Source organism: Vidua chalybeata, chromosome 15, assembly GCF_026979565.1.
Source record: "Vidua chalybeata isolate OUT-0048 chromosome 15, bVidCha1 merged haplotype, whole genome shotgun sequence".
In the NCBI taxonomy this organism is placed as follows: Eukaryota; Metazoa; Chordata; class Aves; order Passeriformes; family Viduidae; genus Vidua; species Vidua chalybeata.
Genome location: NC_071544.1, coordinates 16,949,841 through 17,015,775, shown reverse-complemented (window position 1 = coordinate 17,015,775; position 65,935 = coordinate 16,949,841). Strand labels below are relative to the sequence as shown.

At 50.9% G+C, this 65,935-nt stretch overlaps 2 protein-coding genes across 7 annotated transcripts; one reads left to right on the top strand and one right to left on the bottom strand.

Annotated features, from left to right (window-relative positions):
- Positions 1-3,062: 3,062 nt before the first annotated feature.
- On the bottom strand, positions 3,063-17,160 carry ARHGEF37 (Rho guanine nucleotide exchange factor 37). The gene is made up of 13 exons (XM_053956878.1): positions 17,007-17,160; positions 14,538-14,741; positions 14,074-14,197; positions 13,580-13,727; positions 12,654-12,853; positions 12,024-12,154; positions 11,424-11,528; positions 10,679-10,789; positions 9,737-10,066; positions 8,948-9,076; positions 8,405-8,600; positions 7,826-7,998; positions 3,063-7,542 (listed from the first exon to the last, which is right to left on the bottom strand). Exons 2-13 carry the CDS (start codon positions 14,727-14,729, stop codon positions 7,333-7,335), a joined length of 2,049 nt encoding a protein of 682 aa, XP_053812853.1. The 5' UTR covers positions 14,730-14,741; positions 17,007-17,160; the 3' UTR covers positions 3,063-7,332.
- A 15,449-nt stretch (positions 17,161-32,609) lies between these two features.
- CSNK1A1 (casein kinase 1 alpha 1) lies at positions 32,610-64,907 on the top strand. 6 transcript variants are annotated; one of them, XM_053956345.1, is made up of 11 exons: positions 32,611-33,110; positions 33,894-34,000; positions 44,514-44,640; positions 46,445-46,543; positions 48,928-49,011; positions 51,726-51,865; positions 54,868-54,946; positions 55,940-56,014; positions 57,343-57,449; positions 58,312-58,424; positions 63,384-64,907. In XM_053956345.1, the coding sequence occupies exons 1-11, from the start codon at positions 32,988-32,990 to the stop codon at positions 63,389-63,391; spliced, it is 1,062 nt and encodes a 353-aa protein (XP_053812320.1). In that variant the 5' UTR covers positions 32,611-32,987; the 3' UTR covers positions 63,392-64,907. The 6 variants fall into 6 exon arrangements, with proteins under 6 accessions (XP_053812319.1, XP_053812320.1, XP_053812317.1 ...); XM_053956342.1 differs by having other exon boundaries at positions 58,312-58,460; XM_053956344.1 differs by lacking the exon at positions 63,384-64,907 and having other exon boundaries at positions 32,610-33,110; positions 58,312-58,465.
- Positions 64,908-65,935: the final 1,028 nt, after the last annotated feature.

The window sequence follows — 65,935 nt, the reverse complement described above, 5'->3', positions numbered from 1 at the left end:
CCCCTTCACTCCGTGAGTCTTTGCAATGGGGGCGTTGGCACCTCCACACCAGCCCGGCCTTGTTGCTCGCTCCCTTTTCCTTCCCTGCAGCTGGAGCATCCCACGGGAAGGGCTGAGCAGGCTCGGAGCAGGCATGGAGCAGGCATGGAGTAGGCATGGAGCAGGCATGGAGTAGGCATGGAGCAGACCTGGAGCAGTCTCAGAGCAGGCTCGGAGCAGGCATGGAGTAGGCACAGAGCAAGCATGGAGCAGACTTGGAGCAGGCTCAGAGCAGTCTCAGAGCAGGCTCGGAGCATGCATGGAGTAGGCTCGGAGCAGGCATGGAGCAGGCACAGAGCAGGCATGGAGCAGGCACAGAGCAGGCATGGAGTAGGCATGGAGCAGGCATGGAGTAGGCATGGAGTAGGCATGGAGTAGGCACAGAGCAGGCATGGAGCAGGCATGGAGCAGGCTCAGAGCAGTCTCAGAGCAGACTCGGAGCAGTTATGGAGTAGGCATGGAGTAGGCATGGAGCAGGCTTGGAGCAGGCTCAGAGCAGTCTCAGAGCAGGCTTGGAGCAGTTATGGAGTAGGCATGGAGCAGGCTCAGAGCAGGCACGGAGTAGGCACAGAGCAGGCTCAGAGCAGGTTTGGAGCAGACACGGAGCAGGCACGGAGTAGGCACAGAGCAGGCACAGAATAGGCACAGAGCAGGCTTGGAGCAGGCTTGGAGCAAGCACAGAGTAGGCTTGGAGCAGGCACAGAGTAGGCATGGAGCAGACACAGAGAAGGTTTGGAGCAGACATGGAGCAGGCACAGAGAAGGCATGGAGCAAGCTCGGAGCAGACACGGAGTAGGCACGGAGTAGGTTCAGAGCAGGCACGGAGCAGGCACGGAGAAGGCACAGAGCAGGCTCGTGCCACAGAATAGGCACGGAGCAGGCTCGGAGCAGGCTGCCCGTGGTGTGTGCAGATGCTCCAGTCCCTAAAGCATCGGCAGGTCTGGGGGAAGCAATTCAATTAACACTCGGGGCATTGGGAACAGGCTGTGCAGGCTGGGAGAGGAGGAATGCCAATGAAGGAGGGCTCGGGAATGCTGCTGGGTTAGGGTGCACTCCCAGGGACTGGTTTTCTCCAGTAGTGGCAGGACAAGGGGAATGGTTTCCAACTGACAGAGAATAGGCTTGGGTTAGATGTTAGGAAAAAACTGAAGTGTCACCAAGCCAGTGGCACTAACAGCATTACTGTCCTACCCTGGCTTGCCTTATGGGCTAAATCTTTAACCAGATCAAGGGTTTAACTTTATCAGTAGCTGGAAAAACGTGGCACCACTTCCCTGGGGCCAAGTATCTTGAGCCCTGCAGAAATGCCTTTTCCTGGGCCTCACTCCTTTGGCATGGGGACCCGTGGGATCCTATGGAGCAGGGAGCACCCAGTGCCCCATGCCAGACCTGGGCTCCCAGCTGCTTTTCCCTCCAAAATCACGATTTTCACAGCCCCGAGGAGCTGGCACTTCCCCGGTCATGGATTGCCCTCCTGGTGGGCAGTACAGGAGGGAAGCCACCTCCGGAGCAGCGGCTTCTGTGTCCCCTCAGGGGAGCCCCCTAAAATCCCCCTGCCAGCCCCACCAGCTCCCCAGCCCTGGAAAACCTTGCACATCCCCTGCCCAGAGCAGGATGATTGATTATTGTTATTAGAGGTGGAGAACAGTTTCTGTGCACAGCCAGGTGGTTCAGGAACAATTTGTCACCCACTGGCGAGGGGGGCCGGGCTGTCCCTCTGTCCCTGCCGAGGTGGGAGCTCTCTGCAGCCTCGGCAGGGTCCGAGGTGGCTCCGGGCACAGCCGGACAGAGCCCAGTCTGATGGGCACGGGCAGTGGCACAGCCGCAGGGCACGGCTCCCACCTGAGCTGATCCTGCACCCCGGGGCATCCCGCGGGGTAAGGAGGTGGGACGGCAGCCCCCAGCCCCACAGCACCCCCAGCCCCACGGCAGGGATCCAGCCCCACGGCAGGGATCCAGCCCCATGGCAGGGATCCAGCCCCATGGCAGGGATCCACCCCAGTCCCACGGCAGGGATCCATCCCAGCCCCATGGCAGAGATCCCATCCCCACGGCAGTGACCCATCCCATCCCCACGGCAGGGATCCATCCCATCCCCACGGCAGGGATCCATCCCAGCCCCACGGCAGTGACCCATCCCATCCCCATGGCAGGGATCTATCCAATCCCCACGGCAGGGATCCATCCGAGCCTCATGGCAGGGATCCACCCCAGTCCCACGGCAGGGATCCAGCCCCATGGCATGAATCCAGCCCCATGGCAGGGATCTATTCCCATGGCAGGGATCCACCCCAGCCCCATGGCAGGGATCTATCCCCACAGCAGAGATCCAGCCCCACGGCAGGGATCCATCCCATCCCCACAGCAGAGATCCAGTCCCACGGCAGGGATCCATCCCATCCCCATGGCAGGGATCCATCCCAGCCCCATGGCAGAGATCCCATCCCCCCAGCAGGGATCCATCCCATCCCCACGGCAGTGACCCATCCCATCCCCATGGCAGAGATCCCGTCCCATGGCAGGGATCCATCCCATCCCCATGGCAGGGATCCATCCCATCCCCATGGCAGTGACCCATCCCATCCCCACAGCAGGGATCCATCCCAGCTCCACGGCAGTGACCCATCCCATCCCCACGGCAGGGATCCATCCCATCCCCACAGCAGGGATCCATCCCATCCCCACGGCAGGGATCCATCCCATCCCCACAGCAGTGACCCATCCCATCCCCATGGCAGGGATCCATCCCATCCCCACGGCAGTGACCCATCCCATCCCCACGGCAGGAGTGATCCCCACCCCCTGCCCCCGTGGCGGTGGTGCCCTGCCCAGCGGAGGGGCAGGGAGGGGACGCCGGGAGCACGGGCAGCCCCCGGCACAGGGGAGCTGGGGGCAGTGCCAGGCACGGCTGTGCCAGCCCGGCCCGGGGCTCAGCCGGCAGCGCCGCCACAGCGGGACACGGCGCAGCCGGCGCGGGCGGCGAGGGGGGGCCGTAATGACGGTCCAGCTCAGCAAAGGTAGCAGAGCATGAAAGCAATTTCACACTTTATTAGACAATTCAGGTGCCAGCTGCACCAGCCTGGAGCGAGCGCTGCTGTTCACGGCTCCCCTCCTGCTCCGCAGCCCCGGGCTCGCTCTCCGCGGGGCTCAGCCCTTCCTCGGGCCACGCTGGTCCCAGCGGGCACACGAGGGGCCAGCCAGGGTGGCCAGGGGCTCGGGCTGCTCCTCGTGGGCCACCATGGGCAGGTGGCAGGGAACATTGCGGCACAGGCTGGCTCTCTCTGCTGGGAGCCAGCTCAGCCTGGCAGCGTGGGCAACTCGAGCTCCGTGCCTAAAGCCACTCGGGCTGGCTGTGCCCTTCAGCCCACGTGGCCACCCTGCTCCTCCTGGCTCCCCTCTCTGAGCCTTTTTGCCCTCTTTCTGCACCCCGTGGTGAGGGGATGGCTCTGGGATTGGGGGCCTGGGCTTGGGGCTTGTGGCAGCTGCCTTTTCTCACATCTCCCTCCCCCGGGGTGCCCCAGCAGAGCCAACGGGCACATGGCCACCTGGGCACTCAGCCATCCTCCTGGCATCCCGGGCTCTCACCTGGGATGTGTTTTGTGGCCCCGCCGCGGCCCCAGGGAGCAGCAGGCACACAGAGCAGAGCCGGAGCTGCCCCGTCCTGCTCCCGGCACGTGGCCGGGCTGGCACCCGCGCCCTGGGGACACAGCCGTGCGCTGTCACACCCCGCAGGTGGACAATATCCAAATGCCTGCACGTCCAGGATATGAATCAGCCCGGACAGGAGTGCAGCAGCCGCTCAGGACAACCGGAGCTGCCCCGGAGGCTGCTCTGGCAGCCAGGCAGCGCCGCTGCCAAATTCCGTGCGGGCTGGCCCCGCTGGCACCTCCAGATCAGCCCTGGCCACGGCCAACCCCTGGCCTGGCATTCATTTCCCTGTTTGCACGGCTCTGTTTTCCCAGTGCCAAGCCATGGCACGGTGGCACCGGGCCAGGGCCGTGCCTAACCTTGACCTGGCCTCCTGGTGAGCAGCCGGCCCTGCCCAGCTGTCCCCCCGTGTCCCCAGCCACAGGCATGTTCCACTGGGCCAGCCAGAGCATTCCTCCCGGGAGAGCCTGTCCTTGACAGGCTATTTAAAGGCACACTTGTGCCCTTTATCCCCCCTCATGTTTGGGCTGGAAGAGCCCCGTGCCCTCCCGTGACTCCAAGAGGGCACTTCCAGGCCCAGGGCAGCAGCGGTGCTGGGTGAATTCACGGGAGAAGGGAGGGATGCAGGCACCCATGCCCTGCAGCCAAGGACCAGGCCCTGTCCTGGGGACAGACCCCTGGGTAAGGTCCCCTGGCCATCGAGGCTGGCAGCAGGACTGGGGGAACAGCAGAGCCCAGCTCACCCCTTGGCACCCACAGGCTGGAGGAGCCACATGAACTCATTTCCCTCTTCCTGCTGGATGTCCAGCCAAGCCCTGACCACCCCAGCCCTGACCACCCCAGCCCTGACCACCCCAGACCTCCTTCCATGGGAAGATCGGGGCCCAGGCAGCAGCGGGCTCAGCACTCCGTGTGCCACTGTCACCTTTCAGCCTCTGAGGGGTCTCCACACCCCGAGGGCTGTGGAGCAGGACCTGCCCGACTGCTGCCATGGCCTGGCACAGGGCTGATTGCTGGTGCACCCCGCCGAGCTGGCAGGAAGGTGACTCGGGAGGGAAACCTGACCTGATGGGATTTGATCAGGGATGGAAAAACCCAGAGGAGCCACCTGCAGGGAGCTGGAGGGGTGAGCCCTGTGGCTGCAGGGCCTGGGCTGGGTGGGCAAGCACAGACACACGGCCCTTGCTCAATGACCCCTGTCCCCCAGCCTACTCATTTTCCCTTGCTGAGGAACCCATCAGCCTTTCCCCAGGCTGGGAGCATCCCCAGGACACGTCCCCAGCTCTGGCACTGCTGTCCCCTCCCAGGTTTTGTGTAGGTGAGCATTTCCTCGGGCCTTTCAATGGCACCTGGGCAGAGGTGGCTGCCCCCCAGCCACCCCACAGGCACAGGTAAAAGGAGGGTGAGCCCCACTCTGCCTCAAACCAACCCCAGCCCCACACGGGGGACACAGGGCAGTGCCTGGGGCTGTCCCCACCCGCCTGGCACCTGCTCAGGGTTGGGTGAGGACGTGCCAGCCCTGCCCTGCTGCCCAGCCCGCAGCCACGGCTGCACTGGGGCGCCCGCGGGGAGCCCGTGGGTGGCCGGGCGTGCTGCTGCCCCCGGGCAGGGCAGGGCAGGGCGCAGGGCCCGGCGTGCCAGCGCTCGCCAGCCGGCGCGGGCACCTTTGATGCGTGCAGCGCCAGGAGCCCAGGGCAGCCGGGGCGACGCCAGCCGGGTGCTCCACTGGCCTCGGTGAGGGATGGGCGGCGTGAAGTGCCAGTCCCGGGGCGCTCCTGAAGTCCCCTCTGGCACCATGGCAGGGCTGCCCACCTCAGCCCCATCAGCATCTCCTAACAGAGCAACCACGGGGAAACTGAGGCATGGATACCTCGGGAATGGCGGGAGGGGGGTTCTCTCCGCTCTCAAACCGAGCCTTAGGTCAGGACCAACACGGATCGATTCTCCCAAAAAAACTCTTCCGTGGCACCTGTGTCACCCCGCCGGGGATCTGTGAGGGTGGCAGGGGGGACTCGGGAGTCCCGGGAGTGGCGGTCTGGGTCCCCCTGCGCGGTGCGGAGCCCCCGGGCGGAGCCCCCGCAGTCCCGCACCAGCGCTCCCGGGGCGAGCCAGCGGCGCTGGGCGCTGCTGCGGGGCTCCCCCTGCCGGCCGCAGCCCAGCGCTGCCACAGGCGCGCAGAGCCCAAGGCTCAGCGCTCAGCTGCCCCGGCAGCCAAATTCTCAGGTACCCAAATTCCCAGTTTCTCAGGTACTCAGCTGCCCCGGCAGCCAAATTCTCAGGTACCCAAATGCCCAATGCCCATTTGCCCAGTGCCCGAGAATCAGGCACTCAGGTGCCCAGGCAGCCAAATTCTCAGGTACCCAAATTCCCAGTTTCTCAGGTACTCAGCTGCCCCGGCAGCCAAACTCTCAGGTACCCAAATGCCCAGTTTCTCAGGTACTCAGGTGCCCCGGCAGCCAAATTCTCAGGTACTCAGGTGCCCCGGCAGCCAAATTCTCAGGTACCCAAATGCCCAGTTTCTCAGGTACTCAGGTGCCCCGGCAGCCAAATTCTCAGGTGCTCAAATGCCCAGTTTCTCAGGTACTCAGATGCCCAGGAAGCCAAATTCTCAGGTACTCAGGTGCCCAATGCCCATCTGCCCAGTGCCCGAGAATCAGGCACTCAGGTGCCCCAGTAGCCAAATTCTCAGGTACTCAGGTGCCCAGTTTCTCAGGTACTCAGGTGCCCAGTAGCCAAATTCTCAGGTGCCCAAATGCCCAGTTTCTCAGGTACTCAGATGCCCAGGAAGCCAAATTCTCAGGCACTCAGGTGCCCAATGCCCATCTGCCCAGTGCCCGAGAATCAGGCACTCAGGTGCCCCAGTAGCCAAATTCTCAGGCACTCAGGTGCCCAGTTTCTCAGGTACTCAGGTGCCCAGTAGCCAAATTCTCAGGTGCCCAAATGCCCAGTTTCTCAGGTACTCAGATGCCCAGGAAGCCAAATTCTCAGGTACTCAGGTGCCCAATGCCCATCTGCCCAGTGCCCGAGAATCAGGCACTCAGGTGCCCCAGTAGCCAAATTCTCAGGTACTCAGGTGCCCAGTTTCTCAGGTACTCAGGTGCCCCAGTAGCCCAATTCTCAGGTGCCCAGGTAGCCAAATCCTCAGGTGCCCAGTTTCTCAGGTACTCGGGTGCCCAGGTAGCCAAATTCTCATGCACTCAGGCGCCCAGTGCCCATGTGCCCAGTGCCCAAGTGCTCAGGTACTCAGGTGCCCAAGTGCCCCAGTGCCCAGGTGCTCAGTGCCCAGGTGTCCGAGTGCCCCCTGCCTGGCTGAGGACCCCTCTGCAGTGCTGCACCTTTGCTGCTCAATCCTGCTCTAACCAGGGACGACGCTGCCTCCTCACCCCAGGACACATTTGTCACTTGCAGAGATTTCAGCAAATCCCTGGATAACTGCAGCCACCTGCCCTCACTCCCTGGTGCTGCTTTGCTTTGTGCCAACACACACACGGGACCTGGCACCCTCACACCTCCCGTCAAAAGGTGCCTCCCAAGTGCCATCCTCGTGCCCACGTCCCTGGGCCGTGTCCCCCACGTGCCTCCCACCACCTTCCCAAACCGGGGGCTGCCTCCCTCCAGCATCTCCTGTGAGGTGTCCTTGGGTGCTCACACGGGCAAGCTCCAGCCCGCGGGGTCCTGCACGGGGACGGTCACCAGGTAGCTGGAGGGCACGTAGCCCCTCTGGCCGTTCACCTCCACCAGGCTCCACTCCGTGCTGCCCTTCTTGTCGTGGGGCTCCAGCAGCACCACGGGCTGCCCTGCCTGCAGGCTCACCTCCTGCGGGCTCCGGGCTGCGAAGGAGAAGCCAGCGACCACCTGTGGGAGGCAGGGAAGGAAGGAAGGAGGGAGGGAGGGAGGAAGCCCTTGCTGGAGCTGGGAGTCAAGGGGGGAAGGATGTGGCGGCTCCGAGAGGGCAGCACAGCAGTGCCACGCATGGAGGGGCTGGGCACCCACCAAGGACCGTTCTCTTGCCCTGTCCACCCTGGTCCCAGCAAGGGGGACACCTGGAAAAGCAGGTCCACCTTCCCCCCCACACCAGGGCTAGCAGGGAGCTGGTGGGGTTGCTAGAAATGGCCCCGGGGATGTCCCCCACTCTCACCTGGAATGTTGGGGTGAACGTGGCCACCTGCGGCCTGGGAGCTTCAGGGGATGCGTAGGAATGTCTCCTCCTCTCTGTGCCACTGTCCAGGGCCAGCAGCTGCATCACAGGCTGCTGCACTTGTACAGGGCTGTAGGGCCGGAGTTTTGCAGCAGGGACAAACCCCCGGGGACCTGCAGGACACGGACACACACAGGTCATGGGGCCCTGCTGCCTGGCACACGCAGGACTGGCTGGGGGAGACAGGAACGACAATTTGGCTGTTGCCTGGCATGGCACAGCAGCCCTGTCCATCACTAAGGGATATCCAGGAGAAATCCCTGCCAAAAAAGGAATTCCATATGTTTCTGTGTGTGTGGATTGTCCTTCCCCAGCCATGACGCTTCCCCTGGGGAATCAGTCAGGGCTCCTGAACCTTAGAGCTGATGGCAAAGCTCAGGTGGCCTTGGGCTGAGCACAGCCTGGAAGGGAGCACCAGGAGACCACGGCCTGCTGCTTCACCCAGGATAAGGAAATGGTTCAGGTGAATCTGGCCCTGGTGCCAAGGTGAGGAGAGGCTGCCCACAGTGCCCACAGTACCTCCAGCATCCACCAGCCACCTGCTCGTGTTCCCCTTGGTGTCTGCATTCTGCAGCAGAGCCACGATCTGTCCCCTCAGCAAGGTCAGGTCCAAGTCTCTGCTGCCGCTGATGTTGCTGGTCACTTGGTAAAGCTTGTCTGGGCCGTGCTTGCTCACAAGGGAAAGGACCTTCCTCTCCTCAGCGGGGGTCAGAGCCTGGTGGGGAGCGCAGGGAGACACAGGAGCATTCCATGAGACCCTCCAGGTACACCTGCTCTCCCTTCTGCAGGATCACATCCCAGGGACAGGTTAAGAGCAGAAACTCCTTCACACCCCCTGCTCCACCCCCATTTTCAGAGGTGAGTGTCCAGAACCAGGAGAGCTCAGCTGTTTCATCCCTGGTTATCCCCAGCTCTCAGGAGCTTGGGGGAAATACTGTAGCAACTCCCTGGGCCCCATTCTGAGCCAGCCTCCCCACCAAGGGGATTTTCTGCACTGGGAAGCCACAGTCCAATCTCCCTCTTTATCCAGCTGGCCTAAGCCGTGCCCTGCCCAGCCCCTACCTGTGTGCCAGGGCTGGGTGTCACAGTCTCAAAGGCCTGGCAGAAGGCACGGAGCTGAGCACCCGACTGCTGCAGGCTGTCCTCCACCACCTTCCAGAAGCTGGGCAGGGGCATGTGGCCATGGGGCAGCTGTGGAGACAGACTGGGATCAGGGAGAGCCCTGAGAGAGGAAGAGCTCTGGGCAGGGGCAGAAGGGAAGCAGGAGGGAGAAAAGGGCTGAGAAAGCAAGAGAGCAGACCTGACCACTAAATTCACCTTGCTCAGGGGATCAAAGGTGCTCCTCTCTGGCTTTGAGCTGCACCTTGTTCTCCTCCTGGTCCTGGCTCAGGCCAGGGCTGTGCTCCACCCCAGGGCTTCTGGCAGCCCTCGCTCCCCGTGTTTACAAACATCAGGCTCAGAATCCTGAGCAGTGAGGAGTTCTGGGGCATCCCCTGGGGATGGGGCTGGGGGAGGCTTTCCCTAGATCAGGAGTTGCCTTTCTCCTCCCTGCCTTCCTGGCACAGGGCTCTCAGGAGCTCACACTGATCTCTCAGACTGCAGCACATCCATAAATTACCAGTAGTGTCCACAAACAGAAAGCAGGACAGTTTCTGACAGTGCAGAAGAGAAAATTTGGCTTTTCCTGGGCAGGAGGGAAGGGAGATCCTTACAAATGCTCCACAGGGAGCTGTGTGTCTGCAAGGGCAGGTGGGCCACAGCAAACCTTCAGTGCCCTGATGTCTGAGAGATCTCCCAAACCTGGAGAAGGCAGTTCTAGCTCAGCTCATGTGCCTGAGGGGTCCCACTCACCTGCTCCAGCTCCTTTTCTGCGTGGTGCAGCACCTGGGCAGCCAAGTCCAGCTGCAGGGCGCTGAAGGAGCGCAGGATCTGCCCCAGGAGCTGCACGGCCACCTGGTTGAACTGGGGGAGCTCGGCCACCAGCAGGTCATTGATGGCCAGGTAGGTGTTCATGGCTGCCTCCTCGTCGTAGCTCACGCTGCCCATCTCGCTCTTCCTCTCCTGGATCTCCTCGTAGTCCAGCAGCTTGTCCAGGCGCTTCTTGACCAGCTGCTGGGGCCCCTCCAGCATGTCTGAGAGGCTGCAGAGGGGCTGCCACACCAGCCTGTCCACACGCCGCTTCTGGGAGGTGAGAGAACCCCAATCTCCACGTGAGCCCCCCAGACAGGAGCAGCTGCCAGCACAGGGGCAGGGGGAAAGAGGCTTGGGGATCTGTGGAGGGGCTTGTGTGGAGTGAGGAGCACCTGGGACATCTTTCCCTGAGGGCACACAGGATGCCAACCAACACAAACCCTTGGGAGGGAGCCCAACACAATTCCAAACGTGTGCTCCATGGAAACAGCTGGGCAGGACCCTTGAATGGCTCAGAGCAGCCTCAGCTGAGTCTCCCCTGCCCAGAGCCCATTTAAGAGCCCTCTGCCCCTGCCTTGGGGTGTTCTGGTGTCCTCCCCACCTCCCTGGAGGCACATCAGACACACACCCAGCCCTGGGTGGGCCAGGGGTTGTGCTCTTGTTCTGTGCCTGCCCTCCCTTCTTCCCTGGAGCTTCTCCCTCTCTCCACGTGCCAGGGACTGCAGATGGATCCTGTTACTTGCTGCTGGCTCTGCCTGCTAAGCTGTGCTCTGGGGGACTGTGAGGACACTGGGATGCCCTCAGCTCCTGGCTGCCAGCCCCCACTGTGCCCTGGCAGAAGGTGGGAGAGCTGAAGGAGATGTGCAGGGCAGGAGCACTCACAAACTCGGGGAAAACGGTGCTCTGGAGGAGCTCGGAGAGGCGGCGATGCTGCTGGGCAGGTCCCTGCTCCATCTGCAGGTCACACTGGTGCGGGCTGGGCAGCAGGAACGCCTGCAAGGGAGGCAGCACCACACTCCTTTACCTCCTTCCCAACAATCCTGCGTGGGCAGCCCTTGTCAGTCTTTCCTGCAAGGTGTTTCCAGCCCAGGAATTGCTGCTGAACCCTCGGCCACTTCCCGAGGCTTTCCTGTAATGCTGTGTCTGGGGATTGCGTGTTTCGCCAGCACTCAGACTTCCATTTTCCTCAGGTGCCCCAAGGGATTTCCATGAGAAAATCATAGCAGCTGCTGACCCAGGTGATTTCAGAAGGGCAATTTGTTGTCAGGACTGATCTGGGGACATTTCTGCCTGATACACATTATTAAAGAAGGAATTCCCAGGCTGAACAACACCCGGCCTTTTTCAGTCATTTAAGACCTTGAAATAATGATAAGTTTAAGGGCAGATTATTCTCAAATGACACCAGCTCAGACAGTGTTGTCAAAGCCTCAGCTTTGGTTTAAACTCCCCTGGACCTGAGCAATCCTTGGATGTTGTGCAACTCCCTGACACAACAGCTCAGCTGCAAATCCCTGAACATCCCCAACAGCTCCAGCTTTCCACAGGGCTTGAAAGTATTCCACAATCCCAAGGAACAGCTCCTGAGGGGATGGGGCCAACCCCTGGCCAGTGGTCAAGGTGTTACCTCTAAGTGGCCCAGGTAGGATGCCACGTTCTCCTTCAGCGTGGCCACACTGGATGCCACACACTGGAACTTCTCTTCCAGGTCGTCATATTCCTTGTCCTCGGTCTGTAAGGAGAGAGGCAGCTTGTCACCAGCATGGGCAGGGCTGAGGCCCATCACTGGGGGCTGAAACAGCAGCCAGGCACCTGCCTGGAGCTCACAGGGCAGGGCAGACCCTGAGGGGCTCCATGAATCTGGGAAAGGGCCAAAACATTGGTGCAGGCAGCAACAAGGCTCATGGTGTGGTCGTGGTGCTGGGGAACACTGGGCTGTCTTTCCTACTGCTGGGGGGCCCAAGGGTCCTGCAGGTCCCTGGGGAGCCAAAGTGCTGCCCTGTAATGCTCTGGGGTGGGGAATGAGGCGTGGCCCTGCATCCCTGCATCCCTGCTATCCCACTGCTCCTTGGCACGATGGAGGACCAGGAGGCAGCACCAGCACCCCACCCATGCTGACCCTGTGCTCCCCATCCTGCTATTGAGGCACTTCAGGAGTGGCAAAATGCCCCAGAAAAGACGCGAGGAGGGGCAGCAGGTGCCCGGGGTGCAGGTGAGGGCTGCCCACCTTGGCCACGATGCCAGCCTCGTGCATGAGGAGGCGGCTGAGGCGCGTGGTTTTCTTGGCGATGGAGTGGGTGTTGAGGCGCGCCAGGCGGTCCCGCAGCGTCAGGTGCTCGGCCTTGTTGTATTTGGTTGCTGCCTCAGGTGGGAGGACACAAAATAAGGGGGAAAAAAAGATCAGAAGAGGAGACCTCATGGCTGAGCAGGCAAGGAAGGTGAGCAGAACAGAGGCTGATCAGCAGGATAAGCACAAGCCACATGAAAGAAGGAAAGGACTAGGAAAACCAAAAAGAAAGGCGAGCTCCCATCTCTGGAGAGCCTGATTTCTCCTATCCCCAGGGCAGGACTGTTATTCCCAGTTCCCCAGCCCCAGGAATGTGGACAGACTGGTTTTGTCATCAGCCCCCCCATGCCACCCTGCTCCTGCAGCCTTTGGGTCTTGCCCAGAGTGGCATTTACAGGACCAGAGCAGTTCCAGGAGCTGCCTGCACAGAGTCTGCAGCTCCACCAGGCAGGATTAAGTGGAGGGCAGGAGAGCTTTGAACTGATTTAAGTGGGAATTAGTGCCCAGGAGACCACTGGGGTTGGGCTGGGTGCTGTGCCCCCCTCCTGCACCAAGCCCCCGGCCACTCACCCACTTCCCTGCGCCGTTTGTACTCGTTGATGTTGGCATTGACCTGGGCCATGGCACGAGCCGCTGCCTGCAGGGCTGAGTGGGCACTGGCACTGCTCGGGGTGTTCTCCAGGATCTTCCCCAGCAGCAGAGGGTATTTGGTGACCCTCTGCACGGGCATCACCAGGAAGAAGCTGAGGTCTGACGCGCCCGTGTGAGGCCTGATGGAGAGGGGAATTGCTCAGGGTTGGTGTGCGGGGCTGCCTTCCTGCCCTGCTGCCCTCCACAGCTTCTCTGGGAGTGTTTCTGGGAGAGAGCAGCCCAGATGTTGTGGGGCATTCCTGGCTGCTACCCTCCAGCTGCAGGGGGACTGTCCCTGCCAGCCCTGAGGGCAGTGCCAGCCCTGGGTGGGTGTCCTGCCTCCCTGAGCAGCGCTGTGCTTGTCCAGCCCTGGACACAGATCCGTGGGCAGCAGGGAGGGAAGGTGTTGGCAGTGTCTCCCTTCCCACCCACAGGAAGGCATCCATCTCTCTTTTGGGAATCACATCACTTGTGCCCTAAGCAGCAAATCCCAGGAGCTCCTCCACTGCCACTCCTGCTTCTCCTGCCTCTGACAGTTTGTGTGACCCCTCTGTTAGTTCAGGTGTCCTGGGACCAGCCTGTGTCTCTCTGGTCAATGTGGGGAGGATGTGCCCTCCCTGGGGAAGGCAGCAGCTGTGGATGTCACCCATCCCTACTTTTGGGATCCATCATAAAAGATTCTGAACCAAGGGTCCAGGACAGGCTGCCAGGGATTACACCAGGAAATGCCACAGAGGTAGTGGCCATGATATGACACCCAGCCTGGTGACACAGATCCACGCAGGCAGTTTGTCCTGAGAGGAGAAGGGCAAAGCCAGGATGTGAAACAGGGACAGGGAGGTGGTGGCTCAGCAGCAGGGACCTACACGGTGGCATTCAGGGTGTCCAGGATCTCCTTCTGCAGCCGGGGGTCCCTGCGGTAGCTCTCCACCAGCTGCAGGGCATGGTCATAGCTGGCACAGTAGACCTTGTAGACAGTCTCCATCTCCTCCTTGAACTCCTGGAACAGCGTGCCTGGGGAAGGAGAGTGGGGCTGGAGAGGAGGGTCCTTTCCCATGGGCTCAGAGAAGGCAGGGGTTTATCCCCAGCCTGCTGGAAGGACAAAGCCAGTGGAGCAATGCCAAGTGTGCCAGGGCAGGGCTCTGCCCCCCGGGCACCCTGCTAAGCTGGGCCTGGTGCTGTCCCCATCGCTGTCTGCAGGCTGGGCAGGTCAGCCTTGCCCCGTGGGTGGGCATGGTGTGGTGGCACCAGCCCTTCCCAGAGCCAAGGCAGGAGCAGGAGGTGTCAGGGCAGGGGGCTGGGCTGGCACATCCCCCCACATGGGTGGGCACGGGGCAGCCATTGGCACTGCACCACTTACTGATGCAGAGCAGCTGCTCCTGCCCCTGGCCAGCCGTGGCCTCCAGCCCCTTCAGAAACCGTCTGGAGACATGGAGGATGTCGTCGGTGTTAGAGAAGAGTCCTTCCAGGTCCAGCTCAGGCAGCTGAAGGGAACAAAGACGCCCCAGGCTAAGCCAAATATATCAGAGATGGAGCAGGTGTTTTAGAGGCACTGCTGGTGACCTTCTACCTGCCCCACGGGACACCCCAGTGAGTGATGCTGTATTTCAGGAGGCTTTGGGAATGCTGAGACCTGTTTGGGCTCCCAGGCAGGACAGGGTTAAGGTCATTGGGTGGCTGTACTGCAATGTCCATCCTACCCCAGAGCCTGACTGGTTGGGGGGAGCACAGGAAGGTGGAAGGAGCACCTGCAGTGATTTGGGCATCTCGCAGCTCTGGACAGATTCACCCTGCAGCCCCTGGGCAGGGGGTGCCCCGTGTCACCTGCTTCTCCTGGAGGTGTGCCCGGATGTCGGACATGCACAGCTGCAGGTTGTGGACGTAGCTGGCCTCGGTGCTGATGAGCTCCTCCACGGCCAGCCGCTGGCTCAGCTCCATCCTGTCACAGGGCATCACCTCGTAGACGGCCTCTTCAGCCTCAGCTGCATCCCCAGAGCCGGGCTCTGCACTCGCCATCTCTGCAGGGCACTGCAAGGGTGGCAAAGGCAGCCCTGGGACTGGTGCTCTGGTGCCCAACCCAGCTCAGTGCCCGTGCTCCCTCCCCTGTGCCCCACAGCACATCCCCAGGGACACTCAACCCATCTGCACACTCCAAAAGCAGAAAACCATAAGGTGCTGCGAGGCAGGAGCAGGCAGGCTGCAGACACCCACGTGTGGCAGGCAGGGACTTGCCACACACATGTGCCCACGCTCCGGTGACCACGTGTGGGGCTGGGGTGCAGGCAAGGAGGCCCCCAGGTGCCAGCAGGGGCCTGGCAGCTGCCACCCAGCACTGGGACTGTGCAGGGACCCGTCCCCATGGGCAGGGCAGGGTTTGCCACCTCTGCTCCAGCTCCTTGCTGCCAGGGCCAGTTGTTCCCTCCCTGCCTTGGCTGCCGGTGCCTGGCACCCTGCCTGGCATTCAAGGGTCCTGTTCAAAGTACAAAGAGTGGTTCTGCAGTGCTGGAACAAGAGATGTTTCTGTGACAGCAAGAGCTGCTTTAAAAGCCACTGGGATGGGGGAGAAGTGGGCAGAGCTGCTGATGCCTCTGCCAGATGCACTGGCAGCCCCTGGTATGCAATGCCAGGGCCCTGCGTGGCACAGCACGCTCTCCTCTCCTCTCCTCTCCTCTCCTCTCCTCTCCTCTCCTCTCCTCTCCTCTCCTCTCCTCTCCTCTCCTCTCCTCTCCTCTCCTCTCCTCTCCTCTCCTCTCCTCTCCTCTCCTCTCCTCTCCTCTCCTCTCCTCTCCTCTCCTCTCCTCTCCTCTCCTCTCCTCTCCTCTCCTCTCCTCTCCTCTCCTCTCCTCTCCTCTCCTCTCCTCTCCTCTCCTCTCCTCTCCTCTCCTCTCCTCTCCTCTCCTCTCCTCTCCTCTCCTCTCCTCTCCTCTCCTCTCCTCTCTAAAATCCGAGATGATTCCTGATGTTTTCTTCTCAGGAAACACACTCTGCTCTAACTGATACCAGGGAGGATGAGCAGCTCCCAGAGCATCACAAACAGGGCCTGGCTCCTGGCAGGAAGGCCTTGAGAGAGAGAGGTGTGGCACAGGCACAGCTGGGCTGTGACCAGACCCCGGCCGGGCAGGAATGCGGCCAGGCTCCCGCCTGCCTGCGGAGGAGGAGAGGAGCAAAGGCAAGGCAGAGGTGGCAGATAAAAGCCAGATGGCATAAGCAGCAGCACAGACTTTGCCCTGCCCTGCCTGCCCGGCCAGTGCCAGCCTCCACAGCCAGACTGCACCATGCCAGGTGCCCACTTTGGAGGCTGCAGCCCCTCTCCCTGTCCCCGCCGGGTCCAGCTAACAAGTGGATGATGCATCTGCGAACCGTGGGCAGGGCCAATGTCCCCTCCTGGCACACGCCCACTGCTGGGCTTGGCACAGCAAGCGAACTGAGATGGCATTGGACCTCCACTTGCCCGACAGGGGTGTGTCACCCTGCCAGCTGTCACCCCTGCCCTCTGGGACTTGGCTGCCTCCCCTGCCTGTGGCATGGCATTGGCTGCGATGGGACATGGGGAGGAGGAGACTTTTCTGCACCCCTCTGGGGGCTTCCGAGGTGTCCGGGCAGGATTCCCATCAAGGACCAGTGTCCTCTGCCTGGGGCGGCAGCAAAACCCCGGTTCAGTGGAGGCAGGTGGAAAGGCCCGATCTGAGACACCCCCCTGAGCCCTGGAGGGGTGCCCTGCAGCTCAGGGCACGCCAGCACTGGGGTGTCCCTGGTCGCTGCAGCAGCATCCCCAGAGCACTGAGCTGCTCTGGGGGGCTTCCCCAGGCTGCAGAAACCTCGTTGTCTCCCCTCAACCCCCTGGTCTGGACCTCAGCGGGACAAGAGGACAGTGCAAAACAGAACCGCAGCATTTCTGGGCAGCATTGGAGCAGGCAGACAGCGCAGGAGCAGCTTTCGTTTCCCCAGCCCCCCCTCCCAGGCAGCTTCCCGCATTTGAGCTGTCACTGATGCCTCGGCGGCTGCCAGCATCCCTGTCCCTAAGGGGGACTGCCAGCATCCCTGTCCCTAAGGGGGCTCCGGGCATCCGTGTTCGTAACGCGGGGGGCTCCGGGCATCCCTGTCCATGACGGAGGGGCTCCGGGCATCCCTGCCCGTGGCGCGGAGACCGGCCCGGCCCTCCCCGACACCCGCGCACAGAGGTCGCCAGCTCCGGGCCCGCAGCTCCCACCGCGCCCCAGGAGTGTCACCCCCGCTCCTCAGCCAGCCCAGCCTCGCCTCTGCCCCCACGAAACCCGCGGCCCCGGCTCTCACCTGCGGAGCGGGCGGGGTTGCGCAGGTCGCCGTGCCCGGCCGCGCTGCCGCCGCTGCGGGCGGTGACACCGCAGCCGCACCGGGCGGGCACGGGGGGGGGGGGGATCCCGAGCAGGGGATGACCCCGAGCAGAGCTGATCCCGCCCAGGGGGGCCCGGCCCCGCCGGTCCCGGCCGCGGCAGCCGCCGCCGGTCGGTCGCAGGCTGAGCGGGGCGGTCCCTGCGCACGCCCGGCGGGCGGGGGGGGGGGGGGCTGGCGGCCGGCCCGGCTGGCACCGGCTGGCCCCGAGCGCACCGCCCCCGCCGGCACCGGCACCCGGCACGGGCTCCCATCCGCGAGAACAGCCGATCCCCCGGTCTGTATCGGCCCCCGGTGCCGCCCTCCTCGTCCATCCAACCCCGGGTGCGCTGTGCCGGCAGCAGCTGCGGGTGGAGGGCAGGGGACACACCGGGAGGGCAGGGGGCACACCGGGAGAGCAGGGGACACACCGGGAGAGCAGGGGACACACCGGAAGAGCAGGGGACACACCGCCTCGCCCCTGACACCGATAACAGGTCCCTGGCATTGCTGTGGCTCCGATGTACAGCCCCAGCGATGCCCCGCTGTTCCCACAGCCCGCCCCAAACGCACAGGGTTCCCGCGGTGTTATCCCAAGGTCAGGCGTGTTCCCGGCACTGCCCCTCTGCTCTGCCGTCCCTTACCAGCTGCTCAGCCTCGGGAACGGGGGCAGAGAAAACAGAAATGAAAATATAACCGAGGAAGCGGTTGCCAAGATTAGGGCATGGGGAACCAGTGCCTACTTGGCATGAAGCTGGTTTTTTTGCTCGGTGAGGTGTTTACATCCTTATAAACAAGCTATTGAGAAGAGAGAGGCTGATCCCTTGTCCTGACCACAGGGAGGGGATGGCAGCACCGGGGTTTTTCCAGGCTGACCCACAGTGTGCAGAAAGTGTCACTGTGAAAAGGACTCTGAGTTTTTCAGTGACTCATGCAGGACAAGGCAGTGTCTGTGAACGGATCCAAAACTCCCCATGGGCCAGGACAAGCTCTCTGGCATTTCCAGCCCTTCCCTCTGGGTCCTTTTGTGAGACCCTTTCTGATATGGGCTGGACAGGGCGGCGCAGGGACCCACGTGCACCTGCTCCTCTGGCTCCCAGCCAGTGCTGGTGCCACAAAGGCCATCCTGTCCCACTGCTTGTCCTGCCTGTCTCTCATCCTGCCCACGGAGAGACAAAACTCATGGAACTGGCTGGGAGGGTGGCTGGGGTAAAGCACCCCAGGAAGGTCATTCCCAGGCTGGTCTGTGCCATATGGGCTTAGGGAGTGACACGGCCACAGGAGGGACCCACACACGGCTGGGCAGCGAGGGCATTACCTGGCCATGGCCTTGGGCACACAGATGTCCTTCCTCCCTTGCAGGTGGCAGCAGGACTTCAGTCCTTGCCCAGGTGCTTTCTGAAGCAGCAGGAGGCCCTTTGGGCTGGCATTGCTCTGATGCCAGGAGTTCTCAGCTCCATCCTTGGGCAGGAGCTCTTACTGCCATGTCCAACAAAGTCATCGGGACACATCATCACAGCTGCTTTGCTCCCATCAGCACGTTGTGGATGATCCAGGACAGGAATCACGAGGGAATCCCAGCAGGGCAGAGCTCCCTCCTCCCCCAGCATCTTCATCCCACCGGGCAGGACCAACATCCCCAGCCCCAGCTCCTCCCCAGCCAGCTCACACCACGGGTGTTCCCTCAGGCATATTTCCCATTCCAGTCTGGTTTTTCAGAGGCAGGATAGCCTGGCTCCAGCGAGTTCCTTGCAGGATGGGCTTGTCCTCCTTCCTGAGAGCTCCTTCCCTCAGCACAAGCTGTTTCCTTCCTGCCCTGCTGCTGGCACCACACACCTCCCATCCAGCCCTGGGCTGGGTCTGCGGCTCCACTCGCCTCACCTGGGTGGCTCAGGGAGCACTGGGAGCGGTGTGACAGTGCTGTCACCGCTCCAGGGCACCCCAGGAGGTGTGACAGTAGGCTGGCTGCCCTGGCCCGGCTCTCCTTACACGAGGAAAACAAACAGGCGCCGGCTGGTCGAGCACAAGTGTTTGTGTCCCAGGGCTGTGCTCAGGTGAAGCCAAGCTGAAGTGTCCCAGCAGGGTGGGCTGTCCCCTGGCACCCAGCTGGGTGTGCTCTCACCCTGCCAATACAAGCCTGGCAAGCTGTGGCAGGGAGTGTGGTGTCCTGTGGGACCGTGTGTGGGATCACGTGTGGGACCCTGCAGGGAGGCAGGACTGCCTTCTCCTCAAGCAGAGACAGCTTTGTGCAACCCCATTGCAAAACTGCTTCTCACAGAGCAGGGAGAGCCACCTCCACAGCATTGCCCGGTGCTCTCCATGCCCACTGCCACAGCAGGAGCCCTCTGCCAGCCCTTCTCTGGCAGTATTTAAGAAAAAAAACCCATCCTCATGAAGCTGGTGGGACTCGATCCCCTGTGACGCTCCTTGTGTGATGAGCACAGCCTCAGCCTCAGCCCAGGGGCTGGAGAAGCACCTGATGATGGTTCTGTGTTCTGGCTCAAAACAGGACGTGGTGAAAGCCTTGGGAAGAGGGAGCTGGATGGGAGGCAGGAACATCCAGGCAGAAGGCATCACCTCACCCTGGAAAGGGGTTATTTCCACCCTACATCTCACCCTGAACTTGCTGGCTCCTGCAGAGCCTTTTGCTGTTTTGCCTTTTCCCAGCTACTCCAAACATTAACGCTCAGGATATTGGGATGAAAGCTAAAGCCATCAGGGGGCTCTCTGGGAATGCTCCAGACAAGCTTGGAGTTAAACAGGGCTTGTTCAGAAAATAAACACAGCTTCCAGCCATGCAAAGCACGACACTTCAGGCTCTGCCTAATAACAGCAGGTGGGGGGGTTCTTCTCCAAGCAGCACGTTTATACAGGAAAATTACATTTCCTCAATTTAATCTCTTCCATTCTTACTGTTCTTTCCTGTCTAGAAAGGACCTGGTGACCACAGGATGGAAAGGAAAACACAGGGAGAAAAACAGCAGCTCAAGAATATGCTCCCAGGTGCGTTCTAATCACAAAACTTCCTCCCACACAGGGAGGCAGGGCTTGGAAGTGGACTTTGTCTGTGTGTGCTGTGCTCCAGCTCCAGCTCCAGCACTGGAAAGGAGGAAAAACCCTGTGAAATTAAAGATTTTTATTCTGCTGATCTTGCCACCAGCATGAGCAGGCTCCTGAAAAACCACAGGGATGTCACTGCTTCCTCTTCCTTCTTCCCTTCCCAGCTAATGTGCTTAGGAGGAAAGGAGGGCTGTGCCTGCCCGCTGGGGATAATCCCATCCAGGTACTCGGCCAGGGCTCCCAGGCAGGTGGGGATGGTGTCAGCTCCAGGGGTCTGGATGGAGCTGCAGGCTCCAGCCACATGCCTGCACCACGAGGCAGAGCACAGCCTAAAAATAAGCAGATAGGATTTGATCTAGGCAGAATAAATGAAGAGTCAGCTCTTTATTTCCAAGAGGGTTATTTATGGGCCTTGCAGAGGCCTCCTGCATGGAGGAGGCTTCAGCCCCTCTTGGCCTCTCTGAGGCTACAGCATGGATGCTGCTGAATCCATGTTTTTGTGGTAAAAGCTTCAAGTCCACCAGCCTCTGTGGTCCTTCCCTCTCCCCTCTGCTGCTCTGCCTTGCTTTTCCTACCCCAAGATCTCCATTTCTCTCCCAGGGCTGGTGGCTCCGGGCCTTTCACCCATTTGTCACAAATCCCTGTAGCCAGCTGAGCCAGCTGGTGCTCACGACAGCTCAGAGGCTGGTGTGAGGGCACTGAGTTCTGAGATATTCATGTTTCTGCCCTGACAGAGGATCCTGCTCTCTCAGGACCAGCGTGGAGAATGCAGAGGTGTGCACAGTCCATGGGCACCTGAGCTGGAATGCAGGCAGAGATGGAGGTGTCTGCAGCATCCTGCAGCTCTGGCAGGAAGGACACATGTCCCCAGGCCAGTCCAACCCCACCCAGGGCCACCCTCAACCCTCATGGAGCAGTGCCAGTGACAACACTCCTTGCCCAAAGCATCCCACAGGGCACCCCACTGAGGACCTCTGCCTGCAGCAAGGAGGTAACAAGACATGAGAAAAGTACGAAGAGCTCAGAAAATTCTGGTGGTTTCTGCTGATTACTCATTTCCACTGATCCAGTACTGATCTCCTCCCTGCCTGACTTTGTAGGATTTCTGCTCCTGCCGCATCATCACAACCACCCACCCATGGAGCTGGAACTCCACGTGAGCTCCTCCTCCTCCTCCCTGTGGGCACCCCACACACCCGGGTACCCCGGGCATCCCCTGCCCACAGTCACCCCCGGGTGCTGCCCCTCTCCTGCGCAAGGCAAGGGCTTGAGAAGCCAAGGGAGGCACATCCCCTCAAGAGTCACCTTCTCCTTTGGGATCAGACACCTCTGGAGTCCCACCAGCTCCTCCAGGCAAATTCCTGCAGGAGTGGTTGTTCTGGAGTCACAGCAGTAGCTGCTGCCTGCGCAGGAGGAGCTGCAGGAGCTGACTTCTCTTGATTCAGAGAGAAATGAGGGGTGGCAGGGAGGCGAGAGCCCCTTCAAGCTGCCGAGCCAGTCCCTGGGAAATCTCCCCATCCCTTTTCCCACTGACGCACCCAGGAATGCCTGTGCCATGACAGGGCTCGTGTCTCTGCCACAGGCAAGTGTAACAGGTGCCCCTTGAGAGAGCCACTGGGTGCTTCTTTCACTACTGGAGGCAGAAACCCAGCCCAGAGGGCTCAGCTGGGGCTCACAGCATGGGGAGGACACCTAAAGCAAAGATCTGGCAGGTCACCAGCTCCAGACTCTGGTGGGAAGGAGGGCAGGACTAGGCAGCTCTGAGCTTTGCGCTACACCCTGGGGAAGTTCACGGCCAAGAGCTTTTTCATGGGAGCAGCCTAATGCCTGGGTCCCCCTTCATTTTGGGAGAAATGATCACCAGAGGCTTCAGAGAGCTAGGACTGGTGGGGCTGCCAGGTGCCAAGGCTGAGAAAACAGGGAGATGTGGCTGAACAAAGCCAGAAGGGATGAAAAATGGTGGAGGTGGAAGGAAAGCTCCAGAGGTCCCTGGAGCCTCAGCAGCAGCAGAGAGGCTGCAGGGCCAGCTCATGGTGTTGCCCACACATCCTCCTCTCCCCACCACATCACATCAGAGCAGGGAGGATGTTTTACTGGGGAGGAGTTTGTTGTGGAGCAGCAGCTCATGGCATAGAATACAAAATGACAGCCAGGAATCCCAGTTCTGGTGGCACTGAGGTCTGCCAGCTCAGCCTGGGTGCCAGGTACAGCCCAGAATCCCCCATAACTGTGGGGTAATCCCAGCTCTGGCCATGTGGAGCTTCCTGCCAAAGTGGCAGTGCCTGTCCAGGGTTACTGATCCTGTCCAAGGTTACTCTGCCTGTCCACTGCTGCTGCTGAAAGCAGAGCTCCCCTGTGTGTCAGCAGCCATTGCTTCACCTCCTCCCTCCAGCCACAGGGTGGCTGCAGCGTCAGAGGGACGTGTCCATTATTAATGAGTCTCCATTATTAATGAGATTCCAGCTCTTGCAGCCGCCCTGACTCACCAGCCCACGCCCCAGCTCCTCCCCAGTCCATGCTGGTGAGAGCCACCAGCCCTGACACCCTCTGCCAAGCCTGGCTCCTGCTCTGGGCCAAGGGGGATCACGGGGCCATCCTGCAAGGATTGGGAAGGAAACCTGGTTTGTGAGATGTCCGGCCAGGCCTCCCAGCAGAGCCCCTCAGGGACAGGGGAGGGACAGAGGAAAAACCTGCCAGGCAGAGCAGTTGTTTCAGGCAGGAAAGGAAGGGCTCAAATAAAGGGTTTGTTTTCACAGCTAAGGGATGTTACCTGTGGGGAACCATTGAGTTTGTCCACGAATTATCTGGAAAAGGGCAGGGCCAGTAAAATGACCGTGTTTGGCACCAGCACTGAGCTCTTTGGAGCTGCTGGCAGGGGACAGCCAAGGGAACTCAGGAAAAGACAGGGAAAACACATAAAAACCAGTCCTAACACTGGTAGCCAGTGATAGACTCTGACTGGTGCATCTCCTCCCAGGAAGGGAAGCTTGGGGGTCGTGCTAAATGATGCTTCCAAAACGCCTGGAGCAGAGAAAGCAGAAAATTGCCTGTTGGAAATGAGTAGGGAAGAAGCAGAGGATGAGAAAGGAAACACTGGCACAGTGTGAGCTGGGGATGTGCCCACACTGAGGATGCTGCCTGCAGCTCTCCCCGCTTCCTTATCTCCAGAGGGGTGTGGAAGAGGCTCAGAGAAGGGAAGCAGGGATGGCCCAAGCTGTGCAGCAGCCTCTGCATGAGGAATGGCACCGTGGGCAGGAGAAGGGGTGAGGGAGAGGAGTGTGATGCAGATCTGCCCTGCCCTGGGAGGCGTGTGAGGGCAGGGAGGGTGATTACTCACCAGCTCTGCCCCTGCAGGAGTACAGGCTCCAAACGAAACTACCTGGAGGGAAGTTTGGGACAAGGAAAAGGAAGTGGTTCTTGGTGCAATGTATAGTTAAATCATGGAGCTCCTCGCCACAGGATGTGACAGATGCAAAGCATTTAAACAGGAACTGGATGAATTCATGGAAGAAAAATCCTTTGGGTTATTAAAGACAAAGAACCAGCACCTCTTCCTTAAGGCTGGAGGTCTGGGGGAGCTCAGGGGATATTCCTGGGACAAGAACACTGCAAACATCTGCTGTGGGCCACAGCTAGAGCCAGAGATGGGGTGAGCTGTCCCATGGCTCTCACGTGCTGTCCTGAGATGGAACCAGAGATCAGGAGCTTCCTGGGAACATAGCACACCACTTCCTCACCCAAGGAATGCTCTCACCTGCTGCACCCCAAGGCTTGTTCACCTTGTGTGAACACTCAGCGCTCCTTCCTTCCCTTTCTGGACCAAGGCCTTTTTAGTCTCTCTGCAGAGGGGAGGCAAGTCCCACATGTCTGAATTTTCTTGAGAATTTTCAAAGTGAAAAATCTCCTCAAGGGAAGGCAGGTGGGATCCCAGTCCCAGGAGTGTGCTCCACCAGCCCAGGGAACACAGGCTTGCTGTGGGGAGACATTGTTCAGTCACCAGACATTCTGGGGACACGGGGCACTCTGTGTCCCTCTGGAGGTATGGTCACAGGACACCTTGGGACAGCATGGGGACTGCCTCACTTGGGATCCTGAGAGGTGACGAGTCCTGGGCCTGAGTCACACGAGATTTTGATCTGCTCCCCAGGTACTAGTGGGGTTTGCACTGGGCCAACAGCACCGTAATGGGTGTGAGGTGTCCTGGCTGGGTGACATTTCTGTCTCCCAGACCCACAGGAGCTGCTCAGGAAGGAGTGGGGATATGAGAGCTCATGCAGTGACAAATCTGTCTGTATTTTCAGCCAGTCTCAGTGCCAAGGAGACCAGGCACAGGGCAGTGACCAGCAGAGCTGTGCTCCCATCATGAAACCACTCTGCAGCCAAATCTGGTCCCTCCAGCTCTGCAGTAGGGACCAGTCCCTGCCAGGATGTGCTCCCCCTCGGCAGAGGACGATGCAGAGGGAGCCTGTGCTGCGTGTGCTGAGCTGCAGTCGGTGCAGAGCAGAAGGGAGCTTCATCCTTGGCCCCTGCTGCTCCCATGTTTGCATTCCTGAGCACCCTGCTCTCCAAGACACCCAGCTGCTTCCCAGGGCTGCCCCCTGAGCAGCAGGTCAGCCCACAAGCTGCCTTGTGTCACACAGCCCCAGCCTAGCTGTCCCCACAGGGTCTCAGAGCCACCCAGCTCTGGGGCTGAAGTTGGATGTCCCCGTCTGGTGCCCATGAGACCCCACAGAGCCACTCCTGGGGTGCCTAAATATAGGCTGAAGTGTCCAACACGGGCAAGACTGCAAACCATGGCCCTGCTCTGTGCTGAGCTGCTGATCATTAGTGCTGAAATTCGCTGAGGGCCCAGCAGGGAAGGAGCCCTTGACAGAGCTCGTTCCCAATGCATCCAAACGTGTCAGCCCGTTCCCTCTCCATCTGCTTTTCTGCTCTTCAGGCCCTGAAGGACCCACCTGTCCTGGCTGCTGCTCCAGAGGGTCGTGGGGCAGGGCCTTGTGCATCAAGGGGCTGATGGATTGATTAGTGATGTTTCCAGTGCTGTGCTGACAATAACATGTGATGAGCCTTTCCCCTTATCTGGCACTTTCCACCCTGTGCTCTTCCCAAGCGCAAATGAACCGGAGCTCGTGATGATCTTTGGAGGAGGGGAGAGAAAAAAATTCAGGCATAATCAAACAGCATTTCTCAGCTCATTGTGGGGCTTTTTTTAATCTCAGCAAGCATCAGCTTCTGAATGACCTGAAAAGCTCACCCATTGAGTAGAGAAGATGTTCAGGCAGGAAAGAACTTGCTTTAAAAAACAAAGGGAAGGGATTGTAATGTCCTGACAAGGGAACTCTGCTCCAGCTCCACGTAATTTCTCCCTCAAAGTGCAAATAGATCCAGAGCACCCCAAAAAGAGGGTGATGGGGCCACTGGGAGAGATTGTGCTCAGCTGGCTCCTGCTGGAGCAGCAGCAATGTCCACCAAGCACAGCCAGAGCCTGCACTGGGACCAGCTCAGGCACTGAACCAGCTGCTTCTGTTCCTCTTATCCTCCCTGGTATCCTAAAGCACAGCACACGACATGTATAAAACCCATGTTCCCTAAAATGGTTCAAGAAATTGCACTTAGGAGGATGATTTACTCCCAGGTGTATCAGCTGTCATCCAGCAGCTGAATTATTTTGTGTTAGAGCAGACTCACCTCAGTGATTTGAACCTGACTGATTTAAGCAGCCACAGAGGAAATGTGCCTTGGCTGCCAAATACCAGAACTCTGCACACCAGCAGGGTAATTAATTCAAAAGCAGAAGCTGTTGCTGAAGACTTCTCCACAGCACTTGACATGCAGTGGATCAGCTGTGCTGCCATTTACATCTTTTTGGGCCCATGACTTCTTCAGACTCTTTTTCCTCACCTCCCCATGCATCCTCTCAAGCACTCAAAGCAATTTCAACCCTGACATCACTGGAAAGTTTGGGCCTCAGCTCCACACACTCTGCAGGAAAGTCTTCCAGGGAACAAGTTCATTGCTGGAGCTTCAGCTGTGCACTAAAGAATTCCTGTGAATCATCCAAATTACTTGAAAAATCTCCCTTTTCCTCCAGTACTTAAAAAAAAAAAAAAAAAAAAAACCTCTCTCCAAACAGCCAAGAATATCCCAGGCTGCAGAATTCCCCTCTAGCTTCTTACAGGCTTGGAAGTGGCACTGCTGGCTCCTGGATGCTTCGCCCTGGACACAAACACCTTTGGTTCACCCCAAGCACTGCAAGAATGAGATTTGTGCCACTGTCCCTGCCTGCTCCAGGCTCTGTCCCAAAGCCACGTCCCATCTCCAGGGCCTGCTGTGTCCTTTCCCTGTTGGAGGACGAGCAAGGCACCATGGCTGTGGGTGCTGGGATCTGCCTGGAGACATGATGAGGTGAAGTATAAAGGTTTGGCATTAGTGGGGGAGTCTTGTCCCTGCTGTCTGTCCTCTCCTGCAGCAGTGCTGGTGATGAAATCCCATCATTTCATGGCTGCTCACATCCCTGCTGAGGCAAAAAGGCATCTCCTGTGCTGGCTGTAACTACAGGGGCTGACAACTTTCTGAGGGTTGCATGCAAACACTTAAAGCAGATGCCCTTGCCAAAAATAATGGTGCCTCTTGCCTCGTGCCAGCACTGGCATTGAAGCTTTGCACTGAGATCCAGCCTGGCAAAGGCTGCCAGTGTCAGACTGTTCCGGAAAAACGGAGTTATTTTCAACCTGGAGCAGCTCCCTGGGCTGGCTCCCCACAGCCCTGTGCCAGTGCAGGGGAGGGAGCCACAGGAGGGCAGGGACAAGTGGCTCTGGCAGGGTGGCCAGCAGCACATCTTTGGGTGCCCTTGGCGTGGGTGGGTGTCAGGCAGGACACTGCCCGTGGAATGTGGAGGGACAGGATCCCTCCTGCCACGCTGCAATGTCCTGGTGAGCCCCACGTCACCCTGCTTGGCAAGAGCCACCTGAGGGACAGGAGGGTTTGGCAAAGCCACCTGTCCTTGGGCAGGAGTGTCCGAAGGTGAGCGGCCTCACACAGGGGCCCAGAGCAAGCCTGGTTTGGTTCCTGCTGGCACAAGCTGCTCCTCTCCAGCCGTTTTCCCAAACACCATAAGCTTGCTAAAAATAGCTGCATGGAGGATGAGCTGAGGTCAGCTCCAGGATGAAGGCAGGGGCTCAGGAGGGAGGGCAGAGGTCTCTGTGTGAGGGACACGTGCTGGAGCCTTCTCCTAGATTGGGGTGACTCCGGGTAGTGGTAAAGTCTCTCCTCCAACCCGTGCTTTCAAAGAAAGACTCAGTAGTCTTCAGTCGTCTGGTCTCAAGGCAGTTTATTGCATGTTATCTCAAGGCACACAGACTCCCTGACATTGTCCCTGACTCTTTCTCCCTCTGCGTCTCTCTCCGTCTTCCTCCGTCTTCGTCTCCCTTCGTCTCCCTTCGTCTCCCTTCGTCTTCCCTTCGTCTTCTTCTCTGTCTCCGTCTCTGTCTCTGTCTCCTCTAAGGGGCTGGTGCTATCTTTTATATCACACATCACCTATTAAATGTTTATAGTTTTTCTCCAATGCCTATTACCTATGTTGAACAGTGACTTTCTACTCTAAACCAATCTGTGAGTGCCAACACCACCAAGAACATGGGGAATAGGAAGAAGAAAGAAAGAAGACAGGGCACACCCAAATCCCTCCATCTTAGAACCTCTGACCCCCATGTACAAAACTCAGACCCCTCTGTACAAGGTCTAAACCCCCCCTGTACAGCACTCAAAAATCCTACCTTTTACTTTGTGATTACTTCTATTATAATATCTAAACTTTTGTGATTTCTTGTTCTTCCTGCAAAGTTGGTAAATTGTTCCATGAGTCAAACTCAAGACTACAGGGGTTTCTGGCTGCCTGCCAGGGTCTCAGAGGCTTCTGCCATGGACCCGGAACATCCAAGAGTGTCTGAGGGACACCTTGGGTTCCGACAGACACGCTGCTGGTGGGAGGCATGGGCAGATGCCAGAGCAAAGAGGGTGTCCCAGACCAGGGCCTGCTGGGACTGCACACCCGGGACCAGATCTCCCTGACACACACCCCTCAGTGTGCCAGAAGCTCACTTGCTCCTCCTGGCAAAGAGCAAAGGAATTCTGAGGTGATTTTGGCTGCCCAGGACTCAGTGAGACCCGTTGGTGGTGTCTTGGTTTCGTCTGCATCTGAGTTTTGCTCACTTACAGGGAAAATGGGGTAAAATTGTCTTGGGTTCCCCATCTCTCTGAGACAATAAACACTTCAGAGAGCAGATCAGAGCTCGGGCTGAAGATGAGGGCTGCTCACACTGGAGGCTTGGTCATGTAGCAGGATTTCTGGCCTGCCTTTTGGAAAGGGAAGAGAGAGGATTTATTCCTTTCACTCTCCCAAGTGATGCAGATACAAAGATGTTTTCATTGTCTCAGTGACCCTGAAAGATGTGAAGAATAATAAAGGAAAGGAGGTTGGGAATTCATGGATTCTCCTGCTCTCTCCTGGTGTCTGCAGAGCTCCTTTCCAGGCAGTGGGAGATGTTCCTTCAGTTTTCCAGCTGACACCTCCTGTCTGTTGTTCTGCCATGTCACTGCCAACCTGGGACAACCCTTGCCCTGTCCCCTGGAGCTCCATCAGGGTCACCAGCCTGGCAGAACATTAACCCAGAGAAAGCACCAGGAGAAACCATTTGGAAAATTTTCTGTAGGTTTGGAGAGCTGAGCTGACCATGGGGGCTCTGCTGTCCTGCCAGAGCTGGGCAGTGAGAGGGTGAGTAGGAGGGAAAGAGGATGAAGAGAGATCAGCCTGTGTATGAGCAGCAGTGAGACCTCGGGTCAGCTCAGCCTGAAATTCCCCTCCCAAGTGACATTTTCAGTGCTATTTAATTGGAATTTTGAATCCAACCTCTGCACACAGAGATATTCCCCAGGACACAGAGCTATCCCCTGGACACGGAGCCATCACCCAGGACACAGAGCTGTCCCCAGGACACAGAGCTGTCCCCAGGACACAGAGCTGTTCCCAGGACACAGAGCAGTCCCCTGGACACAGAACTGTTCCCAGGACACAGAGCTGTCCCCAGGACACAGAGCTGTCCCCTAGACACAGAGGTGTCCCCAGGACACAGAGCTGTCCCCAGGACACAGAGCTGTCCCCTGGACACAGAGCTGTCCCCAGGACACAGAGGTGTCCCCTGGACACAGAGCTGTCCCCTAGACACAGAGGTGTCCCCTGGACAAGGAACCATCACCCAGACAAAGAGCTGTCCCCAGGACACAGAGCTGTCCCCTAGACACAGAGCTGTCCCCAGGACACAGAGCTGTCCCCTGGACACAGAGGTGTCCCCTGGACACAGAGCCATCACCCAGACACAGAGCTGTCCCCTGGACACAGAGCTGTCCCCAGGACACAGAGGTGTCCCCGGCAGGCAGGAGGTGGCAGCATTGCCTAGCCCAGCAGATCCTGCTCTCCTGCATACCCAGGCATGGGGCTCTTTCCTGGCCCAGGAGCTCCAGACCTGTTTTTCCAGCTCCTCCAAGGATACGTGACTCAAGCCAAACGCCTCCCAACTGCCCAGATCCCACTCAGAGCCACCATTAAACACAACCCCAAAGGGCGACAGAGGCACATCAGCGCTGAGCTGTCTGCAAATCACAGGGGGCACCTGAGGACACGGGGCTCTGCTTTCAGGAATGGCTGTGGTGTTCAAAGATACCTCATTTGCCCTTGAAGCTCCAGCCCCCTGAAGGAGTGTGTGATGCATCCCAGATCCCCCACACGAGATCCACAATCCCTGTGAGTGACAAGAGTGTGGATATTCTTGCCTGCACAAATGCTCCCTGACAGAGCCGAGGTGGGAACGAGTTGGAGGCCAGCTCGTTCTCGGAGCATCGTTTTCCTTCTGGTGCATCTGTCTGATTTTGAATCATTTGCATTTCAATTTTTTTCATCAGAGACGCAGAGAGAGCTGTAGTAAAACCTTGGATGTAAGCTCCCTGAAACACAAGGGGACCTTGGAGATGATATTTGCCATGCAGGGCATTGCTGAGTGCCAATCTTCCCTCTCCAATCCTCCCGGTCTCTCACTGTGGAGTCATCTGGAGCTCAGTGAGTCCACCACAGGAAGAAACTCAGGAAAATCACAGATTTCCCTTCCTGCCTCACAGCCAGATGGACACAATCCAGGGCTCTTTTGCACTTGTGCAGGCAGAAAGTGTTTTTACCAAGCTAGAAAGCAACATGGTGAGTTTAAGAAGAGCTTCTTCCACCGTGTGGATGCTGTTCTTTGAGAGAACTGCTCCACCTTCATATCCTATTGATATGTCCTAACCTGGACCTCTCAATCTCACTTTTCTCCAAAGCAGTCAGCTATTAAAAAAAATAATCCATGCATAGACAGGTCTTAAAATCCATATTTTTATTATTTCCATGGCTTTGGGTGCATCAGGCATGCTGAGAAGCAGTTTCTGCCTGCCTGCCTTCAAAGCAGACACCCTGAGTAGGCTTTCCTTCTTCTTCCATGAGCTACATTACTGGAGGAGCTTTCTCTCTCCTGCAGACTGAATCATTTCCCAAATGTAGCCTTGCATGGCAGAAGACGCCGCTGTGACAGGGAGTGATGATGAGTCACCGGGAATCCACAGTTTGGTGTTCCTGCAGAGGGAAAACTCACAGCGCCGAGAGGGGGAGAGAGAGGGAGAGCGAGGGGGCAACGCAGGAGATGTCACTTGTGACAGACAGCAAGGAACAGCCCCTGGAGCACAAGCTGCTGGCTCACGGTGACCCCGGCCAGGAGAGAGCCGCGCGTAGGGGCCACGTGAAGGTGGAGACTGCAGGGACAAGGGATGTGGCCCTGACGGGTGGTTCTGCTGGCAGTGTCCTTGTCAGGGTGTCACGGGCTGCTCCTGGCTCCTCACCTGCAGTGGTCACCCAGGAGCTGCACTGCTGTGCACGGCACAGGCCCAGGGTGAGGGCTGAGGGGGAGCTGAGGGGAAGGGAAGGTGATGGAGCACGGTGTGAGGGGCTGAGGGGGAGTGAGGAGTGAGGAAGGTGATGGAGCACGGTGTGAGGGGATGAGGGGGAGCTGAGGGGTGAGGAAGGTGATGGAGCACGGTGTGAGGGGATGAGGATGAGCTGAGGAGTGAGGAAGGCGATGGAGCATGGTGTGAGGGCTGAGGATGACCTCAGGAGTGAGGAAGGCGATGGAGCATGGTGTGAGGGCTGAGGATGAGCTGAGGCGTGAGGAAGATGATGGAGCAGCGTGTGAGGGGATGAAGATGAGCTGAGGAGTGAGGAAGGTGATGGAGCATGGTGTGAGGGGATGAGGGGGAGCTGAGGAGTGAGGAAGGTGATGGAGCATGGTGTGAGGGGATGAGGGGGAGCTGAGGGGAAGGGAAGGTGATGGAGCACGGTGTGAGGGGCTGAGGATGAGCTGAGGAGAGAGGAAGGTGATGGAGCAGCGTGTGAGGGGCCGAGGGGGAGCTGAGGGGTGAGGAAGGTGATGGAGCACGGTGTGAGGGGATGAGGGGGAGCTGAGGAGAGAGGAAGGTGATGGAGCACGGTGTGAGGGGCTGAGGGGGAGCTGAGGGGTGAGGAAGGTGATGGAGCACGGTGTGAGGGGATGAGGGGGAGCTGAGGGGTGAGGAAGGTGATGGAGCACGGTGTGTGTGCACAGGAACAGCTCGGCCCCAGGAGCCCCATGTGGATATGGGCTGGGAAAAGGAGGATGTGGATTTCAGAGAATCACAGATTTGTTGGAAGGGACCTCTGGAGCTGGTCCAGGAACAGGGGGCATGGGGATGTGTCCAGGTGGGTTTGGGAGGTCTCCAGAGCGAGGGACTCCCCAGCAGCCCTGGGCAGCTGTTCCAGGGCTTTGCCACAGCCATGGCAAGAATCACAACGTGCCAGGATCGTTGGGGCTGGAATGGATCTCCCAGATCATCCGGTCCAGCCTGTGACCGATCCCCACCTCGCGACCCAGACCAAAGCACTGAGTGCCCCATCCACCCTTTCCTTAAACACCTCCAGTGAACGAAGCTGTTGTGTATTTATTGATCCACAAACCAGACTGTTACTGTAAACACAGGCTGGGGCCTGGATGGTGAGAAGAACCTGGCAACAGCACCATCTGTGGGGTGGCATCTCAGTGGTGGCTGACGCAGCTCCATCCCCTGTCCCTGTGGCGAGCAGGGCTCAGGGCTGTGTGGGCAGCGCGGACGCCGCAAAGAAGCCCCCGACCAGCCCCCACTCGCTGCCGCCGCCTGCCCCTTTAAGAGCGACTGAGGGCACGTCCGCTTTCCCCGCCCTCTTCCGCCCGGACTGGCGGAGTGGCGCTGTACGCATGCGCACACCCTCAGCTCACCCAATCACCGCCCCCGGCTGGAGGGCGGGGCGCCGGTTGAGGTCGGTGATTGGTGCATCTTGGCGAGGGGGCGTGGTTCTCGCGGCAGCGCCCCGCCCCGCTCCCAGCGCGCCCCGCGCGGTGAAGAAGCGGCGGCCGCGCGCCGGGGGCATTTTGTGTCGGCGGCGGCGGCTCAGGCACAAGATGGCGGCGGCGGCCGAGTGAGCGGCCGGCGGCCGCCGCGACCCCGCGAGTTCCCCCCCCCTTTCCCCTCCCTGCTCTCACAAGCACCTCGGGGGCCGCTTCTCCTGTTTCGGGAGCGCGCCGAGAGCCGGGGAGCGGCGCAGAGCCGCGCAGGGGGGGGCGCCCGCTCGAGGGCCCCGGCTGGAGCTGAGCGCGGGGTCCGTCCTTGGCTGCGCCGCTCTCCCCCCTCCAGCCCCTTTCCCCTCCTCGGGGGCGGCCGTAGAGGCCTCGTTGTCCCGCCGATCCGGCCGGGAGGGCCCGAGAGCCGCCCCTCGCCATGGCGAGCAGCAGCGGCTCCAAGGCCGAGTTCATTGTCGGAGGCAAATACAAGCTGGTGCGGAAGATCGGGTCGGGCTCCTTCGGGGACATCTATTTGGCGATCAACATCACCAACGGGGAGGTAAGGGCCGTTCGCAGTCGCCCCTCAGCTCCCCGGGGGGAGCCGGGCACCAGCCATCGCTTCTCCGAACCCCACCTGCCCCCGGCGGTGCCCTCCGTGTCCCCGGGGTGGGATCTTCCTTCCCCCGAGGGTCTTTCTTTCCCCCCTACGAGGGGCTCTTTCCCCCGAGGGTCTTCATCCCCCCCCTTCCCACCGAGGCTCTTCCTCGGTGCCCCTTCCACAGCAGAGCCCTGCAGTCGCGGGCTCCCCTACCCAGCACTTGGGAGAGGAGAAAAGAGGCGAAAACCATTGTGGGAAAACATATTTAAACGTATTTGTGTTGTGTGAGCGGCCAAAGTCGTCGTCCCTCGCCCGCCATTCATCTCCTCCTCTGCCTCAGCTGGGGAACACTTTGTATCTCGTTTCATCAACACTAATAGAAACAAAGAAGATCCCCCTGTTTTTCCAGCTTTTCCTTTGGGTTTTTTTTTCTTTTCTTCCTCCCCCTCACGACTCTGAGCTGTAAAGAAGAAACACCCACGTATGTTCTTCCTCACTTAAGTGGTTCTGAAGACTCCACATCTCTAGCTCAAATGCATGACCCGGGATGGATATTTATGTTCAAATCACCGCGATGTGGATTTTATCGGAAGACGCCACAAAATGCAGCACGTCGAGCTGGGAAATAAATAAATATATACCCGAAAGCGTTGGCATCGGGGGTGTGTGGGGGATGTGGAAGTGCTGTGCCCCTTAAAGCTCGGTGGACGCTCTGCCCTGACTCCTTGTTCCCTCTCCCTGCAGGAAGTTGCTGTGAAGTTGGAGTCTCAGAAGGCTCGGCACCCCCAGCTGCTCTATGAAAGCAAACTGTACAAGATCCTGCAGGGAGGAGTTGGCATCCCACATATACGGTAGGAATCAGCCCCGTGTGCCAGTGGCGTTTCTGCGTGCTTGGCGTGACTTTTTTTTTTTTTTTTTTTTGTCACGTTTATTACTGTATATTGGCAGTTGTTTTATACTTTTGAGTGTGAGGCAGGGCACCGCCGCGAAAAGAAATTTGTCCGTGCAGGATTGGGGGTGATAAAGGGGGAAATGCTCCATTCCAAGCTCTCCAACTCGCTGGGTTCCTCTGGCAGGCCTGCTGTCTGTACAGAGAGCAAGACACCCAGCGAGAAATTCTTGTGGCCATTATTACAAAGTGCGAGGAGGCTGTTTCTCCGAGAGGCAGAGAGTTGGGAGCCGGCCCTGGAAATGGCTGCTTTCTTTTGTTGCCTCTCTCTCTCTTTTTTTTTTTTTTTTTTTTTTTTTTTTTTTCAACATGTCTTCCTGCTCCGCTCAGAAAATGGCGGCTGGACGTGATTAACCCTCCCCCTTCTCCTGGTGGGACAAGGGACGTGCTCGGGCTTGTGCCTTTTTTTTTTTTTTCCTTTCATAGCTATGAGCCGCCAGCCTTGAGACTGCGGAGAACCTGGGGCAGGAATGAAATGGCAGCGGCTCCTTTCTGCTGCCCGCAACAGATGCGTCACCAGGCTTTCCGTACGGGATTAATCCCTCCCAGTTCCTCATTATGCGGCTCCTCGCTTCGTATTCCAACTGAAACTTTCGCCAGGGTTTCAGAATTTCCTGATCTGGAAGAAAATCGCTGGTGCAGGACTCGTGGAGGGGTTATTCCTCCTGGGATTATCGAGTTCTTACTCTGGGGTAGTGCCCAACTCCGAATCTGGGCCTCAAAGAGTTACATGAAACTTCAGTTTTCTCCAGTGAGACTTTTTACAAGTTGTTCCTTTTTTTGAAACTTTGTTAATAATTGTTTTTGAAGTTAGTATTTTTTTTTTCCCTTGCCACAATGGCCTAAAGGACTTTTGTTCCTTGAGCTGCACAAACTATTTCAGATTAGGTTCTGTGTCAAACTCTGGATTCCATTTAATTTAACCCTTCCTGACTTTGTACAGGATGAATAGTGACATTTAGGGTCTGTTTTAAAGTTCTCACGATGACATAGCCAAGATTCTGTATTAATTTGGACAAAGCCTAGTACAAATCTGCATTTCTGAGGTTAAGAGCTCCCTCCTCCTTCCCCCCCAACCACAACTGGCTCTGATCCTGAATGTGAGCTGGAGGAGACAGTGTTGTCCTGGCCATCTGTCCTCATTCACTCCATCCTTTTGCAGGGACACAATCAACATACCTGAATTAAATACTTGCAGCTTCAACAGAGTTGCTGGTGTGAAAACAGATGCAGTTGTTCTTTGAGAATACAGTTTCCTTTTTTTTTTTTTTTTTTTTCTCAAACGTGGCTGCTTCTATTTCACAACTGAAAGAATAGGAATTGCATTTTGGAAAGCTTTCACAGTAATGTTGCATGCTAAAACAGGGATAACTGGGAAAACAGCCAGAGCAAGCAGATATCAGGTGTTTCATCACAGAACTGGAAAAGCAGGCATTCTTGAACTACTTTTTTGAAAAGTAAATGAGTGAGTGGTGCTATAATGAGGCCAAGTTGCAAATTTTTGGCTTTTCCACTGAGATACTGTTTCATTTCTTGTATTTGGTTAAAATGCCTTGGGAAATACTGGTGCCTTGCCTGCTGAGAAACTTACCTCTGGCTTCAACTACAGCTTTCCTCTGTATTTGACATTCTTGTACCCTCTGAAAAATAATACAAGGTCCAAAAAATTGAGAATGGATAGATGAGGCAACACTCACCAAACTGATTCATAGACTCATTGTGCTAAAGGTGTGTGATTATTGAATAATGTCAGTCAGTTCTTTCAGTTTCTCACAATGTTAATCTTTGTAGTATTTTTCTAGAAAAGTGAGTTTTTGGAAATACTCTTTTTCTTTTCAGAAGCAGCATTAATTGTAAATTTATTTTATGTACCAGATACTCCTTGAGAGGTTTCCCTGGGCTGCTGGTATTGGTTTGGTGATGCTTGAGAAAATCTAAATCAGCATTCTTAGGTTTATTTTCTTTAAAGAGGAAGCTGAGTAGGGGACCAGCATAGTTCTTGTGACAAATATTAAAATATTCTGTGTTTAGTAGAGGTAGAATCCATGGTGCTTTGAATCCAAGTCAATACTTAGGTCACTTTGCATGTGTTGTTGATAATCCATGTGCCACCATTGTGTTATAATAATATGCTGTCACATTGGAATAAGCTGTTCTGGCTCAGTGTATTCACAAGGGTGAAGGAAAGTCAATACATTTGGTAAAATTTCTGTAATGTGACACTTTTAAACAGCAGCAGCACAAGAATTTGATAGGAAATGAAGGAATCATGCCAAAATTTCCCCCATTGCCATGCTTTATAAAACTCAGTCCACATCTTGGACACATCAACACGAAAAATTGTGCTCCTCATTTGAGCGTGATGAACTTTTCCTCTGTTTTTCACCTACTTAAGTGATGCATTGGCCAAGATCAACTTCCTGGCAGTTGCATGATGTGACTTTGCCTCACTCAAGTGGTCTCTGCTGTGGTTCTGTGACTCACAGAGCTGAGATAATAAATGAGGTCTGGATTGCTCATTCAGGGACTCCTGTTTCTAAAGCTGAGTTCTGCCTTTAGATGTGACTGCAACTTAGAATTACAAGAACATGTGTCTGGAGTGTCACTGAAGTTACCTAGAACCAAGGAATTGTTTTTACAGCCTTTAAGGTTAATTTGAGGGATTTTTTGGCTCCTTGCAAGAAACTAATGAGCAAAAATCTTAGTTTTGGGGTTAACAATGAGCCTTCACCTGTGGAAGTTGAACAAGGGGCTTTGGTGCTCAATTGTGCTGTAATAAAAAACATGTTTGTAGAGAAAATAGCAAAAAGAGATTGGTGTGAATGAATTGGAAATTTTATTCTGAATATTCTAAACCATTTTAAGTCTTTAAATTTGCTGCTTATTGTTTCCTAAAAGAGCAGCAAAGTTTCTGAAATTAACCCTGAAGTTTCACAAAACTTTCATTAATACTCCAAAAAAAACCCCCAAAAAACTATGTTTTATTCTTGATGTTCAAATTTTGCTTAATTATTACTTCAATTTTTCCCAAAAGGCTCTTGAACCCAGCTTAACATTGTGACAATCTGCTGTGCCTTTAGGACAGCAGTGCATTCTGCTGGGCTTATTCTCATTGTTCTCCCTCATCAGCTGCCCTTTGCTTTTTTTCCCCTCTGTTTTTCAGTGACAAAGCATTTTGAGCTGTAATCTCATTAACTGGGCACTGATCCTATTAGCTGGGACTGTCCACCTTTATTCCCCAATTCCTGGTGCTGCCTCGGAGGAATGCAGCACAGTGTGTTTGATTTTTTGGGTGCTTGTCCGCAGTTTTAACTCTGGTAAAGCTTTATCCACAAAAGCAATTATTCAAATTACCTGGGATAGCAGCTCTTGATGTTTTTTGCCATTTATGGTGTTCATCAGCTATTGGTTGTATCCTTGATGAAGATCAGCTATTTGTGAGTTAAAAACAAAAAGTTACTGACTTAGTGTTTTGTGAGGCTTTTTTTTGCAAAGTTCTCTTGCTAACTGAATAAGTCAATCTCCACATTTCTGAGTTTTTCAATGCAGCACTTGCAAATATTTTGATGTTGAGAAATTCAGAGAGAAATTAAATTCTGAATTGAGTTTTCTGGAGAAAAATTATTTACAGTATTTGTGCTTCTGGTTGATTACTGCCATGTTGCTGAATAATTATTAACAGAATGTGCCCTTATACATCTTCATTAAATACTACCTGTGATGGAAAAATGTGGTCAAGGTTGATAATCCAAGAGTTATCAAAACTAAATTTGCCTTAAGCACCTGAAATGTTGATTTTTTTTTTTAGTGGTGCTTAAAAAGGTGCAAACACACCTCTCAAACACCTGCATTTTTAACTGTTTTCTCAGTAATGTCCTGCAGCATAAAACCCCTAACCAACCACCAAAAAAACCCAAACCACCATGAGAAAACCAGAGAAGCACTCATTAAACCCACAAGAAACCCCACTCCCCCTCCAGAAAAAAAAGTTCTATCAATAAGTCCTACTATGAAATAACTTTATTATTAGTTAGTCTGTATATTGAAGGGTAGAACCATCTCATAGGTAACCAGAAGCCTCTTCTTGTGCCTCTAAATAAAATGGAAGTTAATATTTTAAATGAATACCTATGGTTCCTTTATTAAGAAAATAAATATAAGTAAATAAATTTTATTTCCTGTTTTCCACCAATCTAAACTCTTGTCTTAGGTGGTCTTTGGGGATTTTTTCAAAGCATTCAAGAGAGATCAAAGTTAGATTTTTTTTTTTTCTCCTTGCCTTAACTTTGGAGTTTGAGGTCAGTGTTACTCCTGGTTGAAACAAATGATGAGCAGACATAATACTAGAATATTCTTTTCCTCAGTGATGTTTGCTGTCCCCACTGTGGATTAATGGTTCACCTTCTCACTGAACTGCAGCTCCTGCCTTTTGCAGGGGAATCTCCACTCCTGACTTGGCCCAGGTGTTAATGGAGTTCACTGAACAGCTCAGCATCACACTGGGCACATGAAGCCACCTCCTTGCTCAGGGGATGAGTTGTGCTGGCATCCTTCATGGATTGCTCTCAGAACTGTACAAAAAGTGATCCAGAATTTTATTTATAGAGTGGAGCCAGTTCCATAGCGTAGGCTGTTCATGGCTGTTTCTTTATTTAGTACTTGGGTGGCCTAATTCATGCTCTCCATGGCAACTAACGTTAGGTGACATCTGCTAAATATTGCACTTCAGGATTTCAGTCATGCCATATTATGTGAAGTTCATTTCTATTACTCCTAGCTGGTTAGCAGTTAAGTGCTTTTCCAGTTTCAGGGGAGATAAAGCAGAAATATAAAATATGTGTCAATTTAGAAATTAATCTCTGATGGATTACCTTTCTCTTATGTGTTGCTTCAGTGTCTGTAACACTCAGTGCATTTTTATAGGCATAATTCACTTTCCAGTTTGTCTGCACTGTCATTTTTGTCAGGAGATGTCTGTGCTGAGAACATGGGAGCAGAAGGGTCTGAATCAGGTACAACATCACAGCTTTGTAGGACAGCAGGGCAGTGCTCATGGCTGTGTTGTTGGACAGAGAGCCAGAGTGCCTGAAGATAGTGCTTGTACCCACAGGCACTCATCGGCCAGTTCTTTTTTCCCTGATTTTTGTTAAAAACATTTTCCTTTTCCCCATCCTCCTGTATCTATAAGGACTAATTGCATAACTCCATAACTGCCTTGCTGAGCTGTTTGAGTAAATGATTGCAGAGGTCCCCAACCCTCCCATTTTTCCTCAAGTCTCTTTTCTGCCCTTCTTGGGATTTGGGTTTTCTTTCCTGAGCTGGTGTCAGAGCTTGCAGCAGTGATCTCAATTCACAGGTTCTGTGTGGAACAGCTGCACTTTTCCTCTTAGGATAATTTGGGATTTTTCAGGGATATCAGAGCTATGTAATTACAGGGAGGTCAGTGTTTTCTCTTTAGTCCCATCATCTGACTAATGCCCAGTGCAGAGACTTTTGTGTGAGTGACTTAGGGCTGGCAGGGTTGGAATGCAGTTCCAGAGTGTTCACCACATCAGTGCCATGTGGATTTCTGTGGGATGTCTGAATCCTTTGTGTCCATGAGGCTTTCCAGACTTGCATATTCCCCTTCATGGGCCTGCTGACTTGTCAAACTTACTAATTAGGTGATCTCAGGTAATTCTGTTAGCAAGTTCTTTTCAGCTTGCTTTTTCACCTTACATTTTTGTTCTAACAGCTTTTAAATCCACCTTAGTTCTTCTGACAATCTCCATTTCTGTCAAGAGAACTCTTTCACTTGTTGCTTGAAAATACAAGTGCTGAGAAACTTAATTACATAGGCTTACACAGAGTAATCATAGGGTCACACACTGTAATTTATGAAAGTGGCAAAAGTTTATGTAATGTCAAAGAAGTCAAAATCACCCTTGTAATGGGGTATAGATGTTTCTGGAAGTGCAAAGGTTTGAGTTTAAATGCTCAGTGTTGGAAGAATTGTCCTTCCCTGCAGTGAGGCACCAGGAGATGTTTTTGTCTGACCAAAGCACAGCCTCCTGTAGCTCTGTTTGTAATTCCAGCTTGCCAGAGCCCCTGTGGGAATAGTCAGTGATGGAGCTGACAGAAGCCCTTAGTGGAGGATGGGCTACCTGGCAAAGCAGGTGTTGATTGAGGAGAGCTTTTATTAAGTTGGAACAAAATGATCTTGTCATGGTTTGTCTGGCGATGGGAACAGTTTTTTGTGACACTGAGCTCATATTCTGGTTTTTTGTATAAGCTGTAGGCAAAGTGAGGTGCCTTTACTGCCTCCATGTCTTCAGAATTCTGGGATTTGGGATTTCTTTGCCAGTAGCTTACAGCTGTCATTTACTAATTCAGCAATTTCCTCAATCTTGATCTGAATTTGTTTGTTTGTTTTTTTAATGTGGATCTCCTGAATCCTTTTATTTCTTTCTCACACGTTTTGGGTACTTGTGCTGGGTTTGTTACCTCGTTGTAATTATTATAATTGCCAGTGTGGTGAATGAAACTGTTGGTTATTGATTGGGATTGTGTGAGTGACACAGTAGTGTGAAACTGGGCTGGAATTTCTGTGTGATTCTGTTAGCCCTTCACCCCCTTTCTCTGCTAGTTTGCCTAGTTCTGTTTGACCCTTTCAAAGGAAGATGTGAAAAAATACTATTAATAACCAAATGAAATGTTTTCTTAGGTAAAACAAATAAAAAATGCAAACAAAACAAGCCAAGCTATTAAAAAACACTTCCTCAAACATTTCTTTTGTCCTTGACATTATTTACAAAATGCGCAGTTGCTGAAATAGAAATGATTGATTTTTTTGGAAGATGCAGCTCTGAAAAGGCAAAAGGATTTTAAGTTTGGGTAGAGCTGACTACAGTGTTTGCCACCAAGTACTAGATATGCATCAAGAGTTCACTTCCTTGTCTCGAGGTTAGTCAAGAGAATTTAAAAACCCACCCCGTGTCAGTTCAAGTAAACATCCACTTGGCATGTGACCTGACATCATACCTGCTTTGCTGTGTATTATTTAGAAACTAAACACTCTCAAACTGTTGTGTGGTGTGACTTAGATGTTCCCACAGAGCTCAGATACTGAAATCCGAGATGGTAGAAAATTTCAGCTTTGTGTTTATGCTGGGGTTATAGACCAGGCTCTCAAACCACATGATTTGGAAACTTGGTGACGTGTCCACTCTTGGTCTTTCACACAGACAAGTCACTGAAGTCAAATTCAGGTCACTGTGCTCAGCCTTTAACCATGCTCTGATAGAAAGCTTCATAAAAGAGGTTCACTATATTCTGACTAATTGGAATAGTTTCTGTAGCTTGAAACAGATGAGGGAAGGGAGAGTGATGAAGCATTTTCCTGCTTGGGAGCTTGGGCACACCTTGAAGCTCAAATGGGTTTGTGACATCTGTATCAGATATTTATGTGACACTGCCTGTTCAAGGGCACACTCAACTATTCCTCATGATTCTGTCCTGTTAATGTTTTATGTAAGGATGTAAAGCACAGTAGGAATCAATTAGAGAAAGATCAGGAGAATTTTTTCTAGTAAAGTAGCTTCTCTTCTTGAAATAATACATTATATGTAATTAAATCGAGTAATTACCCACCCAAAATGGCTCTCAAATAGTTCAATCTCTTGCTCCCACTTTTCACTTCTCCAAAACTCTCTCTTACTTATGTTGCATCCTCAACTTTATTATAGGGAAAGGATTTCAAGTGTGCTGATGGAAGTCCCTGGATCTCTCAGACATGTGGGCACACTTGTATTCTGAGATGCCAGTGCCACCTAATAGTTGCCCAGGGCATTGTATGAATCATTCTCTCATATTAGTAGATAATTCCAAGTTTCCCTGCTGATGCAGTATAAGAACTTGTGAAGATCTCTTTTTGGGACACCAGCTTTTATATATCCTAATATTCAAATTTTAAGAAAAGTCAAGACTTGTAATGTTCTTTCATTCAGAGCTGCCAGTAGTAGCAGCTCCTACACCTTGAGTGGACATGATGTTGCTTTACTTCTTAATCCCATTTTCCCTGGAAGTGTTCCAAGGAAAACGAAAACTTACTTGGAGTGTTAGCAAAGTAAATAAAACACTCTGATACCTTGGAAGAAGTTGCAGTTGCCAGAAGTGAAATGAATAGGTGTCACAGTCTTCAGTGAGGAATTACAGGCAGGTAAATGTGAAAATAAAATATTAAGAGGCTCTGCCTTATTTCTTTTTCTTGGAGAGTTGAATGTGCTTTCCACCAGAGCAGAATGGTCAGGAGAAGAGAATTTTCTTGTTCATACATAGAAATAGGCCGAACAGAGGTTGTGCAATCATCCTGAATTACTGCACTTACTCAGCAGACAGATCCCTGTGGAGGAACAAAAAGGTTTTTAAAAGGTACCTTCCAGGGTGGCCTTCCTCTGCATCAGCTTCACCTTGTCTGTCAGGCTGGGACTCAATTTTCTTAGCTCCACCGAAGGCTGATCTTTGATCTCTTTCCCTTCACTGCATCTCTTGGGCACTGAACCGTTGCTGTGCTGAACAATTACACTCAGCATCTCAATTAGAATTCCATCCCTTGAAGAAAATAGTACTTTATCTAGATCTTGATTTACTCCTTAAAATTCTTCATTTCAGCCCCAAAAATTTTTTTTTTGGGCTGAAATGAATTTTTTTTTCTCAATGAACCTAAATTTCATAGGACAGAATACCTAAGAAAGGACATTTGCTCCAATTTTCATTACTTTGGGTGACCATAATGTTTCATTTTCACCTGTGACCCCTGGAGTTGTTTACAGAGCTGTTCCATTGACATTTCATTTGAATGATTGCTTTCAAAATACATATTTTCTGCATCCCATTTTGATGCAGGGAATGTATAAAGGTCTAGACTGATGTGTAAAGCAGGGAGTGTGAGCCACAGCTCATATATAACTTTAATCAGATCTATAACAATGCAGGAATGAAGGGCATGGTTTCTCCTAGGCTCCAGACAGTGGGAAGGTACAGGCCAGTAATTCCTGAAACAAATCCAAATATAGAGTCTTTTCTCTCTGGCTTTGTAAACATTTTATTTTACTATCCCAGCTAAGCTAAGCTTGGAATCCTGTGAGTACCTAGGAATTTGTTGACTTTCTCAGTGGTAACTATTTTCCAGACAGTCATGCACTGGTGTACTGGAGTCATTGCCTAAAGTGGAAATACAGTGTCTGTACAGATATTTAAGCCCCAACTACTACTTTAAGCTGAATCTTGAGGGGTTTGGTTTTTTTTCCATCTGCATGCTCTTCTTATGAGGCACATCTTGGGGGTACCTGTCCATACCTCTGTTGTTGGGAAATTGAGGGAAATTCTCCCTGGACTGCTGGCTGAGTGTCCCTGATGTAACGACCAGGAGCTTAGAAAAGGCAAAATTGCAGCCTTCGGATCAAACAGGTGTCATGTCAGCTTCAAAAGAGTTTTTCACACACAGCTGTCACTTAACTGTAGTTATCTGGGACGTGCAGAAGGACTGGAGAGGAGAATATTCCAGCCCTGTCTTTCAAGGGTGGAGATTCACAGCTGAGATGTGCAGGAGTCCAGGGGGTGACTCCAGGTCTGCTCTGGAGCTTAGGTGGGGAGATAACCACACCCAGCTGCAGATGCAATAAAGCAGGGCTGTGGTGGAAATGTTAAACATGGATTGGAAAGGAAACTATCCATAGAAGGACTTCTGCATGTCCTCACAGCATTGTTAGACTTTATTTTTGTCCAAAATGGATGTATTGGGCACTTAAAGGTTACTATCACAATATAGCTGCGATTAATATTTTGTTATGTTTCTACATTTGCTTTTCTGTCGCCTATGTGCTGCTTTCTGTATGATGTTAAAAGCCTGATAAAGAGCCTTTATCTTCAACTTAATTGGAAATAGAACTTGATTGGCATTTTTTAAATTGAGAAATAAATGAAAAAGTGTGTGAGGGAGCTGCTTTGGTCTGGTGCAGAGAAGTCAGACCTGAAAACAAAGCCTAAGGCATGTTGAGATGGTTTTGTGAAGTGAAGTAACGCAGGAACAATGAGAGTAAGGTGTCCTGCAGAGGAATTTCAGTCCAGGTGTTGTACACACCCCTCAGTATAAGGACCCTGCTGCTTTGGTTGCATTTTCATTCTGGTATTTGGTATTTTGGTTGTTGAAGTGGAGTAGTGTTGTCTCTTCAGGGAAAATTGCCAACTTGTGTGTTCTGGTTTGTGCTCAGACTTTTGCTTCCAGGAAAAACAAGATATTACCAACATTAAGTTCTCATTAGCTTTTAAGATGGAACATTAGTCAGCAACATGCCCTTGTAGCTGAGAGCACTGAGGGTACCCTGGGCTGCATCAGGATTCCTGCTAATAATGCTGGATCATTTCCTTTCTTGCAGGTGGTATGGTCAAGAAAAGGACTACAATGTTCTAGTCATGGATCTTCTGGGGCCCAGCCTGGAAGACCTCTTCAACTTCTGTTCTCGCAGGTTTACGATGAAAACAGTACTTATGCTAGCAGACCAGGTATGTGCACACCTTGGTGGGAGCAGCTTCAGAGCCCTGAGGGATTCCTGCAGAGTGGCTTTAATAATTGATGCAGTGTTTTATACACTAAGTGAACACTTGACCTAAATGAGGACAAAGTAACGGTGGTTTCTGTGTGCTCTGCCCTACAAAATGCACCAAGTGGGAGGGCACTGCAGCTGCCAGGGCCTTTGTGCTGCTGCTTTAAGGGCAACTTCATTAAAATCTTCAGACTAATTTGGGTGGATTCACTGCCAGTATCACCCCAGGGGCTGAAACACTCTCCAGTTGTGGGTGATCTAAGTCAATGGGACCTGTGGTGACAACATGCAAGTCTGTCCCTGTGCTCTCACACCCTCCTGTAGCCCCTAGTGATGCCTCAGGTTTCAGCTTTATATTTTCACATTCTGTGCTGCTTTAGTTCTGAGCTTCATATGAGGGGCTGGTGAGCTCTCTTCACAGAGCAGGGAAACAAAACAATTCTTTCTCTAGCTAAGGGACCAAGGACAGATGATCCAAGGCATCACTAGGACCAGGCAGTGAGCTAATAATAAATAACTGCCTTGCTTGTGTGGTCCTCACAGACAGTTCTTAAAGCTGTTAGTGGAGATGCCACTCTACCTCCAACATAGCCTCTAAAACTCTCTTAAGTCTTTTTTTATAGCAGTTGATATTTTTCCAACTTGGTCATGAGAATCCAGCATTTGAAATGAGCAGCCATATTTATTTCTTACTGCTTAATAAATGGCTTGATTGTGCTTCCTTCAGCTCCTTGAAAAGCACTGAGGGTTTTTCAAGTTGAATTTTTCAATGGTAGTTGAAATTTCATCTAATATTACGTAATAGATATCAGTACCAAGTTGTCACTTAGCCAGATGCTCGTAGAATCCCAGGCTCTTGGCCAAGGAAGCTGAAGGCATTTGTCTGGAGACAAGGTCAGCTGTCCCTGTTCTCAGCTGCCTTAAGAGGGTGATGTGCTTGCTTTAGAGAGCCATTTGCCTGCTCACTTAGCCAGAGCCTGGGTGTGACAGCATCTCCAGGGAATCCACCAGGGGTTTGTGCAGTATTCCTTAGGATGTTAAACATTAACTGGCTGTCAGCTGGGAAGCAGGCAGAAATGGGGGATAGCAGTGCTCAGAAGTGGCTGTTAGGGCACAGTCCAGCAAACAGCTGTCAGGGGGGTGATGTAACAACTCAAGGCTGCAAGAGGAGTGTTTGAGGAGCTGCAGAGCTGTGCCACATAACCACAGGCCGTGATCTCACCCACAGGAAATGGGTTGGCCCTGTGTGATGACACAGATGTGCCAGAGTTTCTCCATGTCGCCAGATATTCTGGGATCAGGGTAGCCTAGATATGGCAGGATGGGCCACCATCAAGTTGTGACTTGCTCCATGGAAAACTGTTACCTGGAAAAGTGATGTTTGATGAATGAATAACCAGATGAATGAGTAACTGGGACAGGGGGAGGGAATGAGCTTTAAAATTGGCTTGTGGTAGCTCTAAAACCTTTGAAATAATGAAAAACAATTCCTTTTTAATAGGATGCTATAGTTAGAAACATGAACTTCAATATCTGGGAATTACTCAGGTATTTAATCTGCCAGTTTCTGACCAAGACTGTGGAATTTTAACATGAAAAGAAAATACTCAGACAGCATTTTAAAAAAATTGGTTTTCATTAAGCAAATGCATAAACTGAAGTTGCAGAGGAAGGTAACACTAAAAATTCATGCTTTCATTGAAGGTTTATTAAAATGTCTTGCTCTCTTTGAAATCTTACATGTTGCTGGTTTTTTTTTACAGATGATCAGTAGAATTGAATATGTGCACACAAAGAATTTTATACACAGAGACATAAAACCAGATAACTTCCTAATGGGTATTGGGCGTCACTGTAATAAGGTTAGTCCAAAGCTCTTTGTTTCCAAGCTGCAGAGGGAATGCCTGTGTGATTTGATTCCAGCTGCACAACTTTTGTAAAATCCATTGCTAAAACTGCTATTTTGGATGCTAAACCACAGTTCTTGGGTGTGAGAACTTGGTTTTCTTGCTGTCCACTTGTAAACGCTGTGGATCTCTCTCCCACCCTTGCTTGATTGCAAGATGATTTCTAGACTTGCAACAAGGTTATAAACTAACCCTAGAGAATACTCGACTACTTCTCTCAAGATGTCTGTTGTCATAGCATTTTATTCCTCTATGATAAAGTCAAATCTTATCTTTGGCTTTGGGGCTGACCTCCTAGGATGAAAACAATTTGTGCAACGTGGGAGCTCCTGACCTACCAGTCAGCAGGGCATTAAACCTTGCAGTGACAGACTGGTAAAGTCTCTTCAACCATCAGAATTGTGGATAAGACCAAGAGCCAACATGCAGATGCCTTTATAAATAAAATAAATGATGCAATTATATTGATGGAAAACTGTTAAGCTGTAGAATACCTGCTGTACAACAAAATTTTTGTCTCAGTTTACTCTGTGTGGGGAAAAAAAAAAAGCTGAGGGTGGGTGGGGGGTGGGCTGAGGTTGTTACTCTTTTTGGGATGGGTAAACATAGTCAGAAGTGCATGTTTCCTGCCTGGAAGGCAACTTTTTCATTTTATTTTTAGTTTTCTTGAGTGAAATATGCTTAATCCTGCAATTTGTATGTCGAGCTCGGGCAGACAGGCAGCATTGGCAATGCATTAAGCATGCTACTGATTAGAAATTAATTCAGGACAAACGTATGTGATCAAGCTGTTTATTGGAAGCAAGATTCCCACTTATCTTCTCTAGATGCCATCCCAGGATGTCTCATCTGGTTAGGCACTACCAGTAATCAAAATGTTTACCTTTGTTTGCCTGTATGAATGCCAACGTCAGGGCCATGAGCATTAGAAGGGGAAAGCTTGGATAATGTGAGATAACAGCTCTTGTCTGAAGAGGTGCAATGCACTGAGTGTTTAGAGACAAACATTGTTGGAAAAACTTGTAATTCCAGCTGAAAGGCAGTCTTTATGTAATCCTGTTGCTGTTAAACTTTGTTTGTTCCCAAGTTTCATACTTTCACTCTGTACAGCTCTATTTTTCTCTGCTGTGTTGAGCAGTTTAGGCTCCTTAATTCTCTGGCATGACTCAAAGTAGAACTTGAAAACTTTTATTTTTGTTTTTTCCTAGTTTTAGTTTCTGATTTCCAATTGTTCTTTTTGGGCCATTTTTCTGTACTTTTGCACAGTCATGCTAGGTTGGCATTGCTGCACTCCAGTTCATCTTGGTGTGGATTAATGGCCTAGAAATTGCTGCTCTGCTTACGTTAGAGGAGGAACGCTTTAGATTTGCATCAGCTGAAATCAAAGACAAAATTGCCTACAAACCATTTGATTTTTTCCCCTTTAGGGAGCCATGCAATGATATGGTGGTAAAGCACTGTGGGCATGGGCTTCACTTAACATTTCAAGGGGTTAGGGAGGTAGTTCCTGACCCAAGTGCAAATTAATAGTTTTACATGAGCAAAATACAGAATGGGTTCCTTCAGTTTGGAATCAAGTGCTTTGTCTAGGAAACATTTGCCACCATACACTATTTAATGTTTCTTTTTGTAACCAAGTGTAGTTTTGGGGTTTTTAGAGATGACTTTACACAGTTCAAAGAAAATCAGCCACAAAGACTAGAACAGCATGGTAATCTTGTTCCAGTAGCTTCCTGTCAGTTATATTAAAAAAAAAAAATTGATTTTTTTTTTCCCCAAATTTTAATTTGGTGACTGGGAGAAATTTTGCTCCCACCTTAAAAGATGAATTTCCAGCTCTGCTAGAAATAAGCCCTGCATGCTTATGAAAGTAAACTTTAAGGTGACTAAATGCCTTCTACCTCTTCCTTACTGAAGATTTACTTTTTCTAAGTATCTTATGGGGGAAGGGCAGTTTGTGGAACCAAAGGCTGCTTTTGTAAGCAAAAACCTGAATTTCCTTTTTTAATAGAGCCAAATGTCACCATTGCTATCCCTGGTTAAGGCAGTGCCATTTTGGAGCGGCTCACAGTTGAAATTTACCTTGTCCCATCTGTCAAATTTTCTCCTTGAAAAAAAAATAAAAAATACTACTATAAATAATCAAAATATGACTCAAAAAAAAAAAAAAAGATGGAAAGATACAATTTTTTTGAAAAGTACAGTGCTTGGTGGAAGAAGGATGGCATTTGGCTACCCTGTTCTTTCTCGAACGCCTCGGTGTTGCCTGTCTGCGCCGGCCAATGTTGCAATGTAAGCAAGACTGTTTGATGCACTGCCACCCTCTATTGTTTGTTCAGTGTTTAGAATCTCCAGTGGGGAAGAGGAAAAGAAGCATGACTGTTAGTACTTCTCAGGACCCATCTTTCTCAGGATTAAACCAGGTCTGAACTGTCTCCTATTCCAACCTCAACCCCAAATTCATGTGCTTTATTTTTGTTTTGGTTTTTTTTTTTTTTTTTTTTTTTTTTTTTTGGTTTATTTTTTGTTTTTTTATTTCGTTTTTCTGGAGAATGTAGACCTTGCAAAAGCACCTCTTATGTTGGCATTATTCAGACATACTTGGCAAACATGTAACATTACTAAGATGTTTCCCTGTGGCGCTTGTTTAAATTGTGGAATTATTTCTAAACTTTGATAGGGCTAAATGTACGTGCTTGATTTCAGGTGCAGGCTTTATTTGTGGTCTTTCCAACTCAAAAGGCAATCTCCTAAAAATGTGGTGAAGGATAGACATGAAATAGCAGGGCTCCTGCTTGCCTTGCTGAAGGTTTCCTGCAGTTCCTATGGATGCACATGGAGAAGTTCTGCTATCAATTCAGCCAGACTCCTCCCCGTGCAGTTCTCGTTCAAAATCACCCCAAATGTGTAATGAAGACTTAATATTTTCATCCATTGTGCTTAAAACCTGAAATTACTCCAACAAGCCGTGTCTTGGAGAAGCAGGAGCTTATCTTGTAGTGTCTAATGTCATATTTCTGACTCTTGAAGATGAATTGCAGAGAGAGGAGCACATTTGCCAGTTGGTAGCAGGACAGCTGGAAATTGCTGAATATGAATCACTGCTCGGGAGCTTGGCCATTGGTCCATAGCTTTCCACAGTAGTCTCCATGGATTAAATCCCCGGCGGATTCCTGCTGTATGCAAGCTGACAGGCTTCTGTTGTCTGCTTCTGAAACTTTCTTATCACAGGCACAGACTTTGATCTATTTCTCTAGCTGCTCTTGGCAAAAATCATGCCCTACTTCTCCAGTTTCCTGCTGATAGTGCAAGAAACAGAATGAAGGTGCTGTGAGGTTATCTGGGAACCGGCACTGGGACGTTCTGTGCTCATCCAAATTGGGCTGTGTCTCCCAGCTTAATTCTTTCCAGGAGGGACTCACTCCTTTGCCTTCAACCCATCCACAGGGAAATACAGACTGATCCTGAGCTAGGGAAGAGAGCAAACTTCCCCAGGGAAGCTGCTGCTTGAATAATAGCCAGTTGCAGGTCTGTGCTGTGGACCAAGTCAGAAAATGAGGGATTGCAGTCGAGCTCAGGCTTTGCTTCTAGGAAAGTCACAGCAGAGCAATCACGTAAAGCTTTATACTGTCTGCTTTGGGATTCAATATCAAATATTTCCTGGCATATCAGATGATTTCCTGGTAGCTAGGGAATATATCCGTGCTCACTGCCTATACTGGGTGCAGCACAGCCAAGACCCACACCTTGCTGAGCTGTCTGAGCAGTGGAGTTGATTTAAGAACTTGGGTTTATGTCCCTTGCTCCAAGCATTCTGGGCTTTCAGGAGGACTTTCACCTGAACAGCAAATGTAGCACTGCAGTGCCTTGTGTTTGCATGTAAATCATGGCAAGACTTCAACCCCAGGTTTTCTGCTCTGACACCAGTAGTTTAAGAGGATTTTAGCTTTGCTTTTTCCTGTCTAGGCTACTGTAGTTGGTAAATCTTCTTGAATCAGAATTCTGAACCGTAGCTACTCCGCAATTCAGAAGCTTTCAGTATCTTGGATACTTCATGCAGAGTTGAACTTCCTTGCAGTGTGCCAGTCACATCCCCCCCCACATTTCAGCCTTGGATGTATTTTAGTCTCCAGTTTGATCTTAAAGATGTATCTTCAGTTCTGGAATCAGCTTTAAGGTGATACTGAGTTGGTTTTTACTGAGACTTTATCAAACTTTAAATGTCTTCTTTCCATCATGTTCTGCCCCCACCCAAGTTAGTTTTGCAGCGCTGATCAGTTTGTAGGGATTGTAGTCCTTGGTCCTGTAGCATTAATCCAGTGTTGGAATCAGGATTTGTAGCTTGAAGTCTGAGTGCTAGAATTTGAAAGGTTCCTTATGTACTTCTTTCTGCCTCAGCTTTTTTTGCCTAGTCCTGAAATCTTGCCCAAGAAAGTACAGCCTGGATGACCCTTTGTAGGTGGGCTGGCTGGCAGCACACTGATTACCACACACTAATTACCACACACTCAGGTTGCTAAATACCAAATAATTGGGCAAGCTTGGTTATTAGAAACCCAAATTGGATCCATTCCTTGGCTCCAGCTTCCTGGCTGTGTTAAAACCAGCACGTTTGTCCTGCTGCTGTGGCAGTGTTCTGGGAGCATTAAAGTGAGCCAAGAACAAGCTGTCTTGTTTGCTGGGGAAGGTTTTGGCCTTGTGCTCTGCAGAATGGCCACTGTTCTTTGGGACAGGAGGTTGCAGGATGTGCCTGTGCCCTTAACTCTGTGTGTGTGCCCTGCTCTGGTGCCAGTGGGGTCTGGGATTTGCTTTCACACATCTTCCTCCCTCAGCTGTGCACTGCAGTCATCAGACTGCTGTAGTGATAGAAAACAGTGGTAGAACTAATCTCCAGAGGCTGAGTAGCACCATCTAATAATCCATTGCAGGGGATTGAGAAAAGGCTTGAAGTAATTCACTGTTGAATTTTTAACTGACTAGTTAAAGCTGGTTGCACCTCTGCACTGTTACTTTGCTTCTTTTAACTGTAGGCTGTTACATTGTCTGGGTGTCTTAAAACATAGCTAATGCCTAGTGAAAGAAGTTGGGGATTTGGGGAATTGGCTAGGAATCTAACCTATTTTCATTTCTCTTGAAGTTATTCCTTATTGACTTTGGTTTGGCCAAAAAGTACCGGGACAACAGGACAAGGCAACACATACCATACAGAGAAGACAAAAATCTCACTGGCACAGCTCGATACGCCAGCATCAATGCACACCTTGGCATTGAGCAGAGGTGAGTGCAACGTTCTGGAGGGTGCAGAGTGGTCTTTGGAAACTTCTGGAGAGTCTGAACTCATTTTATATGGAAAGTGTATTCATGTCTTTGCAAGTGTTCTTCCTTATGGCTGCCTGTGCAGGGATAGGGGGGAAAATCCAAGCACCTAATTTGCTTCTTGAAGAGACTGTGTGTCTTGCAGACATCAGGTGGATGTTCTGCATATTATTTTGGCTTTTTAAAGGCTAAGCCATACTTTGATGTGGCTCTGTCAGAGGCCCTTCACACATAAAATGGTGCTGACTAGCTTGAGAGGCCTTTCTGTAAGCAGAAAGGGTATTCTAAAGCTGGTGTCAGGCCTGTTTTCTCACTCTCTTCAACTTAGTAAACCATTATTTCTCCTTTTGCCTGCAAGCAAGACTTAAATACCTTCAGTCACACTGTATTTCAGTTTCATGTCTGTAGGTACGTACACATGTGTGTGGATATATTTATTAGAGCTTTGCTTAATCAACAAACACGTTTTTATCTTCTGGATCAAAGGCATTTTGTTCCTACAGAATCCTAGTATTTTCTAGTGGAGAGAGCACTTCAGGTTGTTTGGAAGTGTGGGATGCCTCTCTTCCTTACATCTGTGCCTAAAAATTGTATTGGATGACTGAAGAGCGTGGCTTTACCTCTCTTGGGTAGTTAAAGCTTCCAGGAATGTCTGTGCCTCTGACCTTTGTGTTAACCAAGATGAGAATGACAGAATTTCTCGTGGTCACCTTCAACAGAACATGTAACCCACAAACGGTGCTTTAAAATGCTCCATGTTTCCTTTTTTACTTTAATTTCTTTAAGGTTCATTCTGGGTATTTTATTGTCTGTCAGTGCCATTATTTAAACCAGCTTGGCATGTGGCTCAGGGAGATAATGACAGGTGTCACTTCTGAAATAAATGCATTTCACAGATCCCAAGCAGCTCTGGTAAGGGAATGTCTGTGCTTGCACCTGAGAGTGAAGGAGGGATCTGCAAAGGATGTTGCTTTAGAATTTAGTTGGGCATCAAAAATTGAATTTAGTTGGATTTTACACCATATCTGCTGGTAATGGGAATTCTGTTATAATTAGAAATGTAGGTTGGTGCTTGCTAAAAGCTGCTGAACTGTCTAGGTCAAGCCAGCAGTGAGGCAAAGAAGTAATGCATTCCTGTAATCAAGAGAAACCAGTTCTGGAGCTTATGGCAGAATATTTCAACCTCTAGTCCTGTACTTTTAACTGTTACAGAACATGTTTTCCTACAAGTAATGACAGCTATGCTCAAGGAGCTGTTTGCAGTGGTATTTAATAATGGAGGGGACTGTCCTCTGTTTTCCAAATCCTGAAAACTACTTTTATCAATATATTGTAATAATGGACCCATTACAGATTTACAGAACTAAATGTTTCCTACTACAAGATCATGGCATTAAACATTAAAACATTGAACTGGGTGGGAGATGGATACTCTTAATCCCTTTATTGCCTCTGAATTTACCACTGCCTTCTCAGAAAACATAATTTTATGTCATGGCTTTGTACAGGTTCACTGAATGCTGTTGGTGATTAGAATCTGCAGTTCTAATGGAATTAGCAAGTTTTGCAGACTGGAATTTGTGGGCTCAGTATCATTTTTCAGCCTTTTGTCTGTGGTTTCATGTTGCAGCTGAGATGATCTGAGGGGAGGGAACCAATCCCCTCTTCCCTGGGCATGGCAGAGCTGTTCTGGCCTTGTGCTAAAAGCTTTAGGGAGCCAAGCTGATTTTCCCCTGGGACAGCTTTGCCTTTGTTCCCCAAAGGGTCACAGAGCTGGCCCATGAGTGAGGGGGTGCCAGGCTGTTCTGGTTCTATTGGCTGGGCTAGAACACAAAAACATCACCAACTTCTTTCTTCTCCTACCAAGATCTGCAGATAGATCGGGTTAGAGCCTGTTCCCACTTCTGGGGAGCTGTTTTCCCCTCACCTTTGTGTGTAATCCTGTTGGCAGTTCCACTGTCAGCCTTTTGATCCTTGTTGGGGTAGGAGGTGTAGAGTCTGTCCTGCCATCCTGTAAATCCTTTTCTGGGTGAGAGAGCAGCAGCAAAACCCACCATAAGGGAGTAGGGAGGAGAAAAAGGAGTTATTTTCTGCCTCATATTAAATAGATGTCAGCTGCAGAGGGGCAGTCAGAGGAAAAATCTGATTTTACCACAGCTGGGAAAAGGCAACTTTGCCAAGAGGGAAAAAAAAAAAAATCCTGGAGTGTGTTTTCCACTCCAGTGAACTGTGCTGCTCTTGGTGCTCAGGAAAGCTGTGAGCAAAGTACAGTGGTGTTCATGTGGCCAGAGTGGGGAGGTGGAACATGTGCAGGGCAGAAAGCATTTGAAGGCTTTTGCATGAGAGTTTGTGCCAGTTCTCAGTGAAGTCTGTGCTGGATCACTTTGGAGTTCTCCAGCTGCCTTGGAACAGACTTTCATGGGAAGAAGGCAGAGGCACCTCTCAGATTGATTCATAAATAATGCTGCCTTTTAAAATCAGAGGCAGCTCAGGGGGTTTTGACAGAAGGCAAGGAAGAAAGGAGTGATGCCCCTTAGGGACCAGGTGGTCAGGATTGATCTCAGACTGAGCCGAGGTTCAGGGAAAAATGTGACTGACAAGATGTTACAGCCTTATTGACCTCATTAACCTCATTCTCTCTTACAATGCATCCCATGGTTCCTACAGGAAAATCTTCAGTTTCTACCCAAGCTACTTCAGGAAAGACATTTCTTTTTTTTTTCTTTTTTTTTTCATTTTCCAAAGTTTTTGTTTCCCAAATCAGTGTAATTGCAGTTGGAAGCTTAGAACACACAATACCTACAGAATATTCCTTGCTTAAAAATGAATAGGATCTCTTCCTGTCTTATGGTACTATTAAGGTTTATTCCTGAATCATTTAATTTAAATTTTTGAATGCTAGCACTGTGGAATAAAGTAAGAAATGCCAGAATTTGTAATTCCTTGTGTTTTTCCTCCTGCAGTCGTCGGGATGACATGGAGTCTCTAGGCTATGTATTGATGTACTTTAACAGAACCAGTCTGCCTTGGCAAGGATTAAAGGTAGGTTATGATGCCTTTTTTTCCCTCCCCCACCCTTTTAATATTTTTTTTTTCATGTTTGGGTAGCATGCTTCTGCCTGTCAGGTGGGTTTGTATAATGTTTAGCCTCAGTTGTACAAAGCAGCTTTTCCCAAAGCTTGATATTTATAGACTGTGGATTCTGCCTCTTACGCAGCAGGCAAAATGTGCATTGTTGGATTGTCTTAAAATTTATGCCAAACAATAGCTGACATCATCTGTGCCAGTTATTGTCCTGTTGCAGGCTGAGGTCCCTTTGGGAAATAAAAAATAACATTGTTAGTGGCTTTTTGAATTGCTGGAGAGAGCATGGAAATAATCTCTTGCCTGGCAAGTTCAGCCTCAGTGGTATCTTCAGTCCAGATTATGGCACAACTGAATAATTATTAACTGCAGCAGGCTTGTTCAGGATTTCCATGTATGGGAGCCAGCTACAAATGTGGCAGACCTTTCTTGTTTCACTTATTTAGACTCCAGTGATTGGTTTTCATGTTTGAATTGTTTTTCTTTCTTCGTGTGAGAGTTGTGTAATTCCACTGGTGTTGCAGCTGCACAGTTTCTAAAAAGGCAGCAGCTTGTGGGCCACTGGAACTCCTCAGCTGCAAATGAATGTAAAAGGTGCTGAAGCACCAGGCAGCCCTGAATGGGGGGAATGAGTGGGAATTAACACAACTTTGGCAAATGTAGCTGCAAGTCTGCTGTGGTTAATGGACAAAAGCAGCAGCTAGAACTACACGAGCTGTGCCATGTGATGGAAGCATTAGACTGCGACAAATGGTATTAAACTGTGGCCAAATCTTAATACCAGATTGACCTTCATTCTCTTTGCAATAAGTGTGTGGGACTTGGAGATTTCACATAAAATACTTACGGTTGACCAAAGGATTTCTGTCATTTTTTTTTTTTTTTTGCTGCTGTCCTTGTTAATCCAGTGTTGCACAATATCTCTTATATTGTGACCTACATGTTCCACAGGCTGCAACAAAGAAGCAAAAGTATGAAAAGATTAGTGAAAAGAAAATGTCCACTCCTGTTGAGGTTTTGTGTAAGGTAAGAGTTTCCAAATGATGTCATACTGTGAAATGGAAATTCTTTTCTTGTTTGTTGTTTTTTTCCCTAAACTTGAGCCGTTATATTAAATAGCCTCACATGGCATTTGCTGCTGAATAATACTGCTTTGGCAGGCACTGGGTGCCTTGTGTTTGGCCACCCAGCAAGACTGGGAATGTGTGTACAGGGCAGCATTTGCTGCTGCTCCTTGGCAAAGTTCATGCCACCATCATTCAGGTCTTGCTGACTGTTGGGTGTGAGAGCTCCCAGCTCTCTTACATGAGGCTTGTTCAGTTCTTCAACGTTTACAGAGCAAGTTTGACATCAGAAGTAAATAAGTAACCAAGGTGGAGCTGTCTGGCTTGCCCACATCCAATTTCTGCCTCTCCAGGAGGGTTCATATTGTCTGCCCTTACTCAAATAGTGGCTGTAGTGGAATTGGATGCAAGTGATCTTTGTTTTTCCAAGGTTTTCCTTTGAGTCTTAAGATTCCTCTTGCACTGTGGCATCCAGGTGCTTCTTAACAAAGATCCTTGAGAACACAGCAGGGCTTGTGCCCCTCAGACAGCAGCGCCAAGGATTGCACTTTCTAGTCCTGCACATCTCTATCCCCAGAGTCTGACAGCATCTGCCAAGCTGTTGAACTGTTCATGGAATGGTTTGGGTTGGAAGGGACCTTAAAAATCATCCAGTTCCAACCCCCTGCTGGGAACAGGACATCCTCCACTTGTCCAGGTTGCTCAGAGCTCCATCCAGTGTGGCCTTGAACTTCCAGGGATGTTACACCCTGTGGTTTTTTTACAGCACTGTTCTGTGTGCTATTACCTCTTACAGGCAGGCTTTCACAGAGCATTAAACGTTTAAAAATGTAAAGCAGAAAATCTTTGAACAGAGTTTTCATAATTTAAGTTTTCACACTTAATGCTTATTAACTGACCTTGTCTCTACAATGTTCAAGCAGATTATCAAGGAAACAAGAATGAATCTCTTACCAGATAATTATCATTATTTTAGAGAGTTAATAAGAACAAGATTTAATTAGGATGAATAGTGTGCTTTACAAATAAGTTAAATGTTGAAAGTTCTGGTAGCAGAGAGCTTATGTTTGCAAACCACCCATGAGGTAACAGTTCTGGGGAAGGAATGTGTACCTGAGCAAATCCACATGCTGAACTACAGAGCACATTAACAACTAGGGGCACAGTGCAATTAATTCATGCATCCTCATCCAGTTTTCCTCTGCTGTTAGAGACAGATGTACATCTTTTTGCCTTGGTTAGAAGGTTTTTGCTGCGAGCCACAGCTTGATTAACACTGTTGATTTACAGGGGTTCCCTGCAGAATTTGCCATGTATCTGAACTACTGTCGTGGCCTGCGCTTTGAAGAGGCACCAGATTACATGTACCTGAGGCAATTATTCCGTATTCTTTTCAGGTCAGTCTCCAAGTGGAAAAGTACAGAAACTTCTCAGGGATCCAGTTGGGAACTGCTCTGTGGGACTGGCACTGCAGAGAGCAGCTCCTGTGTGTGTGGTGTAGGGAGTTCTTCTGGGACTCCCTTTCATTTCAGAGCTTCAAAAGCTGTTTAAAGGAACCTGAAAATTATTGTTCAATGTTAAACATAAAGGGAAAAGATTCTCTTGTTTTTGCACTGTGTGATGTGACCACATGGTTGAGCCCATGCTTCAGGTTCTGTTGCAAGTACCATAAGTACCATAAGAAGTTGACCCCTTGGTAGAAGTCTTTGAAGCTTTTTATGTTTGGAAATTGGTGCTGGGCCCAGCAGTGGTTCCCAGGAGAGAAATTTCAGTGGAGGAGAATAGTGCTGCTTCATTGAGCTCGTTAGAGCAACTGGAACATAAATTCCACCTTGTGCAGTGAACAGCATCTGTCAAAAGAAGGGCTGGTACTGATCTCTGGAGTCTCCCCCCCAGGTTTCTGGAATCCAAAGAATTCCTATTCAATCATGTACAATACTGCAGTCTTTCCTTGAAATGATATCTATATATAAAAAAATAAAAAGCTCAGAAGCTCAGTGCAGACAGTGGGTGAGCTGGGCTGGGAGGAAGTGCTGCTTCCACAAGTGCAGACCTTTGTGTAAGCAATGAGTAAACGCTGCTGGCTGGCATTTGGGCTTGCTGCAAGAATCCCTTTAAGTTAGTAATACTTAGCATTTCTATACCATTCATAATCTCTAAAGCAGCTTAGAGAAGGAGCTATCCCTTAGTTGTGGGATTTCAGGCAGGGCTTGGTGTTAGCTCGGATGCGTTACAGCAGAACATCTCCCTCTCTTGCAGGACCTTGAACCACCAGTATGACTACACATTCGACTGGACAATGTTAAAGCAGAAAGCAGCACAGCAGGCAGCCTCTTCCAGTGGGCAGGGGCAGCAGGCCCAAACCCCCACAGGCAAGCAAACTGACAAATCCAAGAGTAACATGAAAGGTTAGTAGCCAAGAACCAAGTGACGTTACAGGAAAAACAAAAATTCCACGAATTTGGACAACGGCGGCAATTCCAAGTGTTAGATCAAGGAGGTGGTTTAAAAACTACATTTGGCTCTTAAATTCAAAAGCAAAACCAAAAGACGTCCTTGGAGAATTTGACTACTAACTTTATACCAAAATGTCCTTGTTATTCATATCATTTCTTCTGGGGATGTTGGGTCATTTTTAACCACTGCATCTTTTGCTCCCGCATTAACCACTTTCCAAAAACAAGAAACTGACTTGGTGTTGGGAATGTGACATTTTTATTTATTTTGATTTATATATATACATATATATATGTCCTTATATATGTATAAATATATAATGCAATCCAAAATCCTAGACCTAACACTTTTTAAGGGATAATTCTCATTGACTGGGCAAGGATCTAGAGACTTTGGGTTCTGCTCTGTGGCAGTTGGTACAGTGCTGTGGGTTTGCTTCTGTTCTGTATGCCTCAAACACTGGGAACAGAAAATTGTGACTGCTCTGGCTTCCTCCAGTGGGTTTACATTGAGACATTTGGTCCAGAGTTCAAGGAAGGGACCAGTGAGCTCAAAATGCCTTGTCTAAATCAAGCAGTAACCCCAAAACTGCTGTGGATTGCCAACTCACAATTTTCTGAGGTATCTGGGTGCTCTGGGGTGGGGCTTCAGGTTTCCTGATGATTTTTTGATGTTTCTAGGTTATGGTTTCAAAGGGAAATGTTGTGACATGTTCAAATGTAATTGTGTAATAACTGAAAACTGAGTTTGAAGAGACACATCAGGTTTTTTTTCCCACATGGTCTAGAAGCTTTTAAAATACTTTTTTTTTTTTTTTTTTTTTTTTGTTGCAAATGTGCTGGTGTGAGTCTGGTAAGTCCCTAGGATGAAACTGCCACATCTGTGCATTTTTCAGCCAGTCCTGCCATGAAACCAATTCCTGCAGCTGAGCTGTGGGTAAAATTGAAACTAATGAGATTGTGTGACTGAGAATAGAGAAGCAAGGTTTAAATTCTGTACTGAGGCATTGCTGCTCTTCAGTACCTCTTGTCTGTCACTTTTATATGGATAAAATTACATAGTTGCTAACATGACAATCCTGGAAATCAAAGAAATGCAGAAGTGTTTGCAATAAACTTAAACATTGTTCTTCACATATTGTGGCAACATTCAAACCTTACCAGGTGTCTTTAGTCAAAATAGCTATCAAAAAACCACATTTTGTTCAGAATAAATGAGGTATTAAAACACCTGCTGCTTTTCCCAAGATTGATGTGGTTCTTGAAAAAAAAAACCCAAAAACTCAGAGATGCCATTAAGTGTCAGATTTTTGGCATAGAGGGGCTGGATCTGACAGGCTGGAAACCAGTTCCTGCAGCTGCACCACCAGTAGCAGACTGGGTGATTAAGCACCTGGGCATGGATTGCTTCCTGAAATAGAGAAACTCTGACTGAAGTTCAGAACCCAGCCCAATCTGGGGTGTGGAGGGGTTGGCTGTTCAAGCAGGAGAAGATGATTTGAGCAAAAATGCACATTCCTCACAACAGCTCATGCTCAAAGTGAAGGCTTTGCAGGAGGTGACATTCTGTAAGTGGAAAATCAAGTTGTGAGCTGGTGAAACACAGTTTTGCTGAAGTGTTCTGAGGTTTAATGTGCTGCTCTCCTGGCTCAGACAGTCTCTGCCCAGGTGCTGTGTGTGAGGAAAGAAAAGGTCATTAAAGTGATTATCTGCCTGCACCTTGAAGTGATGCTTCAGCGCCAGAGAGCAGAGCTGAGCTCACGGCCAGGGATGAGCAGGGAAGCTTTGCCATGGAGCCTTCGACCATTTCTATTCACTGATTTACATTCCTTATCACACTGTCCTTTGGGAGAGACCCCTTGCTACAGCTAAGATGAAATTCCTGGGGTTTCAGCACAATTTCATTGGGGTTTTTTGGGGAATGACTCTCCTCTTCCCTCCCCATCACCAAGAAAGGCTTGTGACCTTTGGATTGATCAAGCTGTAATGTCAGCAGAGCATTAAAGAAGTGCTTGGCAAACATCTGAAGACTTCAGAGGTTTCATCTCTTCATCAAAGTAAAGATTTCCAGAGTCCTAAAATCCTACATGTCTTTTTGTGGGGAATTCTGCCTGTTAATGAAGATTTTTTTGAACCCAGCTAAGCTGAAGGAGGAGGCTGTGTGGCTTGCATGCTCCATCACACTGGAGAGGATGAAATACCTGATTATTTTTTCTGGAGTTCAGTTAAATTCTTTAGTAGTTGCTGTAGCAAAGGCTGTGTGGAAGTGGCTCAAAAGGCTTCTTGGTATCAATGTTACCCTCTGGTAACCCTATCCATTGAACAGGAGTCCTGCAAATAGCAATGTACAGGTGCAGATATTTGTAAAGTGCTGTTGAAGATGTGCATCTGGGCAGGGTGGGCCAGAGAAGGACAGACTCAGGTTGTTTGTCCAGTGTGCTCATTTACAGATATTCCTGACTTCCTTAGCTCAGATCCATGCTAAATCATCAATGAATCCTAGAATTTATCCAGGCTAAATAATCTGCTTGGTTCCAGAATAACCTGTTCTGTCCATGGCCTTTTTTCTCTTCAGTTTTTTTCCCCCTGCCCCTCTCTGGAACTGTGTGCAGTGTCTTTTGTAACAGCCAGATCAGCTGGTTTGGAACTTGGAGAGGTGAACTGTTCCAGCAGACAGAGCTCTGCTGACTCGGGGAGGTTGGGCTGCCTCTCTTTTGCCAGTGCAGCAGTTGTTCAGGTGTGCTTTGTAACTGTGCTTACACTCAGCTTCCCTCAGTCATAAAAGTGACTCAAGCAGTCAAACTGCAGGATAAAGACTACCAGGTCCATTTGGGAGAGGTGCTTTTAACTCCTGGCAGTGGAGATTATGCGAGGCTGTCAGCAGGTCCATTAATATTTGCTGGATGCCTGTGGTGGTGGCAGGATTGCTCAGAACAGACTGAGACTTCTCTGCTTGAGAATTAGAATTATTGACACCTGAATCCTTCTCACTTGCTTGTCTGGAGAAATGGAGAATACACAAACTTTGAGCATTTCAAACGGAGGAGGTTTTTAGGGAATTACACTGCACTTGCTGCTCCCCTTTCAATGAGATCTTCAGCCATGGTGGTAATAAAGCAATTTGAGGATCCCTCACGTAGCACAGAGATTTTCAGAGGTTTGGGTAACACCTCAGAGGGACAAGGAGCGATGATTTGGCCCCGTGTGGAGTGAAGATCTGTGGAAGAGATGCCACCATGAGCTCTCCAGCATGTTCCTCATGCCAGCAGTGCTCTGTGTGCTCTGAGTATCTCCATCTCATCTGACAGCTGTGGTTGGGCTGTGTCTTTACAGGACTTTGAAGAGACATTTTGAGTAGAATCCAGTTCTCTGTTGCTCTCTGTAGCTGGACATTCTCCTGCCCAAATTACCTTGGGTTTGAGGAGTTCTAATAGCAGCAGATCATTTGGTAGGATGTCCTTTGCCCTCAGGTTCAGGTTTCCATTTCTTGTGAAATATTCAGACTTTTGAAGCAATGAGTTGATCTATTTCTTTCCACACTCTCCTTTGTTGACTTTGTTTTGGCTGCTTTGATGGAGAAAGTGGTTCAAAAGATGAATCAGTGTTCTCTGCTGAACACACTAAATGGAAAAACAGCATAATTTTTGGTTGTGTGCATGAAGTAAGGATTAGGGAACTCAGGAGTCGCTGGGCTTTCTGTGGGAATTTGCACTTAAGTGGGAATGGCTGTCTTGATTCTGGTGCAGGATTTTTTTTTTTTTTTTTTTATATTACCAGTGCTGGATAAAGAGAATTGTCCCTCAATGCATTACACTGGGTTTGAAATGACCTGTAGCCAGTTCTGGAAGAGTTAAAGCCATTTTCTGGGTGCTCTCCGGATACATTTTGGACAGAACGTGAGACCAGTAAGACTTGTTTGCACTTGCTTCTCTCTGGATGACAGCACAAGCTATAGCTGAGGTCAGCTCTGTCTGTATTGCACTGAGAAGAGATTTCTGTTGCAAAAACTCAGAGCTGTGAATGTTGCTGTGATGAACTCGCCCATGGCCAGAACCATCCTGCCTGGAGAGCGTCCAGAACGGAAACTCGCTTGGCAAGGCCATCTTTGGTTGAGGCTGCTGTTCCTCTGTAAAGCACAGCCCTGCCACCTGAGTCACCAGAAAGGAGCACAGAGGGAGGACAGGCTTAGCCTGCAGCACCTGGTTCTTGGAGATCTGTGTGTATTCCTGTCCTCTCCCTGTCCCCCAATGTCATCTGGAATTCTGAACATTCAAGGAACTGCTGTGTGTGCGCCACCTCCCCTGTCATGTGAGTCAGCACTTGTCCTTCCAAAGGCTGAGGTGTGCTGCTTCCCCAGGCAGTGTCCCAGGTCCTGCCTTGTTGTGGCTGCCCAGGGCGTGCTGCTGTGGCTTTGTGGTGGCACTGGTTACTGTAAGGTGAGTGATCCCCTGCCTGGCCGTGTGACACTGCCGTACTGCGTCTCTGGAGAGCACCCTGCAGTCAGATGACAGCTTGACATTCAGGGATATAAACACGAGCCACTGCAGACAAGTAGAAAACAATCCTATGAAATTACATCCTGTTTCCTAGTGGCAATAACACAGCTTGTTTTCAAACTGCTGGGCTGAATTCCTGCTGGTGCATTAAGCCTGTTTCCCAGTGCAGCAGTAGGTGTGAGTGAGAGGTGTGTGAGCTCCAGAGTTGTGGCCAGTGCTGGTTACCTTTGGAAGTGGACACCAGGAACTCTGCAATTCCCAGATGGAGCAGCATTTTCCCCTTTGAATGACCATAACTGCTGTTTAATTTCCCTCCTGTGAATGCTGTTGCTCGTTTCCATCCCGTATCAGTAAGTTTGCCCTTGTGTTTATCTTGCAGGTTTCTGAGCATGACGAGGATGGGACAAAGCAGAGCAGATCGGAGCAGGACTTGTCACTCCCCAAATCCTAGAAATTTTAGTTGATACACTTGCCAGTGGCTGTGGGCAACCATTTCCTTGGTGTAAAGAACTTAATATCAGTATAAACTGGCTCTGGGCAGTGTCAGTGATGCTGCACCTTGAGTTGTAGCAGCTGTAATTGTGAATATTACTGAGATAGTGAAACATGGTGTCCAGTTTTCTATTGCATTTTTTTCAAGTGGAAAAGTTAACTAATGGTTGACACACAAGTGGAGAAAATTGTGCATATGCCAATTTTTGTTACCTTTTTACTTTGAACTACACTGCTTATGAGATCTCATTGTTTTGGAAGAATGGCATGAACAGTCTTCGGCAACAGTTGTGATAATTGTAAATGCTCACAATTGTGCACTCTTTTCTGGTTATTCCTCCCTGGGTTTTGAAAGTTGTACACTTAAAACATTCTTAAAGTTGTTGGCTTCTATGTGCAACATACCAAGCCAGCTGACATGGTAGTAACCAAAGATTCCAGTTTTTAAGCATATGAAAAGACTCTGCCTGCTTACCTGTGCTAGAAATAACAGCATCTAAAGTGAAGACTTAAGAGAAACTTAGCGACTACTAGATAATCTTTAGGACTCTGCATTAACTCTATAATGTTCTTGGTATAAAAGGAAAAACAGCATATTTGTCACGAAATTTAGTTAACATCTTACAACTGAACCTGTATGTAAGTTGCTTAGATAAATGTAATCACTGTAAACATCTATATGATCTGGGATTTTGTTTTTATTTTGAAGCGGGAGCTTTTTTGTTTACAAGTTCATTAAAAACTAAAAACTGTTTCTGTAAGGAAATGAGATTTTTTTAATTTGCCTTGTTAATTCAGTTTAAGAAATTTACATTACCCTGTTTTTAAACCAACTTTAAGGCCATTTGTTAAGCAAAAGAAGTCATATTTCTTTCTAAATCATTTTAGATTTAGTGTTGTAACTCTTCCTCATTTTGTTTTTAAATAAATTTTGTATTTTTTCCTTGAGGGGGAAGGGGCAGTCTTGCATTTTTATAACCTGTTGTTTGAGACCAGCCCTCTATAATAAGATTGGAATTTTTAAAAAGGAAATGGCATCTTTTGCAGACCCAGGATTGGCAGCCTCCAAGCACTGCCATGCCCTGCCTCGGCTGGACTGACTTGTGATTGCTGCTTTGGAGAAAAAATTGGAATGGTTTGGAAAAATTTGGATGGTTTGAAACCAAGGCATTTTCTTTCAAGTTCTTGTGAAGTGGATATGACCAGATTTCCTCTTGTTCTTGGGGGCAGCCTCGCACCATGCAGAGTTCACATTGGTTACTGCCCCAGGCTGTCTTCCTTCTCACTCCTATTCTAGCCCAGCTGAAAGAAAGAAATACTTTTATTGCTGGTAATTCTTTAACAGTGTAATTTATTCCTTTATAGCATGTCAGAATAAATTAAAAAAAAAATGTCTGAAAATGCTGCCAGATGCCTATTGTGTAAATGTTGTCTGTATGTTTGCTTTTTAGACAGTTTTCATGCATGGAGCAGAGTTCCTCCTGCTCACAGCTCATCTTTTTTACTGTTGGAAAAGATCTTTCTTTCCTTTTGAAAACCATTTCTTCGGGATCATAAGACACTGTGCACTCCTGGAATGGTGATGATGTGGATCAAGGCTCCCCTGTACTCTGTCCAAGAAGGATCTGCCCTGAGATGTTAAACTTTAGGTGGAGAACACCGTGTGCTAATAAATAATAAATGCTGGGGTAGATAATCAGGGAGGCTGCTGGGCTTCAGAGATAGCAGAGCACACTGGGCAACTCGTGAGGCACAGCAGGCTCTGCTGCCTGCCAGGTGCAGGAAGAAATGGAGCTCATTCTCCTGGCCAGGATGCTTTTCCAAACTCCTGAGTATTGCCCCATCCAAATAAGGATGGTTTTCAAGCAATGCCTCCTGTGAAAACCAGGCTGTTTGTCAGAACTGGTATCTAGAGCACTGTGAGATGTCCTTATCCACGATTTCTGCTGTCTAGGCAACGTGTCTGACAACACACGTTGGCAGGAGGGGAAGAAGCATCAATGAAATGCTTTCTTGGCAGCTGTTCTTGGAGAGGCTGCTCGGAATTGTTGTGGCATCGCTTTTCATGCTCTGACATGAGATACTTGCTGAAAAGTTGGAGAAAATAATTTGGTTTCAGGAGAATAAATTATTTTCTCTCTCTGTTAAATTTGCTCGTGACTTTGAGGGGGGTTTGGAAACTGAGCTGCTCTTGATGAGCTCTGCAAGGGAGAGCAAATAAATTTAGGGTGTCAAAATGCATTGGTTTGTAGTTTGGGGAGCTGAGAGTGCTGTGGAGGAGCCTGGAGCTCAGTCAGCCTTGCAGATGTGTGGGAACAGAATTTATTTCTGCACAGGAGCGTGGGCCAAGTGTTTTGCATCAACAGCCTGTGCCAGATGTGCTGGCCAGGGCATGAGATGCCCACCTTCCTAAAACAGGCACCAAACACCCCTTTGCTG

What these genes read in the sequence shown, in the direction of transcription:
- ARHGEF37 (XM_053956878.1), bottom strand. Translation starts at nt 14,729, where the DNA reads ATGGCGAGTGCAGAGCCCGGCTCTGGGGATGCAGCTGAGGCTGAAGAG. An exon ending in CACACCTCCAGGAGAAGCAG is followed by an intron (nt 14,198 to 14,537) that starts GTGACACGGGGC and finishes TGTTCCCTTCAG; the next exon opens with CTGCCTGAGCTGGACCTGGA. An exon ending in GTGGCTGGTGGATGCTGGAG is followed by an intron (nt 7,999 to 8,404) that starts GTACTGTGGGCA and finishes CGTGTCCTGCAG; the next exon opens with GTCCCCGGGGGTTTGTCCCT.
- CSNK1A1 (XM_053956342.1), top strand. Translation starts at nt 32,988, where the DNA reads ATGGCGAGCAGCAGCGGCTCCAAGGCCGAGTTCATTGTCGGAGGCAAA. An exon ending in CTTTCTCAGGATTAAACCAG is followed by an intron (nt 49,012 to 51,725) that starts GTCTGAACTGTC and finishes TTTCTCTTGAAG; the next exon opens with TTATTCCTTATTGACTTTGG. An exon ending in CACCTTGGCATTGAGCAGAG is followed by an intron (nt 51,866 to 54,867) that starts GTGAGTGCAACG and finishes TTCCTCCTGCAG; the next exon opens with TCGTCGGGATGACATGGAGT.